Source organism: Corylus avellana, chromosome ca4, assembly GCF_901000735.1.
Source record: "Corylus avellana chromosome ca4, CavTom2PMs-1.0".
Taxonomy (NCBI): domain Eukaryota; kingdom Viridiplantae; phylum Streptophyta; class Magnoliopsida; order Fagales; family Betulaceae; genus Corylus; species Corylus avellana.
In genome coordinates this window covers 34,984,353-35,052,568 of record NC_081544.1, presented here as the reverse complement: position 1 = coordinate 35,052,568, position 68,216 = coordinate 34,984,353, and the positions used below count along the sequence as shown (strand labels likewise).

The 68,216-nt window shown below is 36.8% G+C and overlaps 11 protein-coding genes and 1 pseudogene across 13 annotated transcripts; 7 read left to right on the top strand and 5 right to left on the bottom strand.

Annotated features, from left to right (window-relative positions):
* Positions 1-2,926: 2,926 nt before the first annotated feature.
* On the bottom strand, positions 2,927-6,998 carry LOC132177796 (F-box protein SKIP14). Its single transcript, XM_059590253.1, has 2 exons — positions 5,255-6,998; positions 2,927-4,547 (listed from the first exon to the last, which is right to left on the bottom strand). Exons 1-2 carry the CDS (start codon positions 6,188-6,190, stop codon positions 4,059-4,061), a joined length of 1,425 nt encoding a protein of 474 aa, XP_059446236.1. The 5' UTR covers positions 6,191-6,998; the 3' UTR covers positions 2,927-4,058.
* Positions 6,999-8,154: 1,156 nt separating this feature from the next.
* LOC132178586 (uncharacterized) lies at positions 8,155-13,006 on the bottom strand. Of its 2 annotated transcripts, XM_059591034.1 has the most exons (6): positions 12,693-13,006; positions 12,451-12,587; positions 11,310-11,662; positions 9,996-10,092; positions 9,624-9,905; positions 8,155-9,502 (listed from the first exon to the last, which is right to left on the bottom strand). In XM_059591034.1, exons 1-6 carry the CDS (start codon positions 12,832-12,834, stop codon positions 8,495-8,497), a joined length of 2,019 nt encoding a protein of 672 aa, XP_059447017.1. In that variant the 5' UTR covers positions 12,835-13,006; the 3' UTR covers positions 8,155-8,494. The 2 variants fall into 2 exon arrangements, with proteins under 2 accessions (XP_059447017.1, XP_059447018.1); XM_059591035.1 differs by lacking the exon at positions 12,693-13,006 and having other exon boundaries at positions 11,310-11,645; positions 12,451-12,539.
* Positions 13,007-14,797: 1,791 nt separating this feature from the next.
* On the top strand, positions 14,798-24,006 carry LOC132179893 (probable thimet oligopeptidase). Of its 2 annotated transcripts, XM_059592685.1 has the most exons (20): positions 14,809-15,229; positions 15,380-15,501; positions 15,684-15,847; positions 16,247-16,337; positions 16,641-16,820; positions 17,660-17,740; positions 18,153-18,233; positions 18,839-18,931; positions 19,053-19,133; positions 19,252-19,414; positions 19,558-19,678; positions 19,795-19,867; positions 21,007-21,114; positions 22,154-22,251; positions 22,333-22,378; positions 22,541-22,637; positions 22,818-22,891; positions 22,969-23,073; positions 23,316-23,396; positions 23,636-24,006. In XM_059592685.1, exons 1-20 carry the CDS (start codon positions 15,070-15,072, stop codon positions 23,744-23,746), a joined length of 2,130 nt encoding a protein of 709 aa, XP_059448668.1. In that variant the 5' UTR covers positions 14,809-15,069; the 3' UTR covers positions 23,747-24,006. The 2 variants fall into 2 exon arrangements, with proteins under 2 accessions (XP_059448669.1, XP_059448668.1); XM_059592686.1 differs by lacking the exons at positions 22,969-23,073; positions 23,316-23,396; positions 23,636-24,006 and having other exon boundaries at positions 14,798-15,229; positions 22,802-22,884.
* Positions 24,007-27,441: 3,435 nt separating this feature from the next.
* Positions 27,442-32,096, top strand: LOC132178975 (serine/threonine protein phosphatase 2A 57 kDa regulatory subunit B' theta isoform-like). The gene is made up of 2 exons (XM_059591575.1): positions 27,442-28,909; positions 31,494-32,096. Exons 1-2 carry the CDS (start codon positions 27,701-27,703, stop codon positions 31,851-31,853), a joined length of 1,569 nt encoding a protein of 522 aa, XP_059447558.1. The 5' UTR covers positions 27,442-27,700; the 3' UTR covers positions 31,854-32,096.
* Positions 32,097-33,740: 1,644 nt separating this feature from the next.
* LOC132177440 (serine/threonine protein phosphatase 2A 57 kDa regulatory subunit B' theta isoform-like) lies at positions 33,741-40,773 on the top strand. The gene is made up of 3 exons (XM_059589765.1): positions 33,741-34,017; positions 34,111-35,910; positions 40,006-40,773. Exons 2-3 carry the CDS (start codon positions 34,693-34,695, stop codon positions 40,360-40,362), a joined length of 1,575 nt encoding a protein of 524 aa, XP_059445748.1. The 5' UTR covers positions 33,741-34,017; positions 34,111-34,692; the 3' UTR covers positions 40,363-40,773.
* A 312-nt stretch (positions 40,774-41,085) lies between these two features.
* Positions 41,086-42,396, bottom strand: LOC132178476 (stemmadenine O-acetyltransferase-like). Its single transcript, XM_059590905.1, has one exon. It carries the CDS (start codon positions 42,394-42,396, stop codon positions 41,086-41,088), a length of 1,311 nt encoding a protein of 436 aa, XP_059446888.1.
* Positions 42,397-45,496: 3,100 nt separating this feature from the next.
* Positions 45,497-48,918, bottom strand: LOC132178475 (rust resistance kinase Lr10-like). Its single transcript, XM_059590904.1, has 4 exons — positions 48,524-48,918; positions 48,111-48,367; positions 47,556-47,609; positions 45,497-46,638 (listed from the first exon to the last, which is right to left on the bottom strand). Exons 1-4 carry the CDS (start codon positions 48,916-48,918, stop codon positions 45,497-45,499), a joined length of 1,848 nt encoding a protein of 615 aa, XP_059446887.1.
* A 1,556-nt stretch (positions 48,919-50,474) lies between these two features.
* LOC132178474 (rust resistance kinase Lr10-like) lies at positions 50,475-53,321 on the top strand (annotated as a pseudogene).
* A 1,933-nt stretch (positions 53,322-55,254) lies between these two features.
* Positions 55,255-56,535, top strand: LOC132178473 (BAHD acyltransferase At5g47980-like). Its single transcript, XM_059590903.1, has one exon. It carries the CDS (start codon positions 55,255-55,257, stop codon positions 56,533-56,535), a length of 1,281 nt encoding a protein of 426 aa, XP_059446886.1.
* Positions 56,536-57,977: 1,442 nt separating this feature from the next.
* LOC132178472 (vinorine synthase-like) lies at positions 57,978-59,282 on the top strand. Its single transcript, XM_059590902.1, has one exon. It carries the CDS (start codon positions 57,978-57,980, stop codon positions 59,280-59,282), a length of 1,305 nt encoding a protein of 434 aa, XP_059446885.1.
* A 2,095-nt stretch (positions 59,283-61,377) lies between these two features.
* Positions 61,378-62,682, top strand: LOC132176950 (BAHD acyltransferase At5g47980-like). The gene has a single exon (XM_059589116.1). The coding sequence runs from the start codon at positions 61,378-61,380 to the stop codon at positions 62,680-62,682; it is 1,305 nt and encodes a 434-aa protein (XP_059445099.1).
* A 1,752-nt stretch (positions 62,683-64,434) lies between these two features.
* On the bottom strand, positions 64,435-65,736 carry LOC132176958 (stemmadenine O-acetyltransferase-like). The gene has a single exon (XM_059589124.1). The coding sequence runs from the start codon at positions 65,734-65,736 to the stop codon at positions 64,435-64,437; it is 1,302 nt and encodes a 433-aa protein (XP_059445107.1).
* Between the last annotated feature and the right edge of the window lie 2,480 nt (positions 65,737-68,216).

The window sequence follows — 68,216 nt, the reverse complement described above, 5'->3', positions numbered from 1 at the left end:
GAGGAATTATATTAAGAGAGAGTGCTTACTCTTTGACGTGGCAGTGAAAATTATTATTAAATTTTGGGCGGGTTAATCTATATATGATCTACTGTCACATCAAAAAGTAAACACTTAGAAGTAGTATATTAATGAAATTCTAGATTTCATATCTTTGGTTTGCCTTCTAAATCAGTTAAAACGAAATGAAAAATTATCTTAAATTAGCTGGTCAATCCATGGCAGAGATGATTAGATAAATGTAAGGTTTGACATGGATATAGATATGGACTTTTATCATTGCCTTGACCAGTAGATACCCCGTCAAAAAGGGTTGATGAATGGCCATCGGTTGTTTACTGAAATAACCAACTATTAACCACACTCATGTGAAAGGATGTGATCACGTTAAGAATCAAAGTGGTCAAAGCAGGTTTGGTTAAAAGAAGCAAATGGTGATTTAAGACGATTTCCTAACGCCGTTCACCCAAAATAACCAACTTTGTTTCCAAATTTATGCCTCGTGCAAAATGGAGGACCAAAGCAGCATTATCTTAAAATAAGCAAATGACTGTTAAAACAAATTTCAAAAGCTGTCATAAAAAAGTTCTGGTTCAGGGAATGCAAGAGAGTTAGGAAAGGAAGGAGAGATGGATTCTGGACCTTCGTGGGCTGATCAATGGGATTACGACAACCCTGACCCCCCGCCGCCGGCATCAGAGGACAACAAGAAGAAGGGGAAGGATGGGCCCAAAGGGAGCAAGTTTGGGAAATCAATATTAAACTTCAAATGGATGAAAGATATCCGCAAGAAATCTCAGAAATAATCTCGACTGCTGTGGATCAAGAAGCCTCTTTGTTACACAAAACAGAATCCAATGTCATTCATTAGGCTTGATCTTGCTATTAAGCTTCCGGAGCCTCAGCTCCTCTATGATTCAATAATGGTTGTTTTTCACTTCTTTCTCTGTTAAGAATAATCTAATTCACTTTCTTAATTTCTTTGAATGTCTTCACCTTTTCAACCTTATCAGATCAGTTCCCACGTAGTTATATGTATAATGTTTTACAGTAAGCAGATCAGTTGTCTTCATTTTTCATCATTACTCAAACCATTTGCATTTTCTTTTCTCTCTGTTCATGCGCCATCTTGGTCTCAGTAGTTGGCACAAGCAACGTACGATTACACATGTTGTCATTACTGTAGCATGTTAAAACGAGTATGTCTTGACGTTTGAAAGTAACTTCCATGATGGGCTCAATGAACATGTAAAAAAACCCCTTCTCATCGGCTCTAGATTCGGATATTACCATTGCTTTCCTTATATTGACTTCCTTCGGGTGGTCTATGTTGTCCTATGCTTGGGGTGCAGATGGGTTTGGACCTCATGGGGTTCTTACACCTGTAATTAGAGTTTGTAATCCTCTTGACGTTTATGACTTTTTGTGTCATCTTTTTGCTTTTGAAATTACTTTATGCGATTCTTTGGAGAGGATCGGGCTAATTATTTGCCCCATTTCCTACTTTGTTTCAGTTAATTTTTGTGTTTGAGTCAATTGTATGGGAGCCCACTTCTTTTTGGTATTTTGATCACTTGTAACCCTTTTCCAATTTGATTTAAACAATATATATATTATTTTTGGATGACTTAAATTAACTTTTTTCTTCCTATCTTCATGGATGACCAATTTAGCTCAATCTCATCCAACAGACAGAAGCCACAACTCTGTTAAGTAGAGAATAGCCGGCTTAGAGGGAGAGGGACCTACTTTTCTTTAATGCCATACGGCTGTTTCCAATAATCTGAGATACAAAAACGTTTGATTCCTCCTTTTAGAGTAATTTCATATGGGTGGACTGTGATGTGTTTTTAGTCATTTTTATTTTTTATATTTTTAATTGTTAAAACACACATTATTGTGAAATAAATTTTAATAAATGAGCATGAAAAGTAAACAGAAGAAAGATTTGGGTCTTGACTTTCCTGTTGTTATGTTGTTTCTAAACTCTAAAGCTTTAAAAACCCATATTTGGTGTCAATATTTAACCCATATTTTTCTTTTATTTTTTGTATAAATTAATCATTAAATTTGTGAACTTATGTGGATTCCGCAAAATCTTTGACGGATCACACAAATTTAATAGATCAGAATATGAGAAAATATGGGTCAAATATTTACACCAAATATTTCTCTAAAACAATTTCCAATATTTGTAGAACCTGCACAAAACTTACTTTGCTGGCTTGCAAACAATTGAGTAGTCTGTTGACGTTGATGCATATATTAAACTACATTTTGAATCGGGCAAAAAAAAAAAAAAACTACATTTTGAATTTTTGGTCATAGTCAACGAGAAAACTAAGTGCTTTATGTTGTTACAAATAATATAATAAATACTATATTTTTTTTCTAATTTAATAGATATTATCTACTTTTCTTTCTAATTTACTAATTACTATCTTCTTCTCTTTTTTTTTTTTTTTTCTTCTATAAATACGATCTTAATGCTGCTCGTAAAGTACTGAGCAGGATAAGAAGGTGAGCACTATGATCTAAAATTTGTAGGGATTTATGCTTATAAAATTTATTTTAAATAATATTTTTGACATTTTCAATGTTTCATATAATCAAATATCGTAGCCAAATTAAAAAAAGAACACATTTTTTTAGTTGACTAAAAAATCTTCGTTAATTTTCGTAAAATAATATTTCTTTTTTAAAACCATGAGTTTGAATACTTCTCTTTCTCAAATCACCATATATAAGGGGGAGGCCATGACAGAGTTGATTTGGCAAAATAAATTGTAAGAATTGAAGTACAGGGTCATAAAACAGTCACAGAATAGGAGACAACAGATTCATGCTTTAAACTTGGCTGGATAATTGATACTTGTGCTGCCATTCCGTGTCTTCTCTGATCGAGTCGCAAGCTAAGTTTTCACCATCAAAGCATACTAGACAAATTTATTTCTTAAAATCATACTGTCAAGCAAGTGCAGACGACTTCTGCTTGCTGCATACCAAAAGCACTGAACAATAGCACTTTTTGGCAGATAGGGTTTTGAAATTCATAACTGAGAGAAACAAGATTCTACTCCAAAGGAAGAAACAAAGAACAATGCCCATTTGTAATGGAAAATAACAATCAATAACCATGGAAGGTAAAAACTAATTGTCACCACCTCCAACACGAACAGAAAGGGGAGCCAGGAGCCAGAAAAATAATAACGGATGAGACTGGCGATATATTAGGGCTCAAAACGCACAGTTCTCATAACTCCCCAGCTCAAGGAGAGGATATATCCTGAAAAACAATGGGGGCTCCATTCACCTGATAGTAGCCAGCATCACATAAATGCTGAAGAGCAGAAAGAATAATCATTTATGGTCGTTAGATGCCAGAGACCAAGGTACAACCCACTTCAAGGTATCAAGTACATGATTTACTTTCCTTCAGCAGTGCGGCATCCAAGTTCTGTGGAATGATACCCAATACCATAGAACACACCAGACAAGTCGCCCTTCCACTTTGTTATCTACAACATAGCACTCCCTGCACAGACGATGCTGAATAATCAAATACCACTTCTATGACACTTCCGAATATCCACGAGTAAATTGATGCACTCATCAGATTTATTCAGCAGAATCACCTAATAACATAAGATACATAATCTTTGACAGTGTATGTGGGTGGAGACTTTCTTCAGAATATTCTTCCAATCTTCCAATTCCTAATTTACGTTTTCTTTTTATTTATTTATTTCTTCTTTTCCCTCACTTTCATCGACAGACCTAAACCCCCAACTCAGATGATACCAAACGCATCACACCCAAGTACAACCGCACCCATAGGCTGAAATAGTTGACTCGGAAGGCCATAGTTAGAGAAAGAAATGGAACCATACTCTTCTAAGCTGCCTTACATTTCTTGGTAGCTGTCCAGATAACCCATCTTGCTACATATCTCATCCATAGTGTGAAACCAGCAGACATATGCAGGGGTCAGTCTCTAGCCATGAAGACAGAAGCTATAACTCTGTTCATGGAGACCAGCAGTTAAGAGGTACCAACTATCATGCTGCCTCTCTTAACACTTCCAGTGGCTGTTTCCCACATTCGGAGCAAAGCAACTCCAAACAAAACGTTTCCTCATATTCACTGTCATTAATGCAACAGCCACACTGAGAACACCGTGCTATGCAAAGTGTGCATGCCCTGCATACCTGAGTTGCATGTTCTTTCCCTTGACAACCCTCAGCTGGGCAATCATAAACAAGCCTCAGATTCTGGCATCTTGGGCACGTTTCAAGATCAATAGCACGATCATCATCATAGGATAGATAAACATTTCCTCTGTTATAGAAATGCGGCTTGTAGGCGTTCTGCTGTATCTGGCTATCCATGCCTAACAAAAACTTCAACTCTTCAAAATGCTTCTGTGTCACACCATAAAGCCCACCAATTCGCAAATGCTTCACTCCTGGAGTACCCACAGACTTGAAAGCCTTCAAGCAACTCACAATTCCTTCAATACTGAGTCTTGTACATCCAGGCACACTCAACTGCATAGAGAAAGAGCAAGTTTAGCAATGTATCAATTTAACGCTACAAAACAAATTATATGCTCAAACAGACAATTCATGCAGTAAAACACAACGTCAAAACTCACACACACACACAAAAAGAAGAGTCCACATAGCAACAAAAGTAAGTATCTACAGTTAAGCCTAGTGCCACCAATAACCAGCTTACCCATCCCCGCATCATGAACCTAAATTTTTTATTTTTTAATTTCTTTCAGTCCTCAGGTTCACTCTATATGCACACATCATTGAATGCATAGCATAGAGTAACACACCTTTTCTTAAGCCACCTTTCAAGACAAATTCTGAGAGCACCTCTTAATACGATAACTATGCAGTTATCATTATATCTAGAACCGTTGCAAAATGCACGTCCAGAAGCTAATCAACTCTAAGAACAGAACAAGCAAAATTTGAAGGGAAGGCAGTGCATAGAAGTATACTATATGACAAGTCAGACTATTTTTATCACTGTCATTGGTGAACTTTTTAATACAAAGGTCACAGAATTCAATTTGAATTTTTAAAGAAAATGGACCTAGAATTCTGTTAAGAGAGTTTTCAATGGAAGGATATAGGCTTCCAAAATGAAATAGAGACAAAAAAATCATCCCAATCATATAGACACACGTGGACAAAGACATTAACAAAGACATGAATGCATTGATCAAATGAGTCACACTAACCTTGGTAAGCCTTGGGTTACTTTCAAGCACGCGTTTCAGACCATCATCAGTGATCCTTGTGCACTCCACCAGGCTCAAGCACTGGAGACTACCTTGAGCTCTATTAGTTAATTGCAAAAGAATATCATCAGTGATCTTCTCATTCAAAGGTTGATCAATGCATATACTCCTCCACAAAAGGGGGTCACCTCGAACTGTAGAACGCAGAGATCTGCACACGGTTTCAACAACAAGGAGATCCTGCCAACCCAGATAATTAAGGGCTAAATTGAAAGCTGCATGAGGAGCTCCTATATCTCCATCAGAACAAATCCCATTACCCTCCCAACAATCTTCACTTCGCTGGCCAGCAACTCCCAAAGTTTCATTTCCCAAACCTAGAATGTCATCCATATTACAATCTGATCCAAAACGACCATGGCAAGAAGCATCACGTACTTCCTTCATCCGTGAACACCCACCAAGTCCACTTGCCACATTGGACTTATTATCAACCTCCATAGTACCAGAGAAACCTTGGAATCTCATAGCATTGTTCCAAATAAAATTCAACCCGGCAAATAGCTGATAGCTCCCATCGCTTGTCCCAACCTCATCCCCACCATACCCACCATAATCAACCTCCAAATCCTCAAGCCAACCCGTGATTGCTGTAAAAGTGGTACTTATATCCATACCAAAGGGATCTGAAGGCAAAAGATCAAGAACGTCATTTGATACCGATTCCTGGGAGCCACTCCGATCACATCTGTCCCTCCCATAATCAAATCGATCATCGACTTCCAGGTTCGAAAGCCAAGCCTTGCCAAAGCCATCTCCATTCTTCTCCGGGAGGCCCTCCACGAGATAACCATTAGCAATCCTAATGGGCGAAACCAAATTGTCCTCGGCCAGATGTGCAGGAAAGATTGGTCGATGCGAAAAGTTCAAGGCCATTGTATATATAAACCCTACCCCAATCTCTCTTTACAGAATATATGACCAAACCCTAGATTTCTTTTTGAGTCTTTTTTCCGAGAAATACAAGGTTTAAAAAGAAAAAGTAAATGGAAAACCAAAGAAAAGGGAAAGAGGTAAAGTTTTCCAGAAGATCTAACAAGAAAAACCCTCGATTTCGGATGGCAAACTAAAACGACGCACCAAAAATTTCACAGAGTTTCTTGCGACGAACCTGAAATTAGCTAGAATGGAATAAAAACGATGCCTTAAACGAATATATCTACAAGATAAGAATCAATCAAATTTCTTTTCTTTTTCTTTTTCTTTTTTTTTTTCTTTTTTACCCCTCCGCTAACATGATCAAAACTAGGGTTTGCAAATTTTTGCACAAAAAAAAAAACGAAAAAACGAGAACACTATTCGGATCGAATAAAGGGATAAGCAGTGGAGCAAAAAACAAAGATAGAACCTGAATCGGCGATGACCAAATCGAATCTAATCGACAATGATTAACACGACGATGGAGGGAAAAAAACCCTAATTTATTTGCCCACACAAGAAACGCAATCGACGGCAAGAGCGGAGTCTCTTGGTATCGAATCCTCGCAGAAGAAAAAGCTTCTTTGTTGAATCTAAGAAATTTGGGGCTTTTAGGGTTTCTGTCTGGTCGGAATTCGATCCGAAGAGCGGCTAGCCCGTCGATCGAGTTCTCAGAGAAGAGCAATAGCGATAGAGAGAGAGAGAGAGAGAATAGTAAAGGGCAAAAAGAGAAATAAAGAAATAGGGAAATTAGAGAGAATGAGAAAAAGTGACAGGCAACGGTGAATTGTTCAATTTAGGGGATAGGAAAGGACACGTGTCGGGTGCAAACACGGGGTTACTCGTTCTTCGCAGTGAGATGTGGCGGGAGACGGAGTTGTTTTTCGTGTGTTGCGCGCCTTTCGGTCTTGGGAGTATTGCTTTGATGCTTTTGGTTTTTTTGAGATTCGTGTGTTTGTGTCCGTTCGATCTTGATCAGATGGGCTGGATTATCGTAGTAATGTGGGGTTTAGGTTTTCGTGTTGAATTGGGTTTTAGGATTGCTGTGATTGTGTCAATTGTCAAAGACTCAAAAGGGTCAAAGATGTGTATAGGCTTATTAGGCTGTGTGAAGCGTCTGGAGTTGGTATGTCTAATCCGGACCTCACCCAACCCGTGTGGCGTGGTAGATTTGATTGGATTTTAACAGAAAAAGATCCGACCCGCTTTATCTCTCTCTCTCTCTCTCTCTAATAATTGTTACTTGATTTAGTTGTTGGTATATCCATTCGGTTTAACTGTTTCAAATTGTTAGGGAATGACAATACTATTTATAATCAAGTGTCGGGTAAAATTACGGTTTCGTCTTTAAAGTCATATGTTTTTATAAATACACGTTTCTAATTTGAAATCGTTAATTTGTTTATAAAATAAGTCTAGCCTGTGAAATTACATTACCAGATGCCGGGTTTAAGTACCTACAAAAAAATGAAGTTCAAGAATAGCCGTACCAAACTATTTCATTCCTTCACCGGTTTGGTTGGCCATTACAATTTCTTTTTTAAGAGAAAAAAAAAAATGTGCATCGTCTCGAGGATGTAAAGAAGCCATGAAATTGGAAATTTGTAATGCAGATATTAGTAAACCTAACATAACATATCATATCTACTTGCTCTTTGCCTCATTTGAATAAAAAAAACATAACATATCTATTACGGCAAGGAATAGTTGGTTCCTTTCTTACACTAGTTTATGCCCCAAGGAACCCTATTTAGCTTGAAGTTCCGGGAGACAATCTCCAAATCCCAAAGCATCTCTCAAGGGAACCCTTGAAGACAAGGCATCTGAAGCTTTGGTCAAAGGTAAACAAATTTAGGCTCGAACACAGATTCTGCATTGTGAATGCCGCAGAAGCCAAGTTAAAACGACGGGTACATACTACAAAGGTGCAAATCTGAGCTCCATTACACTTGGCTCCTCTATCGTCTCTGGCTAGTACGAAAGTTTCCTTGAGCTTGGCCTCAGGTTCTCATATACTTTTTAAGCTTGGACATAGTATACAAAATAACAAGTAGAAACAGCATAATAAAAAGGCATCACGACAAGGTCAGTAAGTTCAGGGTGTTTTCTGATTCTTCTAAATCCAAATCCAAACAGCACAGAGGCCAAAGATAAATTACTTAAATCTAGGCTTAATCCCTAGAGATGAAAAGACAAAGAAAAAATCTTTGAAAATCTGCAACAACTCAAAATTTTCAACCAAAAATTATGGATCCTTTCTAGTTAATTCCTAGACTTCTTTCTTGACGACTTGGATGAAGGCTTGGGTTGCTCTGCAACTGCATTTTGTGAGGCTCCTTTGGAGGTACTTACTTGGTTTGGTTTTGAATTTGAAGCGTTGGAACTGGCACCAGAAGCACTTGATTCATGTTTTTCTCTAACAACAGCACCCTGAGATCCTCTCACCTGAGCTGCTCTCTTATCCTTCCTCTTCGGTCTGTAACTCGACCTCTCTTTCTTGGGGAGCCACCTTTCTGGATCTGGTGGAGGACCTGGGTTAGCTGGGTCAAACCCTTTAGGGTACCTTGGCTTCCTCTTTCTCTTCTTCTTTCCTTTTGCTTTACTCTTCCCCTCCTCGTAGGTCTCAGTGACCCCAACACCGGAAGCACCCTCGACATGCTTCGCTCCAGAAGTCCTCTCCAAACTATCCACATCAACCCCCTTCAAACCTGTTAACGGCTTCAGCTGCTTCTCATACAATTCTGCCTTGTTAACATCCACACGAGCAACCGTAGTTACCAGCCCAACCAATGCTTCTATATTTCCCTGGCTTTTCACAAGCTCCTCATATAAACGGGCAGCATCCTCTTCAAGGCCATGCCTGAGCTTGAAGGAAGCAGCCTCTTGCATTATGACATTAAGCTTATTGTCCTCAGCCATGGCATTTGACCACCATTTGATTGCAGAGTCAAGCACAGCAGCTGCACCGTCAATATCTCCAGCACGCTCCTTAAGAGACACAATGGTTGCAACAGTGGCAGGCATGTGCTGGATATCAGGTATCTTAACCAGGGACTCAGCCGCAATATGGGGATGGCCGGCAGCAGCAGCAACCTGTGCCCTTGCTAGGAGAACAACCTTAAATTTATCAGGGAACTTTTCCGCAAACTGTGCCAGAACTTCTTCTGCTCTCCCAGCCTTGTTCTCTCTCACCAAAATAGCAGCTTGAAGCAGTACGGGCATCACACTGTCAACAAACATGTCAGGCAGTGCAGCAACAAGTTCTCGAGCCTGTAAAAATTTAACAAAAAACAGAGTTCATCAAGGAAATTAGCAGCACCCAGAGTTCGTCACTTTGGTACAGAACCAAAGGTAAGTATTCTTAGTTAACTATAAGGAGAGAATTCAAGACCTGATCCAGCCTATTTGCGTGGAGAAGTAAAAGAACCCGATTTGTATATATTGCTTCCCTCTGTTTAGGTGAAAGCTTCAAGTCAATTCCACGAGCAAGCTGAAAGTTCTGTGAATCTTTCTCTTTCAGCCGGTCAAGTTTCCTTAGACTATCAGAAACCTCTTTTGCACCTTTCAACGCAATAAGGTTGTTCACTGCCACTGCTACGGATGATTCGTCTGCCAGATCTCGATTAATAATATCTCTGTAAGCTTCAATGGCCTCTTGTGTGTGCCCAAGGAGCTGATGAATAAAGCTAATTTGCATCAATTGCTGCCTTCGCTATCAAAAGAAGAAAGGATCCAAGCTTTTACATAAATGTAATAATCTCACCTGCTGAACATAGGCCAACTGGACGGCTATAGGAGCCAATTCAATCTCTATTTCATCATCAGGCAAGTTCTCGTCCAATAGTGTTTCCTGACCAATTCTGATAGCAACAAGCACATTAGCGTCCATTATATCATCACTGTTCTACAGAAGTTTTTCCCCTTTTCCAATTTCACGTATGTGCACATAGTTCAGTGAATATCAATTCATTCCACACTTCAATATTTGTTTCCTTCAAATTCAGAGGAAACAAAAAGACAAAAAAAGAAAAGAAAAAAGAAAGTGCATATAAAACTATCAGCGTTGATCCCTCCATCATCACTTCCTTCACAACATTTAAGATTAAAAGTGATGATGTTACAATGCAGGATATGATTTCCAGACTCCAAACATAACTTATTCAAACTGAATGTAAACTCCTCCCGAATCAGAGTTATTTCCTTATGAATGTCAACTTCCCAAAGTACTATTTGTAGTTACAACCAAAAGTAAAAGAGAAAATAGTTAAAACTACATGCTGCAAATGGCAAAGAAAGAACTTTTCATAAGTTAAGGAGCAACCATGATTCAAAAACAGAATACCAGGTTCTAAGAAGAAGCATTATAGAATCCTAGAATGTTAAATATCATTATACATTATAAGGAACTGCAATATACAACATCAAGTAGAAGCTTCTTTGCATTGAAGATTACAGATGGCTCCTAGTCCGAACCCTTAACTTCCTTCTACAAGCAGGAATCTCTCTCTTTCAATGTGGTCTGTCTTGCCACAAAAAATGAAAAAAGAAAAAAGAAAAAAGAAAGGGGACTTCTATGTACTTGGGTCATATACAAGAGGAAAAGCCAAAACAATGATCCAAATAGACCAAATCGGATCTCAAAAACTCAGTTCAGGTGTGAGGTGTGGAAAACTTTAATGTACTGTCACAACACAGAGTAGCGGGTTTGCAATGCACAATATAATCACACAACAAAATAGAGAAGACCAATGAATTGAACACTTAAAGAACAAAACTGAGTTCCCTTATTAGTCAAAATAATTTTAAGAGCAAATGGTTTGCTTGACTAGATGCTGCTTAACAAAGTTTCTGTCCTTCAAATCTATAAGCTCTGCATGTATATGGTCTTATAAGATTTCTCTAAAGGTACTGTTTACAACATACTAACAGTCACATTCAAGAAAGCTGCAGATATAACAACTTAAGCTTGAAAAATAATGCAGTAAAGAGAGTACTAAGCATCAAAAAATAACACAAAAGTTATTTTTAAAATTATGATACTATTCAATAAAGTTAAAAAAGCAAAATAGTACATTACCTTCGGGCTGACAGCAATAGTTGTTCTGCATCTGTGTACTTGTTACTTTCAATTAAAGAACAAGCAGTGTTGAATGCCAACTCAAAACTGCTAGTTGCTTTGACCCTAAGTGTATCCATCATTCTTTGCACTTCAGAAGCCCTCCCAGAGGCGACCAAACTAGCAACAGAGTTTATTTCTAATGATTCAATCTTGGATTTTTGAAGCTTGTGATAAATATCCATGCAAGCGTCCATTTTTCCCAGACGATACAGAATCTGAGACTCTAACAACATGGCTGTAGAATTCCCCTCTAGGCTTTTCAAGGACTCCAAAGCTTCATCTAGTTTGTTTTGTCTGTATAAGCAGTATGCCTATTTAGAGATAGCAAAAGCAAAATAAGAACATCATTGAGGCATTATATGAATGCTCTTGGAGCATTATATACAACCAAATGTAAGCTTGAAAACCTCAGATATATTTGTGGAAAAAAATCCTTAATGAAGTAATATGTAATGATCCACATGGCCGTTTTCATTTGATTGAGCTCATACAAGGACCACAGACTAAAATACAAGAAATTGGGTGTTCCATCTGATATTCTTTAAACAACTACGACCGCAATGAATTGAGAGTGGTAACCGATTCAACTAGTGTGAAAAGTTAACACATGAACAGGGAAAAGGAAAAAAAATGGATTTCACATTAACATAGAGAGAGAGAACACCAAAACCCAAGGGTACTTCACGTCACCTACCAATCACCAGTCTTCCCAAGTGTGTGGTTATTTTCCCCGTCAATTTTCTGACCCGACAAATTATAGGATTTTTATAAAATGAGAGAGAAATAAGTTTCCAAAAAAAATAAAAACCAATCATATATAGCATGCGCACACGCATTCAATATGACAATATTGGTAAAACAAAGACTTCAAACTTTACTTTCCTACGGAAATAATCAGCTTCTACGTTCTTATTTGATTTTATTGTCTGCTTTTTTCCAGGCTAGTGTCATTATCATTCAAGGCAGTGTCTAGTGATATAAAATCTCTCCGTTTTCTTCAGAATTCACCAATTTAAGGTTCATCGAAATTTATTTACTGCAATGCATTTGGCTTCAAGAAACAGAGGACAACAGATTAAAAAGAGATAATTGCATATACCTTGAAGAAACTGAAATCAATCGGAACCTTCTGGGAGGACTGAATCGTCGAGATAGCGTCCTCGATCCTATCGGCCTTGATCAACGCTACAACCTTACACCGAATCGCGTCCTCATCACCAGGTACGACACAGAGAACTGAAAAGGATTAAAGCAAAATACATATAGAAATCACACATTAACACTAAATAAATAAATTGACGAATTCGGAGAAGGAGACGAGCGTGAAAGTGAGAAATGGACCTTGATCTGCAACTTTGGCAGCTTGTTCGAAATCGGATCGCTGGATGTGCTTGCTAAGGGAAGCGAATAGATCTTCGATAGGAGGGGGAGGCTGCGACGGCGAATGAGAGGGTTTCCCTTTGTCCTTGGGCTTCGGAGCCATGGATTTTCCAGCACGTGTGAGCTTTGGCAATGATTTTCTCGCTTACCAAACAGAGGAGAGAAAAAAAATAAAAACAAAGGGAGATAATTGAACCGAGACGAGGCTCAAGTGGAGATAGCTGAGGTTACGGCTACTCCCCTCCCGACCTTACTTCTCCCCTGTTTCCCCTTCTTTCGAATTCGGGTTTGGTAAGAACCGACTGACCTGCATTGCTGTCATCCTGGCCCATCCTTTGGCGAGGTTGTATAGTATGTACTAGTGCAGGCCCGAGGACTAAGACTTTTGAGGCCTTTTGGGCTATGTTTGCCAAATAAGTGGACTGGAAATAGGACCCAAATACTCAAAACACCAAAGAAAATCTCACACTATTCCTCTCAAAATTAACACAAACTGTTTACTTTTTATATCACATTAATCACTTTTTATTACTATTTAAATAAAAAAATAATTACAAAACATTTTTTTTTTCACTTTTTCCATACAAAAATTTTTACTTTTTTTTTTTCCTCACATCAATCAAATCTGTTACAGTTTCAGTCCACTTTATTTATCAAGTCCTTTGCCAAACGTATCCCAAGGGTATAAATGAGAAATGGACCATAAATAACTAAGAAAAGGGGTTTTTTTTTTTTTTGTAAGGAACTAAGAAAAGTGTTTTCATTTGCTCTCCATGATATAGTGAAATTTTTAGTAATTTGAACAATATATGTCAAATAGTTTATATGTGACTTATTTGTTAGAATAAGTGGTTAACCAACTCAAAATTTAATGAATTAAATAGATAAGTTTTATTTCAGCTCTCTCACAATGTGTTATACAAATTAATAATAATTTAAACAGCAAATTACTAACAATTATAATATTAATATAGTCTTGACTGTTATATAAAAAAGTTGGGTGCCAACATATTGAAATTTGTTGGCAGCTCAAACCGAAAATGAAAAAGGGCTCCATCAACCCTTTACTTACTTCAACGAAACTAACAAAAGGTTTAGTAAATGTTCCATATTATTGGTTATCTTAAAATGGGAGTAAAATGAGTTGCATCAAACTCAACAATTTGAATAAACTCACTAAATGTAAGAATAAAGCTCTTTTTTAATCTTTAACATTCTATCTCATTTCAATAAAGAATAAAAAAAATATATAGATAAAATAGTGAAAATGAATAGATAATAACAGAGTCAAATGCATATGTTTTGAAAATGTTGGTAGCTAAAAATGGAAAACACAATTTTTTATACCTAAAATGGAAAGTAAATTTGCAGAGTAAGATGCAAATGCTCACACTTGTGGCTATGGGTGGTAATTCGTGTTGGCATTCGGGTTCAGGTCATGTCAATGCATGAGTATAAGACTATATAAATAAAACATAATCAAATTCATTCAATTAAACGGGTAAAACATTTCAACTTTAATTCTTTAATTTCATACAGAGTTTGTATTAATTCGTGAGTCGTGTAAAAAAATTATCAGTCCTAAATGTCAAGTGTCGAGTTTGGACTGTGTCGATGCATATGTATAAGATTATATAAGTCAACTATAGTTTGACCCATTTAACAAAACAAATTAAACCCCCATAACTTACTTATTTTGAATTAAGTTCATGTCGAATTTAAAAATTATGTAAAAAATTGCCAATTCTATGTGCGGTTAAGATCTACCGAGAACCCAACAAATTTGAATTCAAGACATATATATTATTTGTAAGAAAAGCTAAATACTATATCCTTATTTTAGTGGACTGATAAATTAAGTTTTAATAAAGACCGACAATCTCACTCTCATGCCAGCGGAAAAAGATGCCGGTATATCATATCTCTTATTTTCAATTTCCCATAAATAAGAGAGATGAGAGGATTTATAAGTTATAACGCATCGCTTATTTATTTATACGCGACTATGCGTTATTTACAGGATTTTCAGGGTCGAAATCAAATATGTCGGTTCAAGCAGGCCTATCCGTCCGTCAAAATCCCATCACTTTTTTCAACGCAAACGCGGGGCTGGTCTTGATACCTGACGACAATAACGACGATGGCTTACCTGACCGACCAAATATTTTTAAAACCCCTAATTCGCCGCCCTAATTTTTTCACAAAATTTTAAAAACTGAATATTGGTTTTCAAAAAAATTTATTATCCGCGTAGCATTAAAAATTTTGATTGCATTGCATTCCCTCCTGATTGCCGTTTGGTGAGCGAGAAAGTATAATAGAGTGGGAGAAAGAGAAAATGACGCAAAGTGAAAGAAAGAGCGAGAAAATGGCCACCGAGCAGAAGAGAGACCGGACGAACCTACTCGCTCTAACCGGAACCGCTGCACTCGTTGCTCTCGCTGTCAACCTCGCTGTCTCCGCCTTCAACTCACACAAGAGAAGGACAAAGAAGAAAGGTTCCCTCTCTTTCCCACACTCTCCTATCTACTTCCGCTCAAATCTATTCAATTCACTTACTGTTCTGTGATCTCGTAGAGTTCGTTTTTCCTTTGAGACACCTACTGTTTGAATCTTTATTTATATGGTCAATTTGTGTTTGCTTCCAGATCTTCCGGGCTCTAGTGTTCGTGTTAATCTCTCGGCGTCGGAGATTCGCAGATTAGCTGACCGAATCATTGCGAACTCTAAAGTGGTTCATGATAGAGTTGCTTCTGTTCCCCTTGACAAGGTATTGACAAGTTCACAGCTGCTTGTACATTTCTGATATCAAATCCTATTGACTAGTTCATTGCTCGGCAAATTTCTCTTTTTTTTTTTTTTTTTTGCGCTTTTTGACTCCCTGATGGCTTCAATCTATGCACGCGTTTATTCTTGAGCTGCTTTTCATGTATATTGAATTGAAAACGGCAGGTTACGTACATGAACGTTGTGTCGCCTCTGGCAGAATTAGAGGCACAACAGTCTCCAATGATACAATCTTGTGTGTTTCCGAAGTTGGTGTCCACTTCGGATGATGTGCGCAAAGCGAGCGCCGAAGCTGAGCGGAGAATAGATGGTCATGTTCTGATATGCAGGTTTTATTTATGTAGTTTTTTATTCAATTTCAAGTATTCGCTTTTCTTTTTTTCCCTCTCTCCAATGGATTGGTGCGATGTAATCACTATTTAATTCTTTTGAATTCTACGTGATATATGCTTAGCCGGGGAAAAAACCTAGTTGTAATTGAAATACTTAACTTAAGCTTGTTAGAATTGTGATATCAACAGAAGATTGTCAAAGAAAAGACTAAACCTTATTAGGGTGGATAATTTGGTTGTGGGTTCAAGATCAACTGGGTTCATGTACAATTTGCTAATTAAAAGCAAAAGACTAAACCTTATAGTGTATATGGAAAGAAAAAAAAGATTTTATTTTCATTTAGTTTACTCAGTATGGAAATGAAATATTTGTGGCATTTCATGCAAGCTGATCAGCAAGCGTGAAGATGTATACCGTGTTATCAAAGCCGTCTCTGCAAGGGGGGAGTGGATGAGTACTGAAGCTAAACATTATATTCAGAGACTGGTAAGGGCCTATACACAAACACTTGTTATATACTCAGCCTGTGTGTCTATGCATGCACTTCCATGCACGTGTATTACTTTTGGTGATCAATTTTTTTGATTTTGTAACATTTGTTTTGGCTTCTCAATTAGTAAGTACTTGCTTGATGTTAGCCTGAAATGGATATTTCCCTATGTAATCCATAGAACACGAGGGCCATCTTTATGCACATTGATATCTCTGTTTTTTGATACATCTCAAGAATTTTATTAATTTGCATTAAAAGTTGGACCTGGATGTTGATTCTGTTCTAATCAGTGACAGGTGAGAGACTTTGAGCGGAATGGTTTGAACCTTACTGGAGCCAAGAGAGAGCAAATGCAGCACTTGAAAGCTCAAATAGACGAGCTATGCTTTCGATATATAAAAAATCTGGATGATGATGGTTCTTTTCTTCTCTTCAGTGAGGCTGAGTTAGCTGGGTTACCGCCAGATTTCCTTAAGGTTTGATACTTTTAACTTTCCTTGTCTATTTTCCAGATGAATTTTTCTTGAGTGCCACTTTACAAGTTTAGTTAGGGAACTAATAAATGGTATTTTCTCCCTTCTTTTTGTCCAGATAGTATTTCAGGCAGGTTTAGTTTGTTTTAAGGTGCATGCTTGTATGTGGTGAATTTGTTAATAATCTTAGATACATACTGCTGCTTCCATTGAGGGGGTCAATGGATAAAGGCCAGACCCTGAAGATTTGTTTAACTATGTGATGCTGGACTATTCCTGATGCAAACCAACCACATGAAGATGTTAGTTGAAATAGTATACCAAGAAAAAAGGAGAAAAATAAGACAGAAGAAAAAAGAGTCTGAAAAGGGAACACCAGGAATTAGGGTTCTCCTTCTGGTAATGTATTCTTTATAATGGCCATGCGTAGTACAATTACATAAATGCCCTCCAATATTATAATGCTAAAATAACACATCAAAATGTTGAACAAGCAATTATTAACAAAAGTGATAAGAGAATGCTTACAGCAGAAATAAAAGGCAAACTGAATATTTAAAGATCCAAGTGCTTAAATAATCATGGAATATGGTATGGTTTTGCTGATGCTCAAAGGGTCAAAGCTCTCACCATGTTTCAGACTGACTATGATTGAAATGTTGTTGATATTCTTCTTAGCAAAACCCAAATTTTAAATTAAATCTTAATACAGCTGAACCATATCCATATCCATATAGAGGGGCAAACAATAGCTCAGTATTGCATAGTCTCTTCTTTGTCTCTAAGAAACTCATTTTCAGTGTAATGTATTGTTTTGCTGGAATGACTATGTTCCTGGGCAGGTCTTGGACACAGCTGAAAATGGTAAATTCAAGGTCACCCTAAGAAGTAATTTTGTTGCGGCAGTGCTGGAACTTTGCAAGGTATGACATTCTGCGCTCATTAATTGTGCCCTGTCCTGTACTGCTGCAAAATTAGTATGATATATTAATGGCGACAATGAATGCATTTAGTGGACAACATGTACTTGCGGTGCATTCTGGTTGAGTAAATCTCAGATGCATTGGCTTATCAAATGCATAGTTATGGTAACCATATTTTGAAAGAAACTTATATTCTTTATGTGCTTTGTTGTTTTGGATCTCGGATGCATCGGCTTATTAAATGCATAGTTATGGCAGGCATATTGGGAACAAAATTCATTCTTTCTTTGCTTTGTTGTTTTGGCTTGTAATTGCTTTTAGATGCAGTTGTTTCCTGATTGTTCTGTAGTGGGACATGTATATATATATATATATATATATAGTTAACAATATCAATTTTGAGCATGTGAAGGTAGGAAGGACAAGGAAGATGGTAGCCGTGGCATATGGGAGGAGATGTGGAGAAGACAATCTTTCGGTCTTAAAGAATTTGGTATGAATCCATTAGACCAGTTGTAAGTTTATAATATATAAAAAATTGAATCCAAGCCCTTATTTTATCATTAAAATTTTCTGACTTTTTTAAAGGCAATTGGCAAGTTTATTTTATTAGTTGGCATATGTAGATCTATTTGTGACTTAATCCTGTCTTTCAGAACCAAAATCCTTGTCTTCCAAGACTTGTAAAATATTTGCCATGAGTGTTTGTTGTGTATAAAATTTTAAAGATATCAAATGGGTGCTTAAAAAACCAACATATTGATGTTGTTTTGAAGAAAAATTATACAAATTAAATAGCAGGTTCTCAATTTTTAGTGTCGGTTTGCAACTCCAGGAAATCTAATATTGTGAAAGTGCTAATTGTCTTTGGTAAATGATCCTTATTAGAAGTTGTATATGAGCTGGTGAGAAGCAAATGTAATAGCTTTCTCGCTGTATGCAAACTATTGTTGCTCAGTGGCAACTGTTTAACTAAACGAGGTTCTTCAAAATTTTTAGATTCTAGAGCAGGAGTTTCTACTTGAGGCTTGTGTTTTTCTGCCTTCTTCTAACACTCTTTTTGCTGTTTTAAATCAATGCCCTTTTATTATGATTCAGGTCCAACTGCGCCATAAATATGCTCGTTTACTTGGCTATTCAAACTATGCAGACTATGTTGTGGATCTTAGAATGGCGAAGACACCCTCAAAGGTTTATATAATGTTTCCTTTTTTTTTTTTTAAAAAAAAAGTGATAAAGGACAATGTTAATCTGAGTCAAGCTTTAGATGGAGCTTGAGTTGAGTTTCTTTGAATATTTCTATTGTATCCAGGTATTTGAGTTCTTAGAGGACATCTCCATCAATTTATCTGACTTGGCAGCTAAAGAACTTAATATCTTGAAAGACTTAAAGGTTTGATTTTTTTTCTTTTCTTGTATGAATACTTAAAGGTTAGAATGTGCTTGCTATATGACTCATTTTGCCACGGTTTGTTCAATGTCTGATTGGTTTTCTGTCTGATGGCTATCAGAAGAAAGAGGAAGGAGATGTTTCATTTGGAATTGAGGATCTATTATACTATGCAAAGAGGGTCGAAGAACAGAAGTTTGATCTTGACTTTGGAGCTCTTAAGCAATACTTTCCTTTCAATTTGGTTTTATCTGGGGTCTTCAAAATTTTCCAAGACCTTTTTGGTAATTATATATTTTAGATTTGGATGAGATTTGGAGTGTCTTTAGAACATTCTCATCATGTATGATTTATAATGTCCAGTTGACTTGTACATTTTGGGTGTGATAAGTAGTGATATTCACCCCTTCGTCTTTGTTTCACACAGGTTTAAGGTTTGAGGAAATTTCAGATGCTGAGGTTTGGCATGGTGATGTTCGTGTTTTTTCAGTTTTTGACTTAAGTTCTGGTGAACTCTTGGGTTACTTCTACTTAGATATGTACACAAGGTTTGGTTTTACTTCTTTTTTTTTTTTTTTTGTTTTTACATTTTCAGCTCTTGGTCTATTCCTGATTTACTTATTTGAGTTTGAAAGACATGGGCATATGCTGTATACTTGGACAGGGAAGGAAAATATGGTCATACCTGTGTTGTGGCTCTTCAAAACGGTGCATTATCATTAGACGGCGCACGGCAGGTGATTTTTACGACCCTAAGATATCTGCTTTGAATCCATGGAAATTGAAATTGTGTAATTTATGAAGTTCAAATCTTATGGTGCTCGATTGGGCTTGAGGCTCCTTTCGAGTATTTTGTCATGGAATGCATTCCATCTGTTCTGAAAAATTTTAATCAGATGGTGAATCATTGTTGAAGAAAAATGATCATATTTGGTAGTAAACTTTGAGTGTGTGGAGGCAAATTACTATCATAAGAAACTAATTTTTCATTTCCTTGTATCACTACTACCACCTTCTTTCTGACAGCTCCACCACTGCCAGAAATGTGCCTCCATAATCGTTAGTCCACCTCCTCTGCCCCTGATGACACCAAAGCCACCACCGGCAATGACATTACCACCACATGTGTTTCTATTAATTCCATGCCTTTTTTTACCAACTTACTCCTCCTTACTGGCACTGTAGTTTTTGTCGTCTGAATTCTGAAACACATACAATCTTGGGTAAATATTTGCAAGAATATATGGATTTCAGAATTCCTATAATGGTCCTTCACAAAGTAGTTTCTTCTCTCCATTGTGGAGTCACCTATGATTGGTCAATTTTTATTCTGGAGCTAGTGTTTCACTCTCTAATTTTCCCTATATACAAAGATTGGAAGGTCTCCCTGTTAATGAGACGATGTGTGCTGCATGCAGTACCGAATGCCCTTGTGTTCAAAATGTCTCCTCATACTTGTACAGGAGTTCAGTTAATTGACTTATGTTTTTGGCTCCTTTAACCTCTAGCATTTGGTGGTTCTTGTATGTTTATTCAGATGAATGTATTTGTGTGTTCCTTAGCTTTTAGGTAGATTTGAGGCAGTATTGGAAAAGAAATATGCATGACTTGGCATAAAGATAGGCCTAGTAATTGGAGTGGCAAAGGAACAGGTTTAATATCTTGGTTGAGTTACTACTCTTTCTCTCTTGGGGGACTTGTAAAATAATCCCGTGTGGAGCCTGTTTTATCTTTGCCATGAGCATCCTTTTTAAGCTTTTATAATGATTTTCAAATCTTGTGTTTATGCTTATGAGTTCCTGTGCTTCATACCTTGTTATCTAAACAAACAAATTTGTATTATGTAAATTATTAAATCTTGGTTTCCTGCAACCAGGTAGCAGTGGCACTACTGATTTCTCAATTTGATAAAGACATTGGTGGTCATCCTGGGCTGTTGCGATTTTCTGAAGTGGTTAATCTTTTCCACGAATTTGGACATGTGGTATGTTTTCTTTGATCTTACACTTCATCTGGAATCAGAACTTGCATTCTCCTTCACTTATCTTTGTCAGTGTTAGAAACTGTATTAATACTGTAACGTATCTTGTTTGGTGTTACAAATTCTAGAAGGTGGTCTCAGTGATGGCAGACTGGTTTATTCTCTATGCTTTGGATGACTTTTCTGTGATGTTTCGCTTTTAATAAATGGAATGAAACGCCCTCATTTCAGTGGCTAAGGAACCTAAAACAGTTTTTGTAAAAAACAAAGTTTTTTGGACTGCGGCTACTGTGGTTACTTTTGTGTGTAACATAGCTTTTATTATATGATGGTTTTTCCACACTACTTAATGGCAAGATCCACTTCTGTCAATGTCTCTTCACTTAGAGTATTCTCTTGACAAGTTAGAGCATTCCTATTGAGCTCTTCAAATTTGGCTTTTCTTCAAAAAATTGAAAAAACTCACAAAAAGAGTCATTTAACAAGTTTTCTATTCTATTTCAAATAATTTAACTTTGATCAACAAAGCTCTCCAAATATCAAGAGCCAAAAAGTGAAGGCTATTTAGTTTTTTAAGCTTATATATTCATTTCCTTTCACTCTCTCCTCTACCAAAAACAAAGAAAGAATTATCAAAGAATAAAAAAGAATATTTATTTAACAAGTTCTCTACTCTATTTCAAATAATTTAACTTTGATCAACAAAGCTCTCCAAATATCAAGAGCCAAAAAGTGAAGGCTATTTCGTTTTTTAAGCTTATATATTCATTTCCCTTCTCTCTCTCCTCTACCAAAAACAAAGAAAGAATAAAAAAGAATATTTAACCAAAGTAGAGAAAGATGTAGAGGGTTTGATATTTGATTTATTATAAAAGTGGCTCTACAAATTAGAAAAAAGGGGTTTTGCTCTTCAAATTTCACTTTTATTTGAAGAGCTCAATAGAAATGCTCTAACACTGTTTCTATAGCGATAATGATAAATTGTATGTCGACTATAATGTGCTGTTGTCTACACTTTACATGGTCTTTCTTTGAACTTTAGGTCCAACATATTTGCAATCGTGCAACATTTGCTAGATTTTCTGGGCTGCGTGTAGATCCTGACTTTGTGGAGATCCCTGCTCAGGTGCTAGAAAACTTGTAAGTAATGGATCATGTTGTTTGATATTCTGATTAGAAAAAACACATACTCACCTTTCAATACTTCTGGAAAAAATTTAGGTGTTATGAGAGATTTGCTCTGAAGTTGATATCTGGTTTCCATCAGGTGATACATGGTTCTGACAAGATTTTGATTCTTTATAGTACATGCTTGGACTATTACTCTGGTCTCCTTGCCCTCTCCCTTCTTTCTTTTTCTCTTTACACGCATCAAAAGTGGTCCTTTTATTGATATACCTATACTTTTTTTGATTTATTTGGATTTTAGGATATCACAAAGCCCATCAAAGATGAGATATGTAAATCACTTAAAAGATGGAGACATTCCTTTTCTGCACTTAAATTGAAGCAAGAAATTTTTTATTGTAAGTTCTCTTATTATTTGACTTGCTGACTGGAATTTCCTAATGGCTAACTACATGTTTTGGTTTACTGCTTGTGAAATGGACATTTTTTTTAGAATGTAAAACATAACAGGTTATGAATGATTAGGTTCTGCAGATAATATCTTTAGTATAACTCAAATTAGGTCTTTGTGTTGTCAGGTCTTTTTGATCAAATTATACATTCTGCTGACAATATTGACGTCGTTGAGTTATTCAAGCATCTTCATCCAAAGGTAAGTAACTATCACGTTAATTCCTTTATAAAGTTGCATTTATGGATATATATATAAAAACCCTGTTTGTTCTCCAGGTGATGTTAGGTTTGCCAGTGTTGGAAGGAACCAATCCAGCTTCATGTTTTCCACGTACTGCTATTGGTTATGAAGCTGCTTGTTACAGTCGTATTTGGAGTGAGGTGTGGATCTCCTATTTATCACAATCGTTTGTTGCAATCATGTACTGTGGAGCAACATATCCTTCATAATTGTGTTGAGCGTTATATTTGTTTTCCAATTATTGACGTTTTAGTTACTTCATTCACAGTTGTTGTCCATGACCACTAATATCCAAGAATTAGAAAAATGACTGACTTGGAGGATCTGTCCATATTAGTTTTGAATCATATAATCATTAATGATACCTCAAATATGCCTGTAGGTTTTTGCAGCTGATATATTCGCCTCAAAGTTTCGTGGTGATCCTTCCAACCAGTATGTTGGCATGCAGTTCAGGAACAAGGTAAATAAGTCAAATAACTCGAACACCCATTGGCTATAATATTTTTGAACATTCCATTGGATTCATTTGTTAATAATATCCTTGGAAAGTGTGCCTTTTGTGTCAATTCTTGCCTTTTATTCCTAAAAATTGCATGGTATCTGTTAGCGCTTGTCTGACTCTCTGTCTGGAATGAAAATTACAATTGTTAAAGTCAACTTAGTTTTTTTTGTTGAGTTTTTTTGTTAATATTTTGGCAGGTATTGGGCCCAGGAGGAGCGAATGAACCTGTTGAACTTCTGTCAGACTTTCTTGGAAGAGAACCATCAATTCAAGCTTTTGTTGACAGCAAAGCCGAATATAGTTTTTGATGTAAATAGCCTCGGTAACTTCTTCTCTCCACCAGTTTCTCTCTACTGCAAGATAAAATTCACTTGGCACCCTGCAATTTTGTTGCAAGCAGAAATTATAGTTTTTACTAAGTTATTATCAAGCTTTCATGTTCAACTTGCTGATCACATCTTTCTTGCAATAGTTGTATTATTCATAGCAGCAATGAATCCACAGCCTCTCAGTCCTACATGTTTAGTTGCCAGCAAACGTTAAGAATGTTTTATTTTGATTTTGTATTTATATTTTGTAGATAACCCCTTATGGCTGAGACTCATGCATTTCACTGCTTCTCTAAGCTTGCACGAGTTAATATAATATTGCAGTGAATGCCCAATGAAAGCTAATGCTAGAATTATGCTATTATGAACAATGTTAATGTAGTGGTAATGGAAGAATGCACTTACGGTACGATTGGTACACAGAATGGTTATTCCATTAGAAAAAAGAAATAGCTTTTATTAAGAAAGGAAGAAGTGGAATAGAATAGCTTTGGTTTACCCTACGGTGCAGATGTTGTGTTAACTTGGGTGTCTCATTATCTATTTAGTTCCATTGTATTGTTTATTCATTTGGTTGACCTGCATGATGATATTAACTCAAATATTCACATGGCTGCTTGTAAACCAGTGATTCCCTGGTTGCAGCAATGTGATTTCAGCCACTTGGATGCTATTTTTTTTCAATTTTATTTTATTTTATGATATGGAACCTTACTAAGGCAGGCCCTTTGGACCCACATTTGAAGAGTAAACTTAAACTTGGATATATGACCCCAAGAAAAAGGATTATTCTATGAACAGTAGTGCAGAAGGGAATAATTATAGAAGTTGTATTGGTTTGACTTCCTTAAATGCTGCATTATATGCTTTTTCTTTTGGCCACTTGCATTGTATCCGGTATTTGTGTTCAGCGGATAATTTTGAAGTTTTCAAAATCAGCCGTGGGATTTGGAGGACAATAATGTCTTGAAAAGTACCATTGACATGATCGAACAAGCCTCACGGGTCCAACAAGCACCTACCGCCAGATCAATTCGTTTGCTTTTCTTTCTTCCTCGTGCGTCTTTCGTTTATGGATTTGACAATATTTCATAGTTGTCTATAAGTTAGTAAGAAGGAATGTTTTTCGTATTTGTAGTGGAGATTAGAATTTCGTTATTAATCTAAAGCTTAGGTAAGGGGGCAACTCAAATATTTAGAGTTTATTTGCTCTTTAACACAGTATAATTTTTACACATGTCTGTGTTTAGGGACATATCAGGGGGCGAGAGGGGGCCATACCCTCCCAACCCCTAACAAAGAAAAAGAAAAAAATTGAAGGATATTTTTTTGGGGGGTAGTTTATTAATTGTGACCACCTAGCAAAAATTTCAAACACAGTTCAATCCCCCAGCTTAAATTCTTAGCTTCGATCTTGCCTATGTTCATTTGAGTGTGTTTGCAGAATAGCTGAACAGAGATAAACACCTAGAGACTAGATGTACTTGATCTTTCTTCAACGTTCCATTTATTCAGTGGATTTCTTTTTGATTTTTTTTTTTTTTTGGGGGGGTCAAATTCAGTAATAGAATAAGTTTTTCAACTCTCAAGTCTCAATCAAAACAGCTTAAAACTCCCATCTTCACGGTCAAAATGGAAAGAAGAGAAATTACGATGACTTAGACATTTTTCAATCATAACAAACAAAGAGCTCATGCTAGCATGATGCTTCCTTCACCTTCTGAATTTTCAACACCTTTTTAATGTTCCACATTCCCACCAAGAAGGCTGAAATGGCCTCTTCGTGGCGAAGACAGCTCTTCTTTGCCAAACAGGTCAAACCTTTTGTCATCGCATAATAGAAACACTTATTCCTAATCCCCTCACACTATGATATAATCATAAAAGGTTAAGATTTAACCAAATTAGTATCCAACAGTTTGGGCGATTAGATCAATGGTTATATCTTTAACAATAAACAAATATTTTCTCCAACATAATTTGGAGAAAATCTATATCCCTTAAGAAATCAAAGCATGTATTACGCCACAAATTCGAGTAATGAATGAGATGACCTAAATGTATGATTAAAAATGTCTTGGTATTATATAAGTGTATAGTGTTAAGTCATTAAATATTGATAAATAACTATTTTTTGCTATAAGAGAAAGGGCTTCCAAAGGATATGTATCAATAGAATGGGTCGACGTGGATGTCAGATTTGGAAGTGTGATTGAATGTTATGACCCTATAAGTTAAAGGTTTAACCAAATCAATATCCAACCATTTCAAAGCTTTTGGATCAATGTTATACTCTTAATACACTCTCACGTCCAATCTTTAGTCCAAGGAATGAATCCATTCATTCTCCAGTTTGGTCCTCCACAAGACTTCTTTGTGATTTAATGCACTCCATGGTTTTTATTTAGTTAAATTAGATTGAACCCTATATTTTACAGATGATTACATAATATACATAGATAAATACAATAAAATAAAATTTGTACTATGAATTATGAAATAACTCTTCTCTATTTTCACTTAAATTCTGGTAACTTAAATTTAAGTACACATTATAGCGTATCAAATGGAACCATGCTTATTAGATGCCATCAAGGGGTGGTTGATAAGGAGGGGTGAGACAGTCAATAAAAAGCAAAAGCAATAGACTATCTATTCCTAGTAACTTCCCCCAACTCGGTAAAGGAAATAAGAGACTAAGAAAAAGGAAAGAGGAAGTTTCCTCACAATGAGGGTTTCCTTGAGTAGAAAACTAACAATATAAATTAATAGCTCATGGCCTTGATCAATATCGGTAAAATTTTATATATATATATAATGTTCAAATAAATTTATAAGCAGTATAAATAGATTTTATTGAGTAATAGAATCAACTTATTGTTTTTCACTTCTGAATTTTAATAGTAGATAGCATATATAAAAAAAATAAATACATAAAACACCTATTTTTTTCCTTTTGAAAAAGCATTAAAAACGATGTCGTAGCGTCTGATATCAAGCAATATATTTATTTTTTGAGCAAGTACGATTATAATATGTAATCGCTAGACAAACCTCTCTGGCTCTCTGGGATTGGTTTTTCACTGACCGTTTTGTTTTTTGACTTGAATTTCAAGTCTCGCATCGCAGCCCCTGAAGTAAAAGTAGAATGGCAAAGATTTGACTAGAATTCGAGGAAAGCTAGCACGACGGAGTCACGCGAAAGTAGTAGAAAAGATTATCTCAGTCAGCAAACAACAGCCAGAGCAAAGCCGAGCCCCTTCTCTCTCCCTGTGAGTGTTATCAAGAACCTTTCTTTTTATCATTTGTCACATTTATCATCTGGGTTTCTCTTGTTTTCTCTTTATTCAAACTCTCGCTATCCTTAGCTTGCATGTGTTCTTTTTTCCTTTTTTTCACGAGCATTCCAATCTTTGATTTTGGTTTATTTAAATCGTATATGCTTATAGGTGCGAATTGTTTTGGGAAAAGAGAATGCGGTGAATATTCGCGTTACGTTTCTTGCTTTTCAAGTTGGAAAACAGCGAAGAAAAGTGAGTTTGTTAATTAATTGTGGAAAGTTGCTGCTGATCTTAGGTTTAATAGTGGCTTTGGGCATCTGTGTTCTTCAAGTTATATAAAAAGGTTGGTTTCTTTTTTTTTTTTTTTTTTTTTGTGGTGGGTTTTGGTGGAAGGAAGGGAAATTGCAGATTTTTTTATGAGGGCATAAAGCTTAATGATGGTTTTTTGGTTGGGTTTCTGAGATTGGAGAAATCACGGTTTGCTTTTACTTTCAGATGAGAAGGGGGTTTTGCCCCCTTGTTCTTCTGAGTTTTTTCGTTTATGAGTGAAAAAGAAGGTTTTGCGGATTATTGTCGCACTGGGTCTGTGAAGGTTTTTGGCAATATCGTTCTGGTTTTTAGACGGTGGCATTGTATTTTATTTATGTGAATTATGTTGCACAAGATACTTAGTAAGCTTCCTCGGAAGTCGTCTAAGAGTGCTGAAAATCGTGAACACGGTGGAAGCCATACTACGTTTTCGATTGCTTCTACCAGTTCAAGAAGCAGTGATTTAGGGACTAGCAAGTCTGGAAATTCGATTGCATCTCATACGGCCCCTAATTATGCTTCAGATGTTGGCCCATACCATGATAAGTTTGCACGAGGTGCAAATCCGAAGGCAAATGGGAATTCCTTGTCTTTCTATGAAGCATTGCCCGGATTCAAAGATGTTCCGAGTTCTGAGAAGCAGAGCTTATTCATAAAAAAGCTGAACTTGTGCTGTGCCGCATTTGACTTCACTGACCCAACAAAGCATATCAAAGAAAAGGAAAACAAGCGACAAACATTGATAGAGCTTGTGGATTATGTGACTTCAGTGAATGGCAAATTTACAGAAGTTGTGATACAAGAAGTTATAAAAATGGTATCTGTGAATTTATTTAGGACACTCACTCCTCAACCACGTGAAAACAAAGTTACAGAAGCCTTTGATTTGGAAGAGGAGGAGCCTTCAATGGATCCTGCATGGCCTCACTTGCAAATGGTGTATGAGTTTTTGTTGAGGTTTGTTGCATCAACTGAGCTGGATGCAAAATTGGCCAAAAGATACATTGATCATTCCTTTATTCTGAAGTTGTTGGATCAATTTGACTCTGAAGATCCTAGAGAAAGGGAATACTTGAAAACGATTCTGCACCGTATCTATGGCAAATTTATGGTAAATCGCCCTTTTATCAGGAAAGCTATAAACAACATATTTTATCGGTTTGTTTTTGAGACAGAGAAGCATAACGGGATAGCTGAGCTTCTAGACATTTTGGGAAGTATTATTAATGGGTTTGCTTTGCCACTGAAAGAAGAACATAAATTGTTCCTTGTTCGGGCACTGATCCCCTTGCACAAACCAAGATGCTTAGCAATGTACCATCAGCAGCTGTCTTACTGCATTACGCAATTTGTGGAGAAAGATTGCAAGCTCGCTGATACTGTCATAAGGGGTTTATTGAAGTATTGGCCAATCACAAATAGTTCAAAGGAAGTCATGTTCCTAGCTGAATTGGAAGAAGTCTTAGAAGCAACTCAACCGCCTGAATTTCAGCGCTGTGTGGTGCCCTTGTTTTGCCAGATTGCTCGATGCTTGAACTGTCCGCACTTTCAGGTAGTAAGTTTGATCCTGCTTTAACTTAGTTCGTCTTTTCTCTCTCTCTCTCTCTCTTAGCGCTGCGGTTTTGTTCATTCATTTCTGTGCAAATTGCACTCTCTTTTCTGAAACATGATTCATATGTGAAACCTGAACGATATTCAAGATCTGCACTTATTTCATAGCTAATTGGAAGAGTTCTGCTTTATATTGAGAGCATAATTTATTCCACGTTCTATTCTGCGTCAAACCTAAATTTTCTGTTATAGTTGTTCTTCATCTCTGGTTAAGTTTAGAAGTTAAGTACAATAGTGGGTCCCATCCAAAAGAGGGTTGTTTAGTGTTAAATCCTTTTACAATGTCATGAGTTGTAATGACGGATTATGTTTCCCTTGGAAGAGTGTTTGGTAGACTAAGGTTCCGTTAATGGCGGATTTTTTTGCTTGGTCGGCAGCCCTAAGAAAGATCCTTATCATGGACAATCTCTAGAAGTAGTGCGTCATTGTGGTTGATAGGTGTTGTATGTGTTGAAGGAATGAAGAGTCTGTGAACCATATTCTTCTTCATTGTAAGGTTGCTTGTGCCATTTTTAATGTTTTGGTCAGTCGGTTTTAGTTGTCTTGGGTTATGCTTAGATGAGTAGTTGACTTGTATGCTTCCCGGCAGTGCTTGGAGTGCTGCTGTGTAGAAAATGATGCCTTCGTGCCTTTTGTGGTGTATATGGAGGAAAATGAATGACACAAGTTTTGAAGACCATGAAAGGACTTTGGAGTAGATAAAGTATTTATTTTTCAACACCTTGTATCTTTGGACTGCTGCTTTAGTTTCTCCATTAGTGATTAGTTATCATAATTTTCTTGTTCTTTTCTCTTACTAGTTAGGTGGCTTCTCTTGTATACTTCCTGTGTACTTAGAGGCACCTTATGTTGTTGATGATATTCCGATTACTTATCAAAAAAGTTTAGAAGTATCATTAATTTAAAGTGTTCTCTTGTGTATCTGCCATTTTCTATACAGCCAATTGATCATTATCAGTTATGTTTCCATGTGTGTAACATGTGGAGTTGGGATCACTGCTGTTCCTTATTATGTGTTGTTCACTGTGAAGTGTTGATATATTGATCAATTCCACTATGCTTTAGTTCCCGACTACCGGTGGTTTGTTTTTCACTTTTGGTGTACCTTACCTTCTTATTTTAATATTAGGATTTTCTGTCTGGAAAAACCAATCATATTCAGCTTTTATGAGAAACTAATGTTGGTACAATTGGAAGACCTGGACTGGAAAGCCTGCATAGGTAGTTTCAAGGTCAGGATTAGACAGAGGTGTCCACCAAGAAAAGAACAAAAAATCTCTGTGAAAGGCTCTGTTGACTGATGGTCTGGTTGGGCCAATAGATTTGTTGTGGTGCTCTTTCTTTATCTTTAACATTAGGATCCCCATATATATATATATATATATATATATATATATATATATTTTGGATGTCGGGATACCTCTCCAAGGCAGGGCCCTTCGGATCCATCCCTGCAGAGTAAACCCTGGTCCTGTGTACCGCACCCTCGGAAGTTTTTCTACACGGAACTAGTTAAATCGCTGGCTTTTCACTAGGGGTGTCGCCCCAAAGGATCCAATATATATATATTGGATCTTCATCTCTTGAAATAGTTAAAAGCTAAATTTTTTTGATAAATCAGAGATCACATATTTGAACTAGGTTCCCTTTTATGACTTTAGAGGCATTTGTGTTGGTGCATCATCTATGCTTTAAGTATGTGATGTAACAAGAGTGGAAATTTGTATTATACAATATACACTGTAACAGAGCCTGGGTTTTGGCGCTGTCTTTGTTTTGTTGAAAATCTTGTTAGAGATTCAGAAATAATTTGGAATTTTGTTAGAGATTTCAGTTTGGTGTTTGTAGAAATGCTTTGATGTTAAGCAGCCATGGTATATTTGTAGTTGATTCCAGGAATTGTAAAATTTTGTACATTATGTAAAAGAAGTATAGTAGTTAGCGTACCTAGTGAACAGAAAGTAGTGTTCACCTTTTCATTTAGTGCCTGGTTTTAGCTTGCTTGATATCTTATTCCCAGCAATTACAGCTTTACCTCTTAATCAATATTTCAGCATTTGTTGTTGCGTTGATTTATATCATGGGCAAACTCAATGCTGTTAACCTCTTTTTATCATAATGTACCCATGTTACGATATTTTTGAGATGTTGGTGATTTCGTAATGCTGTTAAAATTGGAACAGGTTCTTGAAGTTTAGAATCCAAATGTTGCATGAGTGATTGTTAATTGAAAGAGATTTTGATCTTTTCCGAATCATCTGCATTAAAAAATCTTGCATAGCATTGAAAAACACACTTATATCTGGGAGTATCTGTGTCAGTTGCATATCCAATTCGGATACAGTTACCAGTTAAAGTATCTGTGCTTTAGGAGACTACTACTATTTGAAAGTATCCATGCTTTGTCAGATAGAGCTCATTGATATTCGATCTGGTCTTGTTTCCTTTTTGAGGGAGTATATAACTTTCAGTCCAATTCCTGATACATGAATCTCACATAATGCTATTGATTCTTCTTTGCTCAGGTGGCTGAGAGAGCTTTGTTCTTGTGGAGCAATGATCACATCGAGAACTTAATTAGACAGAATCGCAAGGTCATACTGCCCATTATATTTCCTGCATTGGAGAAAAATGCTAGAAATCATTGGAATCAGGCTGTGCATGGTCTGACTTCAAATGTACGCAAGATTTTCTATGATCTTGATCCTGAGCTGTTTAAGGAATGCTTACTAAAGTTCCAGGAAGATGAATTGAAGGAAGATGAGATCAAAGCAAGACGTGAAGCCACGTGGAAACGCTTAGAGGAACTTGCTGCAAAGAAGGCAACAAGTAATGAAGCTGTACTTGTTCCTGGGAAAGCACCTCTTCGCACCTCTTCAGGTTAGCCAGAGTGAGAGGTATTTGTTGGTTGTTGAAGTTGCCTCAATTCTTTGATTTAGATGGGATTTATATTAGGTGGTCGGATGCTCATGGACTGTTAACTCATCTGCTACCCCAAAAAAAAGAAGAAGAAAAAATTCAAGAAATTTTCATGTAGAGAGGTTCTTACTGATAACCATAGCCCAACAAGCATTTTTCCAAGTTTATTTTTATTCTTAATATATCAATTCGATCCTTTTATAGCTTAAGGCAACATATGCAATGCTTTATAGTATCCATTAGAAGTCCGGAAACAACATATTACAACCAGTTACTCAAGACCACAGGGTACTACATATTATTTACATGTTTTCCTGCTTTTCAAAACTGTGAATTATCTCAGAGAGTGCTTTTAGTGCTCCACTTTTGTCTCAACTCTCTGCATTAAAGGTGAATGGATCAAAAATGGGGTGTGCAATTGATAAAAGCTCAACACTGAAGGATCAGAATCTGCAGAATATTTGAAGGCTGATCTTACTCCTTGGTCAGGATGTTAAGCCAAAAATAACTCTTTCGAGAGACGGTATCTGATCCAAAATGCATGTGAATTACAGGCATTTTGGATACGTGCCAATTTAATAGAGTGGGCTGAAAAAACTTTCCTTCAACGAAAACTTGATATTAGCTTATTAACAAGGTTCAATAAGGATTTGACTTTAAAACCTGCAAACCATCCACCAAATAATTTTCTCACAATTCCTGGACGCTCATGGAAGAGTAGAGTATACCTTTAGAAGAAATTAGGCTTTTTGTGATCAAAGCTGTAAGTGAAAACAGTTTTAGAGAACACCTATTTTGGTATTATTAAAAAATAGCTATTTTTAATTACCAAAAAAAAACCATTTTGAGTTATAATTTTTAGAGCGAATATGGGAAACACATATCCAAATAAGTTTCTCAGGAAAAAAAAAAAAATCAAAAGAAATTTTCCCTGGGCCAAGAAAAATTAGGTGGAAAAAGGGAAAGAAAGGTTCCCAATTACTAATGAGTTCAAAGGACGATCATGAACTTGAACTTTTATGCCAAAATTGAGTAAGAAATCCGCAGCTCAAATGCACTCACAATTACTTAACGCTTTTTCAAAACTGTAGCAAAAGAGGTCTTTTACTTAATGGAGCTTAAATGGACCTTGCTCACATTTTTCAGCACTTAATCTATGCATATGCTGTGTCTAATCAGCTGTTCATTTATTTAAAACGATCATCCTCAAAATTCAAGTTGGGAGATCGAATCATCTTTCTTGGCCATAGAGGTGATTCAGGCCAAACAACTCTTTATTTTATTATTATTATTCTTTTTTTACATGTCCACATAAAAGGGAGAAGGAGGTCCGCATAAGAGGGGGAAGGAGGTTCGAACTAGTGACCATCGATTCATTAGGTATGGTTCCAACTGATTAAACTACCTCTTAGGAACCCAAACAACCCTTTAGAGTGTGTTTAATACTGTAATTTTACATGTTAAAAGTGTTATTTTAAATCTTAAAAAAAAAAAATGTATTATTTGGAAATGTGCTTTTAAAAAATTGTAATTTTAAAACGAAAAAAAAAATAATTGGGTCTTCAAATCCTAGGAAATATAATGTATTTTAAAAAACGCACAGATTTAAGCTTTTTCAAATCATATGTTTTAAAATTACTACCGTTAGATGTAGTAAACCAAAAAAGAAGGATGATGGTCCCGTGGATCACCGTGCGATTGAGGCGATGTGGTGTGGTTTGGTGTGGGTGATAACGTTGGAGTAACACATTGTCGGGCCAAACAATAGCCGATTTCCGATATATAATTAATTATCCTATTCCTAAGCGTGTTTTAGAACAGTAATATGATCCTTTAGGCGCTTACACAGAGAGAGAGAGAGATTGCTTTTTCATCCTCGATTGTCAACTTTATTTTATCCTACTCAAAGGTTCCATTGACGGACTGTGAAGGTTCTAAAGACTATTTTGGTCAGTATGCTCTCTCTCTCTCTGGCCCAAGGGAATTGATAAAAGAAAAAAGAATATCTGTGCCTCTTTCGCACGGCTTCTTTATGAAGCCATTGCCATTCTAAGTGGAAAACATTCTTCTGCTTCTTTTTGCATCGGGGTTTGCTTCACCTTCAATGTTTTGCTTTTCGTTCCTACTATGGTAAGTTTTTCACTTTACTTCCTAACTTTTTTCTGCATTTTTTTTTTTTTTTGAATAATACTCTGATGAAAAATTGCTATCTTGGTATTATAGATCGCACCCAAATCCTGTCATCGTCGGAGCCTGCTGAGATTGCTGCTGATTCTGGAGAAAAGGGCAAGAAGGTGAATGCCTCTACAACCCTGTTCTCAGCTCGGAGAACACAGTAAAAGATTGGAGGTTCTGGTATTTGTATCTGCTTTTGGAATTTGATACTGGGTTCACTTTGAAGCGTCCTTTTCATTTTTTGCTGCATCTGAATGTTTGAATTTGGGTCAAAGGGTGTCAAATCCTGTAGATAATTTTGCTCGAGATAAAGAAAAAAATTCTCTAATTTTGGATTGTATGATAAATTAAAGCAAGAGTTTCTCATTTGATGCTTTGACTAATGCTTCTGGGGCTTGTGTAATCTATATATATGGGAGTGGGTGTTTGTATCGGGGACTAATTGAAGTGGGTCTGTTTGTTCATTGGTTTGAAATGGGTTTTACGCATCTGGGTTTTCGTTTCTGACTGTGAAATTGAGGTGCCTGTCTCTTTGATGAATTCAGTTCTGCTTTGAGAGAGCCCCTAGAGTCTAGACACCGCTGTGTTTGATTGGATTTGCATTAATTATCTCTCTTTCTTCTTCAAATTATGATCAAGCAAATACTCGGTAGGCTTCCCCGGAAGCCATCTAAGTCAGGTGAGAATCGTGAATTTGGGGGATCATCTGATCCTTCTTCAAATACTTCCGTCAGTTCAAGAAGCAGTGACCTTCTGAATAATAGGCCGGTAAGTTCGAATAGTACAAACCTTCTAGGCACTGACTTGGCTCCAAACTCAGGATATAGTTCTGGAAATAAACTTTCCCACGCTGTGAACCCAAAATCCAATGGCAATTTTGTAACTGGCCCTTATGAAGCATTGCCCGGATTCAGGGATGTCCCCAGCTCTGAGAAGCAGAACTTGTTTATCAGAAAGCTGAAATTGTGTTGTGTTGTCTTTGACTTCGCTGATCCAACAAAGAACCTGAAAGAAAAAGACATCAAGCGGCAGACATTGCTTGAGCTGGTGGATTATGTTACTTCTGCAAATGGGAAGTTTACTGAAACTGTTATGCAGGAAGTCATAAAGATGGTCTCTATGAACTTATTTAGGTCACTCACTCCACAACCCCGTGACAACAAGGTTTTAGAAGCTTTTGATTTGGAAGAGGAGGAACCTTCGATGGATCCTGCATGGCCTCACTTGCAAATTGTGTATGAATTTCTTCTGAGGTTCATTGCATCTCCCGAGACAGATGCAAAGTTGGCCAAAAGGTACATTGATCACTCTTTTGTTCTCAAGTTGCTAGATCTCTTTGATTCTGAGGATCCCAGAGAGAGGGAGTATCTGAAAACAATTCTACATCGGATTTATGGAAAGTTTATGGTGCATCGCCCATTTATTCGGAAAGTGATCAACAACATCTTCTTCAATTTTATTTTTGAAACAGAGAAGCATAATGGGATTGCCGAGCTTTTAGAAGTTTTGGGTAGTATAATCAATGGGTTTGCTCTGCCACTGAAAGAAGAACACAAGTTATTCCTTGTTCGGGCTCTAATCCCTCTTCACAAACCAAAATGCTTACCGATGTACCATCAACAGTTATCATACTGCATTACGCAATTTGTGGAGAAAGACTCCAAGCTTGCTGACACTGTCATAAGGGGTTTACTAAAATACTGGCCTATCACAAATAGTTCGAAGGAAGTCATGTTCCTAAGTGAGCTGGAGGAAATTTTAGAAGCAACCCAGCCAGCTGAATTTCAACGATGTATGGTACCCTTGTTCCGCCAACTCTCCCGTTGCTTAAGTAGCTCACATTTTCAGGTAATGAGCCATACAAAATTTGATGTTAATCTAATTCAGCTCACACTTCTTATGTTGAAGCTTATTTGAAAGTATTATTATTCCCACTTGCTATTTTTTCTTATGTTGAATCTGGAAACATGCTCTAGTTATTTTGAGTAAATGGTAATTAGTCTCTTTCTAAGTGAGAAGAAGGGTGTCTTGTGGCCACCATTCTAATAAAACCTGTAAAGTTAGCTTTCTTGCTGGCTGGTACTTAACCCTGGTTGATTTTATTGTACTTATTTCCATTTCCCAATGATAAACACAGGGGCTATCAGTATGAAACCTAAGATTGTTGTTATTTTCCAAATATCTTTGTCACTTTCTGTTCTGAGCTGGTGGGTCATTAGTTTTAGGCGTTTGCAAATTGGTTTTTTGTTATGATCATACACACTATTGATTCTGCCTTGTTTGCTTTGATAAAGGTAATACATAGATTACACTTAATTGATGTTATTGATAATTTAAAGTTCAAATCATGCATGGTACTAATATGTGCTAATCAATTTCCAATAATGTTGATGAAAAGAGCTACTTAGTCAATGCTAGATTTAGCTCAAACTAGTCTTATTGGAGTTTGTGTATGTAATAGAATCATATATTTTGTCCTAGAGAAATGCTACACTTCCCAAATTGTTTCTCCAAATATGGTCCCCAAATGATGTGTCACAATCCTATGAGATGGTGACACATTTCCCAAAATAATAGATTACATACATCATTTGGGAACCATATTTTGGAAAAAAAAATTGGGAAGTGTAGCACTTCTCAAAACGTTAAACTACTTAAAAAGGTTTTGAGCTTATTTGGCTAGGGTCATTTTTCATTCCATAAAATAGAATTTCTCCAAATTTTGGGTTGATACCTCCATGAATTTCTCCCCAGGATGGGTCTTCCTAGGAATATGTGGGGTTTCATCTGTAGTTTTTGTAATAGAGGATTGTTTATACATATGCTAGTAGCAGTCATGATGCCTTCGATGGCACTAGTGTGAAAGCAGCAATGTTTTTGTGACTGCTTCGAGGATTTATCATTTCTTTTCCTCATGGCAATTCTTTTGCTTTCTTGTGATTGGTTACGACTCTTCAGTATTTACATCTGTCAAGTCTAAACAGGGTAGCCTAAAAAAGGATTCCAACAAAAGGAAAATGTAAAAGGATGTAAAAGAAAAATATTTAAGACGCCACAAAAGGTGCTAGTTGTTTGCGTTCAATATGGAGTATTTAGCCTTTTAGAAAGTCCGGTTCCCATAAACATTGTTTCATTCTTGTGAACTGTGCGGAATTTGTGACTGATCTTTTTACAAGACTTGTCAAACAATTCATATATCTTTCAAGATTTAGCATCTGATTGTGGTGCTTGGAAACATTTTAAAATTCCTTCGCTTTTCTCAGGGCATGTAGGAAGTATGATTTTGAGTTGCTTATGTTTTCAGTGCTAACTGTTAATGGTGGTGAGCTAAAACCTACATATGTAATTGAATTTTCTGTGTAATCAATTTTCTTTAAAGCACTTTTAGTTAGAAAGGACAATTTTGTATACAACATTGAGTGGAAACAAATATCGCCTGCTGTTCATTGGGAAATTTAGGGCTAGCTGCTTGAAGGGTTGCTGGATGTGCAACTTGTTCTTCCAGTCGGCTCTGCCCCGTGGAAGTGACTGATGGGCTAATATGCAACCTGTCTGATCTTCCACTTTATCGGTGGCTAATATGACAGGTTGCATATAATGAGATTGCTGTGGTTGCTCATTTATTATTATCAAATATAACTTATTAGGTTTGGATTTATGCTTGGTCTTCTTTTTATCAGATGTGTAAATTGCTTTTGCTGACGCTTCTATTCTATTCTTTGACAAATTTTGTTGTCTACTTTAAGTTTTGAAGCCTAACTGAATTGTTCAGCATGTGCTGCACCGAACATTGTGTAAATGATTGAAAACTTCTGGTTCTTTGTTACCCGTGGGAAAAAAATGATTGAAATGGTTCTTCATAGCAAACCAATATTGAGCTTGCAGCTCAATGCATATGGTTGTAGTTAATTGGAGGTCCTACAGCAATGTAAATTCAAGGAAAAGAATTTTATGAACAGTAGTGATGAGACGGGACTTGAATTTTAGTGTTATTTGATGTCTGTCATTGGTTGGGCCAGGGCAGGTGGTCTACCTTAATTTTTAAAACTCTTAGGTTTTACATTAAAATTAAAATGGAGGCGGAAAGAGATTGAAGTGTGATGGTGGTGCAGCTAGGGGTTGGCAAAATACCCAACCACCCCCCTTGGGACTTGACCCGAAAAACCATTCGAAACCTGCAATGGTCGTTTTCCACCATTGGTCGGGTGGTGATTAGTAATGAAAATATGTTTCCAACAGGGTTTGAGTTGGCTGTTGGGTTTAGGGTTTCATAAGTCAATATCCACTGACTTGACCAAAACCTGCTGCCTAGTTTGGTGGTGGGATGCGAGATATCACACCGATTTGATGGTGGGGTGCTTAATCTTGCATTCCTGACCATTACTACCCCACCACTATCCTGACAAACCGATTGATTACTGTCTCTATTTCCGTGGTTCGACTGTCCTGATGTGGTTGGTTGGCTGTGGGGGTAATTCGCAGAAGATACTTGTCGGTTTGGCCATCAAAATCACCGGCAATAGGATTGTAAAATTGTGTCTGACATGTAATGAACATGAATACGGTTGGGACATGGCCATAGATGTGTTTGATACATGTCCAAGAATTTTTAATTCGGATGCTTTGGGACACAACATGATAATTTGACGATATAGCTGGGACACGGATGAGATACGGTTGGGGTATGGCTAGGGGTACGATAAAATTTCCTAATAAAAATAGGGCTTGAAATTCTATTCTAAAATGCTTTGAGGTCAAATACTAGAAAATGTCTAAATGCTTTTGGATGGCAATGCAATGATAGTGGTGAAGGTGTGTTTTTGGTGGCAATGGTGGTATAGTGGCTGCAGTAGTTGACTGGCAGTGGGGTGGTGAATCTGGTGATTGCATTCTATCATCGTATCGAAGGTGGTCATTGTTGTTCTTATTGGTGGTATTTGATTAGATTTATTAATAAGTGATTCAATGATAATGAATGAGGAATATTAATCTTCTATTAGACAGCCTGGTTTTAACTCATTATTTATTAGGTATCTTTTGTGAATGTGAACCAAGTATAAAGAGTAATTATTTTCTTCAAATCATTTGATAACCCTAGTCATTCCTTCATAAACAATAATTGTGAATCAAAATCAGTATGCATGTGCTAAAAGATCAAAACTTAGATTCATACTTCTTGTTTAATTGATAATAGCTCTGGCTGTCGTGGAATCAGCTATGAGTGAGAGTTGTGTTGGTGTTGCTCTGATTACGACTTTTTAAATATTATTGAAGAGCTTAATATAATTTAGTAGTATATTAAGTTAAGTTCTAAAATTAGGTCGAATGAATTCACCTAACTCAGTTTTATTATTAAGAGGACATATTAGTTAGGGAATGTTCAAGGAAAGAGCTTGTAATTGCCATCAAAATTTATTTTGATGCATGGATGCATATGTTTAAGTTGGACATAATACATCTATCGAAACTTAGTCAAAAGTGTTTGATCAGATGGTTGTATGATAATTTCCTTGGGTGCATTCGGTCGTCACACTGTCCCTTTTTAGGGAATATTGGACGATCAAGTGCTACAATGCTCTTTCATCTTATTATTAACTGGTGGTTCCCTGTGTACTGATCAAGTGTGGCTTAGAATTAGTTTGTCCCTAATATATGTGCTTCTATGTATTAATTGTTTCCCATTGTTTATGGTGGGAGCGTATCCCATAATGGTTGCAAGCAAGTTTGTTCCCTTTTTCATTTTAAGGTTGCTTTACTCGATCAAAGGTCAAAATTTCCACACGTTTTTAGTATACTGGCAGATGTTGGGTAAGAGTTCTTTTGTGCTTCAAGTTTTAAAACGAGTTTCTGATTTAGGACTTCCACACCTGTCAATGATGATTATGCATTCTACGTGTTTCCTAAAGATTTGAATATTTTTTAACTGAATACTTGTCTTTACAGGTGGCAGAGAGGGCTTTGTACTTGTGGAACAATGATCACATAGAGAACTTAATCAGACAAAACCGTAACATTATACTGCCCATCATCTTCCCTTCCCTGGAGAAAAATGGTCGTAACCACTGGAATCAGTTGGTTCAAAGCTTGACGCTTAATGTCCGCAAGATCTTCTCTGATGCAGATCCTGGTTTGTTTGAGGAATGCCTGCGCCAGTTTGAGGAAGATGAATCGAAAATGGAGGAGGCACAGAAAAAACATGAAGCCGCATGGAAGCACTTAGAAGATATTGCTGCAGTGAAAGCTGCAAGTAGTGAAGCACTTGTTCCATGCCTGAGACCGAACCAAACATCTTCGAGCTAGTGCTACGGTCTACATTTTATCAATCGGTGTTGGAGCATTAGTGGTTAATGGGCTTGAAGAGATTGGATGCTCATGGATTGTGGTCTAAACACCTGACACCACTATACAGCACTGGAGTCCATACATAGTTATGGAATTCGCACCAGATTCTGTATGCGGGTTACACTGCAAATTTAAGTTAAAAGGCTCCACTCCACTTTTGCAATACAGGAGACCTGCTTTATCATAGTTGATATTTAAATTGTTGAGACGAAGTTGAAGATCAAAGGTAATTTACACAGTTGGACTTCATTTTATTGAGTTCCGAGATACTTATCGAACTAGTCAATTTCATTTCTGTATGTGCATGTAATATGTAATATATTTATATATATATATTTATTGATTGATCTTATAGAACACTTTCCATCAGCGTGAGTTCTTGTTTATGTAGATGCTGATATATTTCAACAATATTAATTGGAAAAATCCATGCATACTCTTTTGGTTTGCCATTACAGCAAACTTGTCTTCTCTCTGTCTCTCTCTCTCTCTCTCTCTCTCTCCCAAAACTGGATTTGGGTGGATTTTTAATACCGAGTAGTATCATAGCATTATTCAGAATAATTTGTGGGAAAAGTTGGTAAATAAAGTGGAAACTTAACAAAGTAGGAACTGAAAGTGAAACATTGGAGGTGAAGCAAGATCAGGTGAAAAAGACTTGATAGAGAACCAGTGTAAATTCTAAGAGCTTGATGCAGGAAAAGCGAATTGGAGCAAATCTTGATCGTTTTCAAATTTGGCCATGTCTTCTTCTCCCAAGGTCACCCATGCCTCTATTCCATTGCCAGATCTAGTGCTCATCAACATAACAACATTTTTGATGGGCACACTACTAATGCATACCCAAATAGGTCTTCCCCATCCAAAATCAGTTTCATAAAATGGAAAACCAACCCAACTGCTAAACGTGTAAAACTCAACCTCCCCTTTTGACGCCATGTCTAGTACTTCTTTCATAGACTCACTAGCCTGCTGTAATCCTTCTTCACCTTGGAGCTTCTTCACATAATTGTCATCAATTTTCCTGACTGCTCTCCTCAGCTGAACCACCAAATCTTGCAACTCTGTCTTGTTTTCCACCTCAAAAATTGGTGCAATGGTAAGCTGCCAAATATTCCCAAAAGCATGCTCTGGCAATGGTGGAACAGTTCGTGCTCTTAAGTTCACCACATGGGTTATCACCATTGATGACCTTCCTTGCAATGACTTTCCCCTTCTGGCATTTTTGGCAGACATACTTATAAGAGCTGTTACGGCTTCAACACGAGTAGGGTCGTCAACGCACGAGCCTTTGGCAGCTGCTTTGGCTTTCAGTGTAGCTAAACTAGTTACATCAAACACAAACCTCTTCGTCACAGTCTTCTCTTTCGCAACCAAATCAACCGGCGTGATCCCGGAATGCACGTCTTTAGGCGGAAAGAGGGTGGCTGAAGTTAGACAGGGAGTGATAGTTTCGCCGGCTCCGTGTGAGGTTTCTGCCCAAGCGTTGAGGAATGTGGCCAGTGTTACACCGTCGGCCACCTTGTGTGAAATGCACACACCAATGCCAATTCCGCCGCAACTGAAGACATTAAGTTGAGCTGCCATGACCGGAACCGGCTTATCATCATTCAATTTGTAGGGATTGAGTGGGAGAAGCTGTTTCAGTGAATTCAAGTCTGGGTTTTCAAGAATCTTTGAGAGGTGAATGCTTGCATGAGCTCTTACAAAGATAACATCTTCATCATGAAGCTCCACAGATGCATCTCCATTGATCTTTCCTGCTAAAGGGTAGAAGCGGGTTAGGGTTTCTGCTAGGGATTTCTTAAGCCTATTGTACATCGTGATATGATCCTCACTGGCAGGAAATCCATCAGCAGAATAGAATAGAAGAATGGGCACATAAATTGGAGGGGCTAGTTGATCTAACAAAGAGAGTCTGTAGCTTTGAAGGTGGGGAGGAGTTGGAAAGAAAGGTCTGATGGTCTCCTTGGAGATTATCTCAATCTTCATCTTTATTCTTCAAATTCTTGGTTTGTTCACAAATCAATAATACAAGTTACGGCCTTCTCTTTTGATCATTTGTGAAAGTTTTGACATCTTTTATAAATAGAGCAAACAAAAGGCATTTTAGATCGGTAAAGAAAACCTATGTCAGATCCATTTATATTCATATTCTGAAGGATATTCTTAATTTAAAGAATTTTATATCTTATTTTTAATAAAGTTTTGAAATAAATTACAATGGATTGAGGACTAAGGTATAGATCTGATTAATGATTACAATGAAGCCTTAATTTGATTCTAATTAAATTTATATCTTAAGAGTTGTTGTTCAATTTGTAACCTATGAGTGGGCCGGGGTAGGGAGAGTTTATTGTTGATCCCCATATACACCTCTTTTTTTATTTATTTGCACAAGTCCTATCATTTCTGAATTTTTCTTGTTGCCTTCTTCTGGGCTTCGTCCTTTCTTTTGATTCTTTCTAATACAATCTGTCTTACATTGTATAAGCTTTTCATTTTATATGTAGATATGAATAAACTTTATATATATATATATATATATTACTTGTTTCCCTACACCGAGAAATTTAAAACAAAAAAAAGTATATATATTATGTGTAAGGAGATATGTGTAGGACAAATTGAATTATACAAAGAAACTTCCTAAAGTATTAAAAAAACTTCCCCACTTGTTTTTTTATTTTTATTTTTATTTTTTTAAACAATTATCTTGCTTGAATGATTAACCAGTGAGCGAGTCAATTACGTGTCTCCGATCTCATTGCATGCACAAAATAGTCGCCAGCGGTAGTGTTCCGCAGCCCAGGCGCGTCGAAGCCGTGTCAGCCCTCATTTGGAAATGTGCAAGGACCGTCTCACGGCCATCGAAGCTGGTCCAAATAATGAACATCCACAAAAGCGTAACGCCGCCATTCCCTGAAATTTCTTTTGGGAATCTCATGTGTTCGTTTGTGGCAAAAACAAAATTATTAAAAATCTCTATCCCATTTCGTGACATCCTTTGGGAACTACCACTGGAGAGGTTGATAAAACTGAGTTTATTGTTCCATGATCTTTGTCTACATCTCTTTCCTCATGAGTCATGCATTTGTTTAGGGAGTTTTATTTGCATAAACTTGTCCCACTTGCTTAACCTTTTTAATTTTCTTTTCGGGATCCCTTTGCGGCAAAACAAGTCCTAATTTTTGACTTTTTCTTGTTGCCTCGTTTGTGTTTGTCCTTTCTTTGGATTCTTTCAAGATTGTAGTGATTTTCGGCACAACAACTATTGCGTAGAACATGATAATTGTGAGATAAAAATATAATTTTTAGTATTACTCTCTCTCTCTTACATGAGGTGATGTGGGAATCATCTTTGTGGTTTAATAAAGTATACCAAAGACTGGGATAGGATTTAACGTCGTCTTCCTAATGATGATGATGACCGTAATAACAATATTAATGGTAATTATATTATATGGGCGCTTATCTACCCCGCTTTGAGTTGGCTCAAGGTTTAATAATTTACATTATGGAAATATGATTAAGTGACATATGGAGCCAATTGAATTTAGGTCACCCTAAAAATAACATAATTATGAGGATGACCATGATAACAACTACAAGTGTGTTATTGATGCTAGTTTTTTCACAAGACGGCAAAAAAAGAATCGTACATTGTAGGGAGTAGGGACCAATTGAATTATACGAATAAACCAAGATAGTGATTGAATGTTGTTTTTTATCATGACAAGATGTTGAAATTATCTCCATCTGGATGATTGCTGCTTATCAACACCTAATATATACTTTTCCTTTTTTATTTTTTATTTTTTATTTTATTTTTTAACAATTATCGTACATGAATGATTATAAGAGACAAACATAAAAATCTTAACAATCATATTTAATAAAATTGTTTAAATTTTACCAATTAAATAGTATATACCACCTCTAGATCGAGAGAATTCTTAATTTTTTCTTTGATGTACTATATAATCTTACTTAAGTTTTATTTTGAGTTAACAAAACCTAGTTTAAAATTTTAAAACTCTACAGTAAACTAAAAGATCTTGATTTAATTGCAACTCTTGGGATTGGAAAATGCTATCTTCATTCTATCAAATGGGCTTCAACGCTTTCCAGAAAAATAAAAATAAAAATAAAATGGGGTTCAACGATACATACTTTTGTTCTTATAATTGACACGCTTTATTCAAATTTCGTGTGTTTGTTCTTGTAATTAGAGTAATGTTCTTGATTGGCCAATGGCTAACAAATCAAATTCAAAATAAACTAGGCCATTCCAATAGGTTCCAAGTGCCTTTATTCAAATTTCTTACCACACATTGATAAGAAATAGGTTTATTCTGTGGTGGGTGGGGGAGAGCTGGAGGGAAAAGTTTTTTTGGGTGGGGGGAAGGCCGGCGGTGCTGGATGGTGGTGGCCAGTTGGTGGTGGGTGGGAGAGGGGGAAGGGAATTTGGGAGAGAGAGAGAGAGAGTAGAGGAAAAAAAAAAATACTAACCCGCTACTGGTCTGCTACCCACAGTTTCCACAATTTGTTTTTTTTTTTTTTTTTGAGCTTTCTCAAATATCTTTCTTATATGCTAAAATTTACATCCCGTCACAAGCACAAGCATATCAATCAATGCACACCTGGCACACACATCGAACCCAAAGCATTTTAGGGTGGCTTCAAATACTTAGCCATTGTTTTAACATTCTATGCTTTTAAAGCTTTCAAAAAATAGCTGCTCAAATTGTTTGTTGTCTCCATATTCAAAATAAAAAAAATTTATGAATGTCACCAATAGTATCTCCAAATGACAAGGATTTGTCCAATCCAATATGCCAAATTCACAAAGCTGAGGATTACTAGTGGAGAATAAAGAATAACACCATATGGTCCATATCTTCGAAAACTAAAACTCAATTCATTGGTCAAGCTAGCATGCATGAGCAAATAGAATTGAACATGGAAAAATGATGTAATAAAGAGAGTTATCATAAAATGTAATACCAAGCATCTTTGCGCTATCAAATATATATGAGAAAACTACTTGAATCCTTTAGCGGAGATGTAAATAAGCAGACTCACATATCAATTAGTCTTCCTTTAGTTGAGTTGATTCACTTGATTCATCTGATTGAATTGATGCGCTAATTTGATTCGAATCCTCTTGAACATCCATCATGGGTCTTTCTGTTGATGACAGGAAAGGCTTGGAAGGCATTTGTAAACATTCAACTTCTCCTTCAAGCATTTCTATGACTTTGTTCATTGAAGGGCGATCACTAGGCTTCATTTGTATACACCATAGCGCAACTATGATCATCTTCTTAACCATATTCTTTTCCTCCTCAGTCACATCTTCCATTTCTATGTCTTTTCCATTGTACAATTGGTCATAAACCCAAGTAGGGAAGTAAATTTGGCTTGAATGCTCTGCAAATGCATTCAGGTTCTTTCTTCTACCAGCCATTTCCATTAATAACATCCCAAAACTATAAACATCAGCTTTATATGAGACGCCTCCAATGTTCTTATAGAACAATTCAGGAGCCATGTATCCTAATGTCCCTCTTGCAGCAGTCAAAGAAACAATGCTGTCATCTACTGAATACAGTTTTGCCAGGCCAAAGTCAGAGACTTTAGGAGTAAAATTCTCATCAAGAAGAATGTTATGAGGCTTGATATCAAAATGCAAAATTTGCATGTCACAACCTCTATGAAGATATTCAATCCCACAAGCAACTCCTAGAGCTATATCGTACATTTTGTTATAGCTTAGGAGGGTACTAATTACCTCTGGAGAAAAAATATATTTATTTAGGGAGCCGTTAGGCATGAACTCATATACAAGAGACCGCTTTGATCCTTCAACGCAAAAACCAATTAGTTGCACTACATTAACATGATGAATCCTTCCAATTGTTGCAACTTCATTGATAAAGTCTTGTCCATTAGCTTTGGACTTACCTAATACCTTTACAGCTACGAGCTTGCCACTTCGAAGTGTTCCTTTAAATACAGTGCCATAACCTCCTTCACCCAATTTGTCCTTAAAATTTTTGGTCATCTTCTTAATTTCTGAGTAAGAGTACCTTATTGGCATGAGGTTATTGTGACTTTGCAGAAATTCTTCAACAACATCATACATCGATAAATGCCTTCTACGCCAATTATATAATAAAAATGCAATCACACAGGGAGTTCCCAATACAACTTTTGGTGCAAGGCATAGTCCTATACAAGAACACCATCAAAATAAATACAAGAAAACAAGCCTCTAGATGCTCTATTGTCAGCATTTTTTTATTTTTTATTACAGCTCAAAGCAATTGACTTTTTAAATCCTAGTAATTAAGCCCAATTTTTATTTATTTATTTATTCTGTCTTCATGTAAAGTTCATTAACGTTTTCATTTTATCTGAATCTTAATCATTTTCATGTTTCACAGTGCCTAGGGAATCATTTGCTGAAAAGGAAAAACGTTAAAGAAGATCAAAGGAGACAGAGGTTCTTACCGGCAAAGTAGAGCATGTTCCACAATAGGCTTGACAAGACTGCAAGAACTATAAAAAAGAAAAAAAAAAATTAAATGAATTAATTAATCAGGAAAGTGACTTAAATAATTTGAAAAGTGTAAGGCCAGATAAAATTGGGTAAACACCATTCCCCTTCAATTCGAACATGCTTTAGAAGAAATATAAACAACTTGTATAAATTAACCTCTACAATTTAAATATCTGGGCTTTAAATTGGGTTGAACTCAAACAGCCCCTAAATGATCCTTGGTGATAAAGGCGACAGAAATCGCAGCCACCCTAGTCTATGCTTTCTCAATGTAGATGGGGCTGAATGATTTGCCAATTGAGACTGGAAAACGAGGTTTCATAGGTCATGAAAGAGCGTACAGATGTGCGGAGATCCAATTTCAAGAGAGAATTGAAGGAAAACTTGTATAAAAGACAGGACGCTAATATCGAAAGAATTGATAATTGTTCCTTTCATTATCCTCATTGTTTCTGAGATCTAAACAAAACCTAAAAGTTCGAACAACTGTTGACCAAGCACATGCATGGTTATTCCTTGTTCGAGTCATCATTAGACATTAGCCATAGCTCATCATATATATATATTTTGAGACAAAAAACCTCACCTGGGGTTGGGTAATATGCATCATATTCTATGTGAGGAATGCCAAATTTTAGTCCTGCTTTCACAAAGAAAAGAATACATCAGTGTCTAATTAAGAAATTATTGTCCTTTTCATGTAAATCCCATTAATATCATAGTGTCTACACATTGAAATTATTTCATGCTTCATAGTCTAAGAAATGATCCGCTAAACAAAATGGAAAAAATATCAACGGAGAGATAGGTTCTTACGTATGTTTGACGGTACTAGTTTGTTGAAAACAGCTCCAAGAACTACAAAAAATATAAACTTACCGATCATTAATCGAAATGTGACATGAAAATAATTTTAAAAGTACATGGCACATTCTATATTATCCTTCAAACAGCTTTTTGAGATAGAAAACCCACCTTCGGCACATTTCTGAAGTAGTTTATCAAATGATCCTGCTTCGACCAAAAAATTAAAAATTAAAAAAACCCATCAGAGTATGCAAACTTGGAATGAAAAATCAAGTCATTATAATCAACAGCGGTAAGAAATTAATTTCATTAGAAACTGAAACTCCTTACGCACCAATTCGACGACGGTTGCACTGAACGGGTTCGTTCGTGTCATAGATATTGCAAGAACCATCTATGAACTCATCACAAGTAACTTGGAACCATGAAAGTTTAAAGCCGTAGACTGCTGCATCGTAAAAGTCTCTACACCGAAAATATCGAACACTATTATTTGGCCCAATTGGTACCCACGATGTTGCCAGAAACTTTTGCTCTATTTGGCACGACTCCTCCAAATCCCTTGCAGTTATCCCGTTAGCTATGACATATCTATACCTCTTGGAATGGGATAGAGTAGAGTTAAAGCAAGCAGCGATGTCCAAATAAAATGGAGACTTCACTTGTTTTTGGCAGTTTACGAAAACCATATATTTCTGATTCAGACTGGAAAAGTTGAGAAACTAATTACTCCGCAGAAAATCACACCGGTCATGGAAGTGAAATATTGGTGGATAATCTGGGGTATATGGATCTCCCGAACTGAAATTTGTTTCGTACAGAGGATAACGAGGGATCAAGGAGTCATTTTTATGGCTTAGAATGCCTGAGTCTACAACTCGAATTGTGTAGTTGCTGTAATCGATTTCCTGTACATAGTATTTTCCTGCATACAAGGATAATACTGTTCGGTTATTCTCACATGACAGATTATACCTTCGATTGCCGCAATTTTCTGGGTCGCTTTCAAATCGAAACGGATAGCTTATGTTGCAGATATTGCCACAGGAGGAAGGAGGACAGTGATGACCATCCTTGGCACTGCAAGTTTGATGGACTAGGCCGACAAGAATTAGGACCCTCAGACCAGCAGGGAAGAGCATTCCTCTAGCCATTGAGAGAGAGAGAGGCATGAAATGATCTTAATTAAAAGACTTGGCCCTTATAAAGTTGATGGAAATTATTGGCTGGATTTTTCAGCGAGGCACATTCGAGGTGAGTAAATTAAACAAAGGAAACACAAAGAAATAAGAGAGGAGGACTGCTGCAAAATATGAGTAAAAGTAGAGGAGGAAACAGGGCGAGAGGAATGTTAACAGCATAAAAGTCCATGGCCTGCAAGTCAAATACAAGTCAGCTTACATTGCTCCATAATTCAAGCCATGATTAAAGCTGCTGTTGGCAAAATGTGGCTCACCTTTGTTGACAATTTGGCTCACTCTCATTACTCATCACATTTCTCCACGTAGATAATTGCAGCCGCAATCTTTGACAAAAAAGGCCTTGTTAAATCTTGGCCGATTGTCTTCATCTCTCTAAGAGCATTCCTAACAGCTTTATCGTCATTTTTCTTATATTTAAGAATCTAAACTACTTTTTATTTCCTTATGTCAAAATACGCTCCAATAGCCTCCCTTAATCATTCCCTATATCATTAAAATATTTATTTTTTTAATTATATTATATATATGAGAAGAGAAAGGAGAGAGAATTGTAAGAGGAGAGAGGAGAGTGTAAAGAAGAGAGAGAAATATTTTTTTTGAATTTAATAATCATAAGGATCGCAATAGTAGAACCCTATACTTTAGGTTCTACTGTAGCGATCCTCATGGTTGAGGCTTATTTAGGAAATTTGCTGTGGAACATTTTTTGTGATTTTTTGGACATATTTCCTACACATAGGGAACAGACTCTCTTATTAGGGAGTCTGCTGGAAATGCTCTAAGAAGCCTTGTGTCATTTGTCTTTAAGAGCATTTTTAGCAATTTTTTTATTATTTTTTCAACATTTAAAGATTTAAAGTTAAAATATACTTTAATAGTTTTTCTTAATATTTTTTATATTATTAAAATATTTATTTTTTAATTATATTTTATATATATATATATATATATATATATAAAGAAGAGAAGAGATGAGAGATAATTTTAAGACATAAAAAGAGAGAGGAGAGACAAGAGATAATCATATTTTTTTTTATTTTAATAATCATAAAGATTTTAATAATAAAATTCAAAACATTGAATTTTACTGTAGTAATCATAATATTTAAGGTTTATTTAAAAAGTCTATTATGAGATATTTTTTGTAATGTTTTAGATATATTTTCTAAAATTAGGAAATAAACTTTTTTATACGAAGTTTACTGAAAATACTCTTAAAGCTTATAGACAAGGGAGCTTTTAAATGAAGGAAGAAAAATAGGTGAGAAAGGAGAATTGTGGGCTATGCTATAGAGTGAGTGGCCGAAATGTTTGAAATATGGGTGCAGGAAATTGCCTATATACAACAACATTGACTGGCGGCTATAAAAATTAATAACCATAGACCCTAATAAGTCTACGAGAAGTTCACAAACAAAAAGCCAGAGGTAATATCGTTGGAGAAAGCTTTGAAAAGACTTTTAAGAGGCTGGTAATTCTTCCAGAGAAGAGAGGTAATGGCAATCTCATACTTGTTCTTGTTTGTGGCTTTCTCCATTGGCCTTGGAGAAGGCCAAAATAATGGGTGTGCTGAATTGCGGTGTGGAGGCGATGGCCCAGTCATTCGATTTCCCTTCCGACTTAACAGTCAGCCAAATTTCTGTGGGTATCCAGGGTTTAGTCTCTCTTGCATTGAAAGAAAACATACCGTGCTCAAGCTGCCGAAATCTCGGGTAAAGCTCTTTGTCAAAATGATTGACTACAAATTTCAGGTAATTGAATTATATGATCCAAATCGTTGCTTTGCAAGGAGCCTTCGGGGACTCAATTTATCTTCCTCGCCTTTCCTGTTCAAAGAAGAGTCCCTTAGTGACTATTCCTTATTCAATTGTTCCCCTATAGGAACAGAAAATTACGATGCAATCTCTTGTTTTAGTGGCCTTACCTACCAAGTTTATGCATTCAATTCTTATTTGGACGTCGGTGATTTGCCCACATCTTGTACAAAGATGTATAATCTTGAATCAATTCCATATCCTATAGAACTCAGTGATGATGACAATGGTATTCAGTTGAAGTGGTCAAGACCAGAATGCGGACACTGTGAAGTAAAAGGCGAGAAATGCAGATGGAAGAATAAGGGCACCGAATGCTTCCCCAAAGACAAAGGTATGTCTTCTCGATCTGTCCAGTTTCCACCTTTGTACTCAATTTCTTCACAGTTTTCAAGCCAACATGCATTGATTGCTCCTCACCAACGGCGAATTTCCTGCATTCATTTCCACCCAGAAATAAAATAAAATAAAAAGGTTGCTCATGCATGAATGGTACCTTGCCGGATGATATATACTACATGTTTGGTTAAGTTGACTAGGATTCCATGGAAGCGTGGATTTTGGTTAATCAACTTCTAGTAAATGTTTGTCCCCCTTAGCTTTGGTCCCTTTGTATTGCTTTAAAAATAAATAAAAACTACTAAGACGCTGACTGACAGAGGAATGCGGGAGCATGGAACTGGATACTCTCCATTTCACTTCCATGGAAGCGTGGATTTTGGTTAATAAAAGTGAAATGGAGAGGATGGTATTCCCCGATAGTGAGCAAATCACATAACAACCAAAAATAACTCAATACTTGACAGGTTTAAAATAGGCAATGTTACTACAAAGAGACGACATTCTAGAAACATAATTAACTCAATGTGTTGGTAAAGAATTGTATTAGGGCATGTAGCTCTTTCACTAGATGACTTCCCCTAACTGTTGGAGGCCTCTTAGAAGCCTGGAACGTGTACTCAAGGTCTGAAATTAATCGGAATCATTTTAACTTGGTTTTGATTTCTCTGTTTTTTAAAAAAAGAATACTGATCATGAGTTGGGTTCATAATTACTTAAATATAAGTAACAAATTTTCAAACAATTATTTATTTTCTCGTATGTATAACGATCGAGAAGCTAATTATGTTAGGTTTTTAACAGGTGCGGCATCATCAAAGTTGGTGACTATCGGTACGTTGTCTGTTAGCCATTTGAAATTTTCGTTGCTGGGAAGATGAAATTTCTTAACTCGTGAATGTATAACATGCAGGTGTAATCTTAAGTTCATGTCTATCAGTACTAGTAGGCTTTGCTCTCTACCGTGCCTATAGCTATGACAAAATAGAAAAAGAAAATGAAGCAAAGATAAAAAAGTTTTTAGAGGATTATAGAAATTTTAAACCTACAAGATATTCGTATGCTGATATTAAAAGGATTACGAATCAATTTATTGAGAAGTTAGGTCAAGGAGCCTACGGAACAGTGTTCAAAGGAAAGCTTTCTAATGAAATTCATGTTGCAGTGAAGATCCTAAACACTTCTAAGGAAAATGGGCAAGAATTCATAAATGAAGTGGGAACGATGGGTAGGATCCACCATGTTAATGTGGTTCGCTTGGTTGGCTTTTGTGCGGATGGATTTAGACGAGCTCTAGTTTATGAATTTTTACCAAATGATTCACTAGAGAGATTCACATCTTCAGCAGACATCAAGAACCGTTTTCTTGGTTGGAACAAGTTGCAAGATATTGCTCTCGGCATAGCAAAAGGAATTGAATATCTCCACCAAGGGTGTGATCAACGAATCCTTCATTTTGATATCAAACCACATAATATTTTGTTAGACCAGAACTTCAATCCAAAAATATCTGATTTTGGTCTTGCTAAGTTGTGTTCCAAGGATCAAAGTGCAGTGTCCATGACAACAGCTAGGGGGACTATTGGTTACATTGCACCCGAAGTGTTCTCTAGAAACTTTGGGAATGTATCTTACAAATCAGATGTTTATAGTTTTGGAATTTTGTTGCTTGAAATAGTTGGTGGACGGAAAAATGTTGATATTACAGGTAAGAATACTAGTGAAGTCTACTTCCCATAATGGATCTACAATCTCTTAGAACAAAGAGAAGACTTACGAGTCTTTATTGATGATGATGGAGATGCTAAAATTGCAAAGAAACTTGCAATTGTGGGACTCTGGTGCATCCAGTGGCATCCAGTGGATCGTCCTTCCATGAAATATGTGATACAAATGTTGGAAGGAGAAGGAGATAAATTAACCATTCCTCCTAATCCCTTTTCCTCTGCAGGTCCTGCAAGAATCAATGCAAGTGTGGCTACAAGACATCAAAACCAAGAACTAGAAGTCATCCCAGAATTGCAGTAAGTCTATGTCAATTGGGAGTTTGCTATGGTTTACTCAGCTGTGGGATTCTGGATGCCTCTTGAGAGCGCAGTCTCTGGTACCGCCTTAACTGGCAACCATTACATAGGGTTGTGTTATTTATTTGACACATTTCCTTTTATTTTATATTGACCTGCATTGATATTGTTGTATTGGGAATTATTCTTGGGTTGCCTACCCCTTTACTGTGTTTTGTCTTGGTGTAATGGTCTTGTCCCCCTATCCCTTGTTATTAAAACTAGCAATATTGTTACTTCAAGAATTGCATGCTAGTTTTCACGTTTGTTTTGATTCTTAAGGCCAATCAAGTGCACGATTGTAAAGCTCAATTGATTAGAGCATAAGATTTTGTTACCAGACGAGCTGTGGAGACGAAGAAGCACTCTGATCCCACCTACTCCTCTCCAATTTCCCCTCCGCCTCTTCTTCCTCCTCACCGTTCAAGTCTAAATCCCTATACAGAAACAGGTGGATCCTTCTTGTATTAATGAATTCGAATAGGAGTAGCAGATTTTAATTGGATTTTAAGTATGAGAGGGAGCGAGAGAAGAAGATAGCGGCTCATAGAAGGGCGGTACTTAGGGTCTTTTTGGGATTGTAATTTCAATAAGTGCGATTTTAAAAATTACGTTTTTGAAATCGTAAAGGTATTTGGTAAAATATGTTAAAAAATATTTTCAATCAAATATTTGTTATGCGAAATCATGATTTTGGTTTAAGTTCGTACTTTTTCAAATAAGCACCCTTTAACTTACTTATAGAAATTGCAAAATTTTATTTTTATTTTAAATTAAGTGTTTTTTAAAATTGCAATGCCAAACAATTTCTGTTTTACAATATATTTTAAAAACATAAATTATTCTTGTGAAATCGCAATTTTAAATACACCCTTAGAAAGGAGAGTGAAATTGCGGAATGGAACATTCTAAAAAGCTTCGACGGATCGAGACTGGCTTGGCCGAGGCAAGGAGAGAATACGAGGGCAACTCAATCACATTTTAAGTACACCCATGAGAATTAATGCTTATTCTAGTAGTTAATGTCATAATGACTAGCCTGGGCCGAGGGCTGAATGGACCCTTGATCAATGGGTCAAGTTACTTGTACTCGAAAGAAATTAATTGATCAGAGTATTGCACAAACCCTCCAAAACCTTCTATGGGCTTAGAAATGGGATTTTGTGACTATTGGTGGACTCGACACCCTCAGCTCAAAGAAGAAGGGAGCATGTACAGAGAAAGAAACTCTTTTCTTGATCATTTATTAAGAGAATGACGTGTCTTATCTGCCCCACTTTGAGTACAATCAATGTTTGATAATTTACATTATGGAAATATGATTAAGCAACATATGGAGCCAAATTTAGATCACCCTAATAATAAACATATAAAATCATGAGGACGACCATGATGACAACTACAACTGTGTTATTGATGGTAATTTTTTCACAAGGCAAAAAATAAAATAAAATCGTACATTGTTGGGACCGATTGAATTATACAAAGAAATCAAGCCATAATTAAATAAATTGGATATTGTTTGTGATCATGACAACATGGTGAGTTATCTTTGCTGCTTACCAACAAAATAATCAACTTGCCAAGTAAAAACAAACTACTCCATGCCATAGATTCAATTCAGGAAGATCGAAATAAAGTTAACATTAATAGAATGAGATTTTGATAATTTTAAAATCGAAAATCAATTATCTATTTATTAAAGTAATTGATCTTTAATCTCCATGTACATCATATTTTAATAATGCAAGGTGAATGACGCCATATCCATTAATCCCCTTTAACTTAGAAACATTTTGTCACATCGATCACATGAAAGTAATCTTTTTGAATGATCCGATCCGTAAACAAAATTTCTCGGTATGGGAAACAAGATCTGTCTCACATTAATTTTATCTTGAAATATTTAAATTTCTCCCCCACTTTTTTTTTTTAACAATTATTGTGCTTAATTGAACGACTATAAAGGACCAAGAACTAGATGAAGAAACACAACTGAACGAGTCAATCATATTGGGTGTCCTGCATGTACCAATCTCGATTTGCATCAACAAAAAGCAATGGAGATTAAAGTTGAGATAATCAAGAGAGAGACAATAAAACCTTCCTCTCCAACCCCAAATCATCTTAGATGCTTCGATCTCTGCCTTATAGATCAGCTGCAGCCTGCATCTTACATATCATTGCTTCTATTCTACTCTAATAACACCGTCGACCCTTCTCTTCCCCATGTCAAATCTGCAGAAATATCTTATACGCTCAAGGCATCATTATCTCAAACTCTGGCTCGCTTCTACCCGCTTGCTGGGAAAGTCAAAGACAATGTCTCAATCGATTGTAACGACGATGGAGCTGATTTTCTCGAAGCCCAAGTCAACTGCCGTCTCTCAGACATTCTCGAACAGCCTCAACGGAAAATTCTGCGCCAATTTCTTCCTAAAGAGATTGAATCCAGTCTGGTGCTAGTTCAGGCTACCTTCTTTTGTTGCGGAGGAATGGCCATTGGGGTCCGCGTTTCCCGCAGGTTAGCCGACGCATCCACGGCTACTCTGTTCATCCAAGCCTGGGCCGGCACGGCCCTTGGGTCTGGTGATCCGGCGGCGCTACCGGAATTTGGCGTGGCATCATCTCGCTTACCACCGAGAAAAGAGCTCTCCGCCACGCCGCCGGCCAAGCAAACGGTGAATGATGAGACGATTGTTACAAGGAGATATGTGTTTGATGCATCAAAGATTGGTGCTCTCAAGGCTAAAGCCGCCGGCGGTAGCATTCCGCAGCCCACGCGCGTCGAAGCCGTGTCAGCCCTCATTTGGAAATGTGCAAGGACCGTCTCACGGCCGTCGAAGCTGGTCCAAATAATGAACATCCGCAAAAGGGTAGCGCCGCCATTCCCTGAAACTTCTTTTGGGAATCTCATGTGTTTGTTTGTGGCGAAAACGGGGGACAGAGAGACAGAGCTGGACGGCTTGGTTATTGAGCTGAGGAAAGGGATAGAAGCCTTTACTCAAAATTATGCATCAAAATTTCAAGGCGACGAGACCTTCTCTGTGTTTGGTGAGTCTTATAAAGAGATTGATAGCCTTTACGCAGAGAGTGTTCACTTCATTGGCTTCTCCAGTTGGTGCAGATTTCCGCTGTATGAAGCTGATTTCGGGTGGGGAAAGCCCACGTGGGTAAGTGTTGGTGATTTGGTGCACAAGAATTTCGTTGTACTGGTGGATACGAGAGATGGCGGCGGAATTGAAGCTTGGGTGACTCTTAGCGAACAAGATATGGCGTTATTTGAACGTAACAAAGAGCTGCTTGAATTTGCAGCCTTGAATCCAAGTGTTGAACGATAATTTCATTTCATCTTCTGTTGGAGGATCACTAATCTGCTTGTATTATCCAATTTCCTGTTCTCATATCATTTAAAATAAAATAAAAAATCCCAATTCAATTTATATGTTCCCCTTTCTTTTTTTGTTTTTTTTACTGCCTCTTCTGTCTTCCGTATACCTAATTAATATTGAACCGATAAATGATCGATGTCAATAAATTATTTATAATTCTCCCATATTTTTATATAAATTCAATAAATTAATCATTATTAATTTGTTTATATCATTTAAAATAAAATAAAAAATCCCAATTCAATTTTTATGTTTCCCGGCCCTTTCTTTTTTTGTTTTTTTTACTGCCTCTTCCGTCTTCTGTATACCTAATTAACATTGAACCGATAAATGATCGATGTCAATGATTTATTTATAATTCTCTCGTATTTTTATATAAATTCAATAAATCACTCATTAGATTTGTGGAATCCACCTTTTACTTATATGAGATTTACATAAATTCAATAACTAATTTGTAAAATAAAATGACAAAAAAAATTTATTAATATCAATCATTTCTAGATTGAACCAGATCTAGATCCATGCATTAAGCAAAGACCATCAAAGTATTATGGAGCCACATGGCAATTATGACACGCAGCACAAGAAAATGTTTGCTTTGCTCTCCTTTCACGCCTGTCTTTATAAATATTTTAGGAAAAATTATTCTGATAATTATTTATAAATTATATAATTCAAATATTACTACCTCAACATTTATCATATCTTGTTACTGATGTTCAGATTTTAAAATATTTTAACTATTTATTTATTTATTGCATATCATATCTAATATAAATAATAATATTGATCAGGTAACAAAATTTAAAGAAATTATGTAGAGAATCTTGATCTAATGTCTCAAACACACGTAGCCATATAGACATGCAATAGGAATATGCTTTTATTTTTTACGAATCTCCTATCAAACAAAAAAGACATGCATCATCATGTAAAGATAGAATTAATAAGCAATATTATTAGGCACTTTTAATAATTTAATTAGAATCGGTAGCTTATATATGATTAATCAACATAAGGATCAAGACAAAGTTTAGGCCGCCCTAATAATAATAATAAAAATATAAGGATGACCATGATGACAACAACAAATATGATATATTAATGGTATTTTTATCATTAAATAGAAATAAAATCGTATAATGATTGCCAATATAATTATACAAAGAAATCAAGACATGTACAAATAAATTGGATATTGTTTATGATCATGACTAGGGGAAAAAAAATGGGAATCACGAACTTATCTTCTTGGTGTGTTCAAAATTTCCCCCACTTATTTTTTAAGCAATTATATATCGTACATGAATGATTATTATAAAAGAGACCAACAATTAGATGAACCCCATTGAAGGAACACCAGATCTCCTTGCATGAAAACAAGAGCGATGGAGATTAAAGTTGAGATAATTAAGAGAGAGACAATAAAACCTTCGACTCCAACTCCCCATCACCTCAGATGCTTCGACCTCTGCCTTATAGATCAGCTGCAGCCGGAGTCTTACACGCCGTTGGTTCTGTTCTACTCTAACAGCAGCACCGACTCTCCTCTTCCCCATGCAGAAAGATCCCAAAGGCTAAAGGCATCTTTGTCTGAAACTCTGACTCTTTTCTACCCGCTAGCTGGAAAAATCAAAGATGATGTCTCAATCGACTGTAACGACGACGGAGCTGATTTTTCCGAAGCTCGAGTGTATTGCCGTCTCTCTGACGTTCTCGAACAACCTGAACAGAAAATGGTTCGCCGGTTTCTTCCTCAAGAAATCCAATCCAGGCAACGCACGAGAAATCTGGTGGTAGTTCAAGTAACCCTCTTTGAATGTGGAGGAATGGCTCTTGGGGTGGGGATTTCCCACAGGTTAGCCGATGCATCCACGACAAGTATGTTCATCCACGGCTGGGCTTCCGCGGCACTTGGCTCCGGCAAGGCGGTACCACCGGAATTCGGCGCAGCATCTCGCTTACCGCCGAGAAGAGAGTTCACCCCCACGCCTCCGGCCACCCACTTGGTGGTTGAGAAGAGCGCCACAAGGAGGTACGTGTTTGATGCATCAAAGATTGCTGCTCTCAGGGCCAAAGCCGCCAGCGCCAGCGTTGAGAAACCCACGAGCGTGGAAGCCGTGTCAGCGCTGATTTGGAGATGTGCAACGAGCGTGTCAAAATCAAAAGATGGGTCTCCAAGGCCATCCAAACTGATCCAAATGATCAACATCCGCAAAAGGCTACTACCGCCCTCGCCGGAAAATTGTTTTGGGAATCTTGTGTGGTGTTTTGAGGCGCAAACAGGCGGCGGCTGCAGTGACATAGAGTTGCACAGCTTGGTTGGTGAGCTGAGGAAAGGGATAAAAGGTTTTACTGAAAATTATGCAGCAAAGTTTCAAGGGGATGAGGCATTTTCAGTGGTTTTCAAGTCTTATAAAGAGATTGATAGCCTTTACACGACGGAGGTTATGCGCTTCTTTTGTTGTTCGAGTTGGTGCAGATTTCCAGTATATGAAACTGATTTTGGGTGGGGGAAGCCGAGATGGGTGACCATAGCGAATATGGCGAGCAAGAATGTTATTGTGCTGATGGATACTAGAGATGGCAGGGGAATTGAAGCTTGGGTGTGTCTTAGTGAAGGGGATATGGCGTTGTTTGAACGTGACAACGAGCTGCTTGAATTTGCTTCCTTGAATCCAAGTGCATGTTAATTTGAAGTAAATCATAATTAATATAAATGGATTATGATCCAAATTTCTGTTGTTCTAGGACTACGTACTTTAAAAATATTTGAATTGGAAGTTTAGTTTTGGTAAGAATGAAAATATCTATTTATTTAATTTCGTAATATCATTTTTATTTTTGATTTTCATTCTCGATCAAGGAAAATCAAGCCTCGAAATTCTTCATTCTCAGGCTCAAATGCATGTGAGCATATGTAGATCTTATATATACACACATGCATGTCTCACACTTCAGATTCAAGTCTACCTTTAAGAAAATTATTGTTGTATATTTTCAATGAACCTTTTATGCATATGTCCCATCCATAATATTGTTTGTCTTGAATTAAGATAAATAGTTAATAGTTAATGATCCCTTTATTAACCAACTAGCTCACCTTGGGAATTACAAAAAAAAAAACAATCACAAACGGATAAATAAAAAACGAGGATAAATATACGACTTAATACAATTGCACTTCAAGCCACTTAATAAGGAGAGCACTAAAAAGGAGAGTATCGTTCGCAATGATGGACATAATACACTCTTCAGGATTGAAAAACAAATGAGTGGAACTCCTCGTCGCTCTGGAATTTGGCCATGTCTTACTTCGATCTTCAGGCTAACATAAGCTTCTATTCCATCACCTGAGGGGGTATCCACGAAAAAAACCAACTTCTTGAAGGTGAGGGCAGGCGAGCCAAACCATGCGTAGGCTTGCCCCATCCGTACAAGCTGGAGCTTATAATATTAGGCACTTTCAATAATTTACAATCTGGAGCTTATATATGATTAAGCTAATTACACAAGGAGACGAAGTTTAGGTTGCCCTAATAATAATAATAATAATGTAAGGATGACCATGAAGACAACAACAAATATGATATTGATGGTATTTTTATCATTAAACGGAAATAAAATCGTACATTGATTACCAATACAATTATACAAAGAAATCAAGACATGTACAAATTAAATATATTGGATATTGTTTGTGATCATGACAAGATGAAAGCTGCTTATTAAAAAAAAAAAAAAAAAAACTTATGTCTATATTTTATTCAATACTCCCAACCCTACACATTTATCCGTACAAATAATTTATTTATATATTTATTTTTTAGTGGTTTAATTTCTTGATACAAGCACAAGGAAAAAAAAATGTGAATCACGAACTTATCTTCCTGGTGTGTTCAAAATTTCCCCCACTTATTTTTTAAGCAATTATTGTGAAAAATTAGAAATTAAGATAGATGCATAAGAAATAGTCTTGTCTCTATAACTGTTAGGATGAGGAGTAATGATATAAGGAGGACTCCTTATATCATTACTTGATAGGGTAAAACAAAATGAAAACAGATATATTTTGGGTAAACTGATATCATAATTCATTAAGTAAAACGTTTAATTAATAGACTACAATTGAATCACTCACTCCTAAAAACAATGACTCACTTAAGAGCACTCATGCAATCTCACCAAAACCATTTTTTATTATTATTTTGGTGAGGCAATTTAACAAAAGTAGTTTAAATCTTCACTTCACTACTTTAACCAAAAAAAAAAAAAAGTGAAGTGAACAGTACTCACTAAATATAAAAATTACTGTTTACTCACCTATTGATTAAACAACTCATTTCTCTCTCTTTTTTTTTTTTTTTTTTTGGTTTCTCTTTTTTTTTTTTTTTTTTTTTTTTAAGAATAAACAAATCTTTAAAAAATAATATTTAAATTGAATAGTAAAAAGTTGAGTTGTTAAAATAAATCAAAAGTGTATTTTTAGTTATTTTGATAAGGTTGCTAGAAATGCTTAACTAAAGCTGGAATAACATGGACCACTAATAAGTAACTAAAATCTTAGACTCAAGGACCACTAACATGGACCACTTGGACCACTAATAAGTTATTTAACAGGTACCACTACTGCTCAACTAAACAAGCTAAGAAATAGCAACACATTTTGCCTTATTTCTAACAATTATATGCCGTACATGAATATTGATTATTATAAAATTGTTAATCCATTAACAATTGAAGGATTAACACCAGATCTCCTAGCTAGCTTGCATGAAAACAAGAGCGATGGAGATTAAAGTTGAGATAATCAAGAGAGAGACAATAAAACCTTCGACTCCAACATCCCATCACCTCAGATGCTTCGACCTCTGCCTTATAGATCAGCTGCAGCCGGAGTATTACACGTCGTTGGTTCTGTTCTACTCTAACAGCAGCACCGACTCTCCTCTTCCCCATGCAGAAAGATCCCAAAGGCTAAAGGCATCTTTGTCTGAAACTCTGACTCTTTTCTACCCGCTAGCTGGAAAAATCAAAGATGATGTCTCAATCGACTGTAACGACGACGGAGCTGATTTTTTTGAAGCTCGAGTGTATTGCCGTCTCTCTGACATTCTCGAACAACCTGAACAGAAAATGGTTCGCCGGTTTCTTCCTACAGAAATCCAATCCCTGCAACGCACGGGAAATCTGGTGGTAGTTCAAGCAACCCTGTTTGAATGTGGAGGAATGGCTCTTGGGGTGGGCATTTCCCATAGGTTAGCCGATGCATCCACGACAAGCATGTTCATCCACGGCTGGGCTTGCGCAGCTCTTGGCTCCGGCGAGGCGGTGCCACCAGAATTCGGTGCAGCATCTCGCTTACCGCCGAGAAGAGAGTTCACCCCCAAGTCGCCGGCCACCCACTTGGTGGTTGAGAAGAGCGCCACAAGGAGGTACGTGTTTGATGCATCAAAGATTGCTGCTCTCAGGGCCAAAGGCGCCAGCGCCAGCGTTGAGAAACCCACGCGCGTGGAAGCCGTGTCAGCGCTCATTTGGAGATGTGCAACGAGCGTGTCAAAATTAAAATATGGGTCTCCAAGGCCATCCAAACTGATCCAAATGATCAACATCCGCAAAAGGCTCCTGCCGCCCTCGCCCGAAAATTGTTTTGGGAATCTTGTGTGGTGTTTTGAGGCGCAAACAGGCGGCGGCTGCCGTGACATAGAGTTGCACAGCTTGGTTGGTAAGCTAAGGAAAGGGATACAAGGTTTTACTGAAAATTATGCAGCAAAGTTTCAAGGGGATGAGGCATTTTCAGTGGTTTTCAAGTCTTATAAAGAGATTGATAGTCTTTTCACGACGGAGATTATGCGCTTCTTTTGTTGTTCGAGTTGGTGCAAATTTCCAGTGTATGAAACTGATTTTGGGTGGGGGAAGCCGAGATGGGTGACCATAGCGAATATGGAGAGCAAGAATGTTATGGTGCTGATGGATACGAGAGATGGCAGCGGAATTGAAGCTTGGGTGTGTCTTAGTGAAGAGGACATGGGGTTGTTTGAATGTGACAACGAGCTGCTTCAATTTGCATCCTTGAATCCAAGTGTTAATTAGAAGTAAATCATATAATTTAATGTTCTCTTGAGGGCAATTAATCCGCTTGCTATATAATATATATGGATTATGATCCAGACTTTTAAAATATTAATTTGAATTAATGGAAGTATAGTTTTTAAGTATAAGAATTAATGAAAATAACTATTTATTCAATTTCGTAATATCATTTTTATTTTTGATTTTAACTTCTTCATTCTCAAGGAAAATCAAGCCTCGAAATTCTTCATTCTCAAGCTCAAATGCATGTGAGCATGGATCCCCATGCATCAAACGTGGGAGGCAGGCCAGCCTTTGCCTAGCTAATAATTATGTAGCTCGATCTAGTCTTGAGGCACTCTGCAAATTAATAAATTCTATGCTGAAAATAGATATTACGTATTTTAGTATTTTCTAAGAAGTAAATGTGGTTTTATCGGCACGAAAACTTGAAAAAATTAGATATAAATTAGAAACCATTATCCTGAGAGTCAAAAAAATGTATCCGTACATGTAATGGAGGTTACGATCGATGGACAAGCAATCATATGAGACAATACGCAATATTTCACACTTTGAATAACTAACGTACTCTTATGGTATACATGCATGTTTCACGCTTCAATTCAAGTCTACCTCTAAGAAAATTATTATTGTTTGTCTTGAATTAAGATAAATAGTTAATAATACGGATCGATCGATGAGAAACATGTACAAGACTGTGTTGGGAAAATTGATAATTAACTGGCAACCAATTTCCCACCAGCCCTTTATGCGAAAGACAAGTTTGAAAAGAAAACGCACGAGAACACACATCAATCACACACATACACAAAGAGTTTACGTGGTTCGGCAATATGCCTACGTCTACGGGGCGTGATCCGGTCTCCTTCTTTACTATTGAGAAATATTGAGTACAATGGTACAAGCCTGAACCGCTCAAGTTTAATATCCCAAACCCAAGCCCTTAACCCCTTGTACACCCTACTCAACTGTCCCTCTCAAATACCCAGTAAAGAAAAACTCTCTACATTTTGTAAATGCCACAAAATGCTCTCACCAATTTGGATTTTCCGGATCCCCACTTAACCAAGGACTGCATGTCCTTTTATAGTGGCTTAATCACGAAAAAAGAGGAGAAACAATTCTAATCTAATTGCTACTGGAAAAACGAAACCATCATGAATACAAAGTATTTTCATGATGAAGATAAGCATTGCAACCCACATGTTTATCCACACACGTTTTCTCCAAAAAAATCAAATTCCAGTTGTTCTTGGACTCCTTTTAAAACTAACCTTATCCTCTTATAGATAAATATGACTTGAGTCCACCAACTTGAATATTGATATTTTTCAGCAATTATCTTCACACTTATTGACAATTTGAGCCATTATCAACAATATGAATATTTATAACAATATTATCCCTTTATTAACAACTTCCTCACCTTGAGAATTAAAAAAGAAAAAGAAAAAATCACAAACGGATCGATGAATCAAAAACGAGGATAAATATACGACTTAATACAATCGCACTTCAAGCCACTTAATTAATTAGGAGAGGGTATTAACCAGCTACGATATATATATAACACATTTCACTCTTTTTTTCTTTTTTCTAAAAAGAAATTCTTTCTTTCTTATTATCAAACAATTTTTTCATTTTTCTGTCATAAAAAATTTTAATCTCATTTTACCTTAGATATCACGCCATGCATTTGAAAAAAAAAAAAAAAAAATCTTTAATTATCAAACAGGCCAGCGCTATCTTTTAGGTTTGAGAAACAAATGTGTGGAACTCCTCGTCACTCTGGAATTTGGCCATGTCTTCCTTCTTCAGGCTAACATAAGCTTCTATTCCATCACCCGAGGGTGTATCCACGAAAAAAACCAAGTTCTTGAAAGTCAGGGCAGGCGATCCAAACCATGTAGGCTTGCCCCATCCAAAATCAGCTTCATACAGAGGAAACCTGCACAAACTAGTGAAACTGAATGTAACCACCTCGCCCTTGATGAATTTTGCAGCATGGTCCCTCATGAAATCCAAGAATTGGTTGCCCTGTTGTTGGAGTTTCTTCACGTAATCTGCGTCAATTTTCTTTATTTGCTCTCTTACCTGACGCATCAGGCCATGATGATCATCCTCTTCCCCAGTACTGTTCAATTTCGGAACTGTTATGGCAACGGAAAAAAGATTACCGAAAGAAGATTCTGGTTGTGGCGGCTCAAATCTTGGCCGTAGGTTCACTGCATGATGCACACTGTAGAGCTTCTCCGGTCCTGATTCATCCTTCGTGGCGGCCACAAAGCGGTTCCATATGAATGCTGATAAGGCCTCAACGCGCGAGGGCGGTTTCTGCTTCTCTATGCCTTCTTGGTCAGCGTATTTTTCTTTCAGAGCTTCTATCTTCGACGCATCAAATACATACCTGTTTGTTATGATATTATCCTTTGTGATTCCAACGCCGGGAACAAACCCTCCGCCGGATATATTCTTTGGCGGGAACAGCGTGGCCGCTACAAATTGCGGAGACACTACATCCTTGTCTCCGCATGCAATGGCTGCCCAGCATCTGACGAACACGAAATACGACAACGCGTCTGCAACCTTGTGAGAGATGCATGCTCCGACGGCAATTCCGCCGCATTCAAACACGTTGAGTTGGACGCCGAAGGCGATATCAGTGTGAGTATCCAGTTCAAACGGGACCAGCTTGTTGAGTTCGCCGGGAACGGGATTCTGGACGACATCGGAAAGTTGGCAGTCGACTCGAGCCTGCAAGAAAGGGATGCCCTTGTCGTTGCAGTCGATGGAAGAGTTGTCTTTGATGCGTCCAGCCAGAGGGTAGTAAAGGGTTAAGACCTCGGAAAGGGATTTCTTAAGGCGGTCGGATATGTCATCGACGTTGAATTTGGTGTCGCCGTCGGAGGCATAGAAGAGGGACAATGGGTTGTAGACAGGGGGAGACATTTGATCATTGAAGGAGAGTTGGTAATGGTGAAGGTCGTTGGGGGTTGGAGAAGATGGCTTAACGATCTCTTTGGAGATCACTTCAACGCTCAATGTTGCCATTACTAACTACGTACGTATACAACCAATTTGCTAGCTTCTGGTTTTTGATTGTGTGTTAGTGTTTTCTTTTGGTATGTAACAGTGGAATTATATATATAGAGTTTGCCGGCCTTAATTGGAACAAATTAAAGAGCTAGAAAATCAAATCAAATCAAATAAAGCATTACCTTACACGTCCAGCTGATAGGAGCGAGTATTTTATTTCTAACCGATGAATAATCACACACACACACATATATTAGACTTTATTTTCGTACTTAGTAGTTGCTTTATAATGCTTAAAAGTTATTGTTTTTAATAAAGATTATAAGTCTGACTTTGAATTGGCCACATTAAGGGTTTCCACAAAGTAATCTAAATAAAGAAAATACAATGATACATAGTGACTTCCACGTTCAACGCAAAAAAAAAAAAAAAAAAAAGGAAGCACAACCTCATTTTTTAATTATTAGGACAACTGGACAAATATAATATTGCATGCCTCAAGTTTATTTGTTGTGGGTGTTGATTATATATCTAAATCTGGCTAAAGCGCTGCTGTAAAAAAGGCATAGTTTTGAGGCCATTAATTGTCCTCGATGGTCTACTGAGGGAACGAACGTGATCGTCTCACTGCGTTGACCCAATTAAAGATTCTAAAACAGTACCACAAGTCCATGTGGTAGTGCTATAACTCAATAGAATTTGAGGGAGCATTTGCGATTTTCACCGTCTAAGCCTCTCATGTGCGGCTCACAACATGTAATAGCTAGTTACTACTATGGTTACGCTCAAATAGAATAGTCAGAGTTAATCTCCTTTATCTGTCTTTTTTAATTAAAAAACAAAAAAAAGCTTGTAGCATTCGAAGCACTTTTCAATTTGGAAACGTGCCCACATAGAGCTTGAAAGTGAAAACAGGGGAACAAAAATTTTCTTTGCTCCTTTGGAAGAAATTTTGCTTCAACCTACCGCGAGAATAATGGAAATCAATTCAATAGACAAAAAGGAAGATATCACTAGAATTGTGGAATTGAAATCAAGGAAAGGTTTGGTAATTGATATTCCAGCTGTCAATAATTCTCCAAGACCTTCCCTACTTGCCTCTACATGTTGTACAAGACCTGCCATATATACTTATACGTGTTGCGCAAGCTCTCATTACAGAGCCACTCAGTTGATACATGTACATTTGATTTATCATTCTTTACCTTATTTTAATGTGACTTAGGTGTAAAGAATTTTTCTTGTATGGTGTATCTTTTTCAATTCTGTTGTTCACATGTAAACTAATATAAATAGAATTGGTTTTGGTCTTAAGTTGACCAAAACCAATTCTCTACTACTTTCTTTAGTAGGCACATTGGAGCTTAACCACTTAACTTTCTGAATTTTTTGTGGTTGTGATTTCTGTGTATTTGTTGTTCCAAACCGAAGCTTAACAAGCAAAAACCCAACCCAAAAAAGTCTGCAGTTCATCACAGACTGTCTTAGGGCAATTTTTCTTATTCATATCATTCGGGTTTGAAGTTACAATATCTTATCTTATAAATGATGTGATTATTTGATAAAGCTAAAAAAACACCCAAATAATTAGCTAGAAAGCAAACAGCAACAACGTAAGCTAAACCAACGTACAAACAACATCGCAAATAACACAAGTACAAACAAGTAGACGAAACTAGAAACTAGAAACTAGAAACGCGAGTGTTGGACTCCGTCACCTAACCATCAAACGTGACGTCAACACAAAACCGGAACCAACTTGGGGTGATTTGGGTGAGTTCGGGCCTCCTAAAAATTCCAGTGCTGGCATTGTAATAGAGTAAGCATTTACTATTCCTATTATTCCGCCGTACATCCGCCGATGCAAGCAAGATCTCACCGGTGTTAATGTTGAAGGCGAGAAAATGATGATATCTCATCCACTCAAAAGGTAAATGAAATGTTTTCTTAACCCACCTGTGATTCTTGTAGTCCTCCAATATCCAATATTCAAACACATCGTACTTTTTACGACAAAAAAAAAAGTCTTTAATCAACACCAAACAACCACCAAATTCAGTTAGCGTTAGCTCTGGAACAAACGAAGACGAAAAATCAGGATAAGGTATCTTTCTAAATTTCTCGTCCGCCATATCAAAAGCCAATACATATAACTCAGGCAGAACAGGACGACGGCCGGTATAAATATAATCCGGAACAGGAGTAGCTTTATAAATCGAATGAATTGAGCCATTAAGAAAAATGGGTTTATCATAAGAAAAAGACTTACGAAAAGTCTCAATATCAAATCTTTCAGGTGTTAGAGGGTGTATCCGACTCCATGATAAACTGCTACTTGAGAAAATCCAATAACCCGCCTCCCGAACACGGCCAAAGAAGAGGACCTTATATTCGTTGGACAAAGGATGAAACCCAAAGTAGAAAACGGGACGATAGAAAATATAGGGATCATGGGGAGCATCGGGAAGAGTGGAGACCTTTCCTGTGTAGGGACT

Bases quoted from the DNA above. Each gene is read 5' to 3' on its own strand.
- LOC132177796 (XM_059590253.1), bottom strand. From the start codon at position 6,190: ATGGCCTTGAACTTTTCGCATCGACCAATCTTTCCTGCACATCTGGCC. The intron at 4,548-5,254 runs GTTAGTGTGACT...TTCTCTATGCAG, and splicing joins GTAACCCAAGGCTTACCAAG to TTGAGTGTGCCTGGATGTAC.
- LOC132178586 (XM_059591034.1), bottom strand. From the start codon at position 12,834: ATGGCTCCGAAGCCCAAGGACAAAGGGAAACCCTCTCATTCGCCGTCG. The intron at 11,663-12,450 runs GTATATGCAATT...ATCTCTAAATAG, and splicing joins TTGATTTCAGTTTCTTCAAG to GCATACTGCTTATACAGACA. The intron at 10,093-11,309 runs GTAATGTACTAT...TGTTGCTATCAG, and splicing joins CTATTGCTGTCAGCCCGAAG to AATTGGTCAGGAAACACTAT.
- LOC132179893 (XM_059592685.1), top strand. From the start codon at position 15,070: ATGACGCAAAGTGAAAGAAAGAGCGAGAAAATGGCCACCGAGCAGAAG. The intron at 21,115-22,153 runs GTATGTTTTCTT...TTTGAACTTTAG, and splicing joins TCCACGAATTTGGACATGTG to GTCCAACATATTTGCAATCG. The intron at 23,397-23,635 runs GTAAATAAGTCA...ATATTTTGGCAG, and splicing joins GCATGCAGTTCAGGAACAAG to GTATTGGGCCCAGGAGGAGC.
- LOC132178975 (XM_059591575.1), top strand. From the start codon at position 27,701: ATGTTGCACAAGATACTTAGTAAGCTTCCTCGGAAGTCGTCTAAGAGT. The intron at 28,910-31,493 runs GTAGTAAGTTTG...TTCTTTGCTCAG, and splicing joins TGAACTGTCCGCACTTTCAG to GTGGCTGAGAGAGCTTTGTT.
- LOC132177440 (XM_059589765.1), top strand. From the start codon at position 34,693: ATGATCAAGCAAATACTCGGTAGGCTTCCCCGGAAGCCATCTAAGTCA. The intron at 35,911-40,005 runs GTAATGAGCCAT...TTGTCTTTACAG, and splicing joins TAAGTAGCTCACATTTTCAG to GTGGCAGAGAGGGCTTTGTA.
- LOC132178476 (XM_059590905.1), bottom strand. From the start codon at position 42,396: ATGAAGATTGAGATAATCTCCAAGGAGACCATCAGACCTTTCTTTCCA.
- LOC132178475 (XM_059590904.1), bottom strand. From the start codon at position 48,918: ATGCTCTTCCCTGCTGGTCTGAGGGTCCTAATTCTTGTCGGCCTAGTC. The intron at 48,368-48,523 runs GTGTGATTTTCT...CAAGAGGTATAG, and splicing joins ATATTTCACTTCCATGACCG to ATATGTCATAGCTAACGGGA. The intron at 46,639-47,555 runs GTGAGGTTTTTT...GTTCTTGTATAG, and splicing joins TGCATATTACCCAACCCCAG to GACTATGCCTTGCACCAAAA.
- LOC132178473 (XM_059590903.1), top strand. From the start codon at position 55,255: ATGGAGATTAAAGTTGAGATAATCAAGAGAGAGACAATAAAACCTTCC.
- LOC132178472 (XM_059590902.1), top strand. From the start codon at position 57,978: ATGGAGATTAAAGTTGAGATAATTAAGAGAGAGACAATAAAACCTTCG.
- LOC132176950 (XM_059589116.1), top strand. From the start codon at position 61,378: ATGGAGATTAAAGTTGAGATAATCAAGAGAGAGACAATAAAACCTTCG.
- LOC132176958 (XM_059589124.1), bottom strand. From the start codon at position 65,736: ATGGCAACATTGAGCGTTGAAGTGATCTCCAAAGAGATCGTTAAGCCA.